At 41.9% G+C, this 72,089-nt stretch overlaps 2 protein-coding genes across 3 annotated transcripts; one reads left to right on the forward strand and one right to left on the reverse strand.

Moving 5' to 3' along the window:
* The first annotated feature begins 24,793 nt into the window (after window positions 1-24,793).
* Window positions 24,794-31,175, forward strand: LOC127321113 (acetyl-coenzyme A synthetase, chloroplastic/glyoxysomal). Of its 2 annotated transcripts, none has more exons than XM_051350147.2 (18): window positions 24,794-25,419; window positions 26,203-26,349; window positions 26,452-26,607; window positions 26,905-27,027; window positions 27,112-27,280; window positions 27,957-28,039; window positions 28,216-28,317; window positions 28,386-28,474; window positions 28,596-28,686; window positions 28,808-28,921; window positions 29,213-29,289; window positions 29,365-29,443; window positions 29,540-29,608; window positions 29,683-29,858; window positions 30,003-30,059; window positions 30,157-30,247; window positions 30,350-30,448; window positions 30,733-31,175. In XM_051350147.2, the coding sequence occupies exons 1-18, from the start codon at window positions 25,138-25,140 to the stop codon at window positions 30,916-30,918; spliced, it is 2,190 nt and encodes a 729-aa protein (XP_051206107.1). In that variant the 5' UTR covers window positions 24,794-25,137; the 3' UTR covers window positions 30,919-31,175. The 2 variants fall into 2 exon arrangements, with proteins under 2 accessions (XP_051206107.1, XP_071682531.1); XM_071826430.1 differs by lacking the exon at window positions 24,794-25,419 and adding an exon at window positions 25,690-26,011.
* A 429-nt stretch (window positions 31,176-31,604) lies between these two features.
* On the reverse strand, window positions 31,605-40,873 carry LOC127321114 (uncharacterized). The gene is made up of 13 exons (XM_051350148.2): window positions 40,719-40,873; window positions 40,388-40,602; window positions 33,806-33,943; window positions 33,615-33,696; window positions 33,442-33,518; window positions 33,250-33,356; window positions 33,038-33,149; window positions 32,812-32,928; window positions 32,635-32,726; window positions 32,464-32,530; window positions 32,301-32,379; window positions 31,992-32,227; window positions 31,605-31,897 (listed from the first exon to the last, which is right to left on the reverse strand). The coding sequence occupies exons 2-13, from the start codon at window positions 40,559-40,561 to the stop codon at window positions 31,871-31,873; spliced, it is 1,308 nt and encodes a 435-aa protein (XP_051206108.1). The 5' UTR covers window positions 40,562-40,602; window positions 40,719-40,873; the 3' UTR covers window positions 31,605-31,870.
* Window positions 40,874-72,089: the final 31,216 nt, after the last annotated feature.

The raw sequence follows: 72,089 nt of genomic DNA on the forward strand, positions 1-72,089 counted from the left end.
AGGTTATTTAAATATGAACATTGAATATTGTGGAGCTTGTTAACTCCGGCATTGAGGGTTCGTGTAATCCTACACAGTTAGTGGTGTTCATCATCCAACAAGAGGGTGTAGAGTAGTCCTATTATGTGATCATTGTTGAGAGTGTCCACTAGTGAAAGCAGGATCCCTGGGCCTTGCTTCCAAGCATCGAATCTCCGTTTGTTTACTGTTTTGTTGAATGTTTACTCGCTGCCATATTTTACTCGGATTGCTATTATCACTCATACTCATCCATATTATTTGTATCTCACTATCTCTTCGCCGAACTAGTGCACCTATTGTATTAGGTGTGTTGGGGACACAAGAGACTTCTTGCTTTGTGGCTGCAGGGTTGCTTGAGAGGGATATCTTTGACCTCTTCCTCCCTGAGATCGATAAACCTTGGGTGATCCACTTAAGGGAAACTTGCTGCTGTTCTACAAACCTCTGCTCTTGGAGGCCCAACACTGTCTACAAGAATAAAGGCTCCCGTAGACATCAATGACCATCTAGCTACTGCTATGGACCCATAGTCCAGGGGTGAACTACTCACTCATCACTCCGGAGGCGACCATGGCGGTGAAGAGTCCTCCGGGAGATGATTCCCCTCTCCGGCAGGGTGACGGAGGCGATCTCCTGAATCCCCCGAGATGGGATTGGCGGCGGCGGCGTCTCTGGAAGGTTTTCCGTATCGTGGCTCTCGGTACTGGAGTTATTATCGACGAAGGCTTCTTATAGTCGGAGAGGTAGGTTTAGGGGCGACGCGAGGGGCCCACACACTAGGCCGGCGCGGCCAGGGCCTGGGCCGCGCCGCCCTAGCGTCTGGCCACCTCGTCGCCCCACTTCGTATCTCCCCCGGTGTTCTGGAAGCTTCGTGGAAAAATAAGATCCTGGGCGTTGGTTTCGTCCAATTCCGAGAATATTTCCTTACTAGGATTTCTGAAACCAAAAACAGCAGAAAACAACAACTGGCTGTTCGGCATCTCGTTAATAGGTTAGTGCCGGAAAATGCATAAATATGACATAAAGTATGTATAAAACATGTAGGTATCATCAATAAAGTGGCATGGAACATAAGAAATTATCGATACGTTGGAGACGTATCATATATGCACAAGAGAAACTGATTCTTTTTCACATGCTATATCCACAAGAGAAACGGATTCTCTTTCACACCCTATATCCACAAGAGAAACTATTTCTCTTCTTCATGCTATTTCCACAAGATAAATTAGTTCTTCCCTCTTGTCATCTTAGATTAGCATTTGTTATCTTGCACTCTTGCAAAGTACCTTCTTGATGGTTTGCGAGAACAATTCCAATGTACTCACGGCTTTGTCCCTGGCTATTTACTTGGCCAGACTTGGAGGAACCCGACGGATGAAGGAGTTGGCGACGTCTATGTGAGCTAGGAACGCCTTCACAGTCAGTTGCCTGTAGGGTTAAAGCAGATGACTTGGGCTCTGCGCTGCTGAAGTGATTCTGCTACTCTGATGATTTGATTAGGCCCTTCGAGGCTATTATGTAAAGATTGGTCATGTGACCTCATTGTAATTTTCTTATTCCGTTTTGTAATGGATGGTGTAATTTGATATCAGTTCGGTTATGTGTTCACGGCGCACTGATCATGGGATCGTGAACTGTATACATAACAGGATATTTCGGACAGTTAGTCCGGGGTTCCCCACAGAGCTGGTATCAGAGCTATCCTGACTGTAGGAGACCTTAGTTAGCATGGACGTTAGTTAGGAAACAATTACTTGGGAAAAACTATTTATGAAACAAATTATTTATTTAGTCGGAAGTATAGCTTCTACTCCTCTTATTTATTCAAAGCTTCTAAATTCTTATCTCTCCGCTTTATAAAAAGGTTTGAAAATTCTTGCTCTATTGTCTCATCCACTTCAAATCTACATGTTGGACGATGTCCCCAACTCAGACCGGAGACTCGAAGTCGAAGATGGATCAACCTTTTATGAAGTCTGATACGTCTCCGACGTATCGATAATTTCTTATGTTCCATGCCACATTATTGATGATATCCACATGTTTTATGCATACTTTATGTCATATTTATGCATTTTCTGGAACTAACCTATTAACAAGATGCCGAAGAGCCGATTCTTTGTTTTCTGCTGTTTTTGGTTTCAGAAATCCTAGTAAGGAAATATTCTCGGAATTGGACGAAATCAACGCCCAGGGGCCTATTTTCACACGAAGCTTCCAGAAGACCGAAGAGTCAACGAAGTGGGGCCACGAGGTGGCCAGGAGGTAGGGCGGCGCGGCCCAGCCCTTGGCCGCGCCGGCCTGTCTCCTGGGCCCCTCGTGACGCCCCCTGACCTGCCCTTCCGCCTACAAATAGTCTTCGTCCCAAAACCCCCAGTACCGAGAGCCACGATACGGAAAACCTTCCAGAGACGCCGCCGCCACCAATCCCATCTCGGGGGATTCAGGAGATCGCCTCCGGCACCCTGCCGGAGAGGGGAATCATCTCCCGGAGGACTCTACGCCGCCATGGTCGCCTCCGGAGTGATGAGTGAGTAGTCTACCCCTGGACTATGGGTCCATAGCAGTAGCTAGATGGTTGTCTTCTCCTCATTATGCTTCATTGTCGGATCTTGTGAGCTGCCGAACATGATCAAGATCATCTATCTGTAATGCTATATGTTGTGTTTGTTGGGATCCGATGAATAGAGAATACTTTGTTATGTTGATTATCAATTTATATCTATGTGTTGTTTATGATCTTGCATGCTCTCCGTTATTAGTAGAGGCTCTGGCCAAGTTTTTGCTAGTAACTCCAAGAGGGGGTATTTATGCTCGATAGTGGGTTCATGTCTCCGTGAATCTGGGGGAGTGACAGAAACCTCTAAGGTTATGGATGTGCTGTTGCCACTAGGGATAAAACATTGATGTTATGTCCGAGGATGTAGTTATTGATTACATTACGCGCAATACTTAATGCAACTGTTTGTTGTTAGCAACTTAATACTGGAAGGGGTTCGGATGATAACCTGAAGGTGGACTTTTTAGGCATAGATGCATGCTGGATAGCGGTCTATGTACTTTGTCGTAATGCTCAATTAAATCTCACAATACTCATCATAATATGTATGTGCATGGTCATGCCCTCTTTATTTGTCAATTGCCCAACTGTAATTTGTTCACCCAACATGCTATTTATCTTATGGGAGAGACACCTTTAGTGAACTGTGGACCCCGGTCCAATTCTCTATACTGAAATACAATCTACTGCAATACTTGTTCTACTATTTTCTGCAAACAATCATCTTCCACACTATACATCTAATCCTTTGTTACAGCAAGCCGGTGAGATTGACAACCTCATTGTTTCGTTGGGGCAAAGTACTTGGTTTGTGTTGTGCAGGTTCCACGTTGGCGCCGGAATCCCTGGTGTTGCGCCGCACTACATCTCGCCGCCATCAACCTTCACGTGCTTCTTGACTCCTACTGGTTCGATAAACCTTGGTTTCTTACTGAGGGAAACTTGCCGCTGTACGCATCACACCTTCCTCTTGGGGTTCCCAACGGACGCGTGTCGAACGGAAAGACAATACGTCAACCACGCGCATCAAGAAAATTTCTGGCGCCGTTGCCGGGGAGATCAAGACACGCTGCAAGGGGAGTCTCCACATCGCAATCTCTTTACTTTGTTTTTGTCTTGCTTAGTTTTATTTACTAGTTTGTTTGCTGCACTAAAACAAAATACAAAAAAATTAGTTGCTAGTTTTACTTTATTTGCTATCTTGTTTGCTATATCAAAAACACAAAAAAATTAGTTACTTGCATTTACTTTATCTAGTCTATTTTATTTACTATTGCTAAAATGAGTAATCCTGAAGTTGAAGTTCGTTCGTTTAAGCAACAAGGGGGAGAATGTTTAAGAGATGCTTGGTATAGAATTAGTGATGTCCATAATAGGTGCATTAAGAAACACTCCACCACTATCTTACTCAGCAATTTTTATGTTGGTATCTCTAGCTGGAATAGGTATGTTCTTGATTGTCCCGCGGGAGGTAACTTCCTAAGTACTCCTGCTTTAGAAGCTAGTTGCATTATTGAGAATCTATTTGGAATACCACCTGTTAATGAAGTTAAAATTGAAACCTCTCTTGAAGATGTCATGAAAAAGTTGGAAACCATAGAGAAAAAATTTCCAAGTGTTGAAACTAAATTGGAAATGTTACTTGATAAAACTGATGAACTTGACAAATCCTTAGGAGGAATTGATGAAAGAATTAGTGTCCTAGGAACTTGTGTTGTCCATGATGATCAAATCAATAGGATTGGCGAACTTGAAAAAGCTATGGGAACCTTGGGTTCAACTTTTTCTTCTCTTAAACATAAGGAGAAAGCTTATGTGGGTAAGGAGCAAAAATTTATGTATGTCTCTAAAGTGCCTAAACCAAAAAAATATTATTATAGGCCTAAAATTGACAAAGCCCTTAGTAACACTACAGATGGGGGAGCTTATGGTATCGATGCTTCATCTTTCGATAATATTTGATACACACTTTCTGCGCCTAGCTGAAAGGCGTTAAAGAAAAGCGCTTATGGGAGACAACCCATGTTTTTTACTACAGTAACTTTGTTTTATTTTTGAGTCTTGGAAGTTGTTTACTACTGTAGCAACCTCTCCTTATCTTAGTGTTGTGCTTTTTTGTGCCAAGTAAAGTCGTTGATAGTAAGGTTCATACTAGATTTGGATTACTGCGCAGAAACAGATTTCTTTTCTGTCACGAATCTGGGCAAAATTCTCTGTAGGTAACTCAGAAAATTATGCCAATTTACGTGAGTGATCCTCAGATATGTACGCAACTTTCATTAAATTTGAGCATTTTCATTTGAGCAAGTCTGGTGCCTCAATAAAATTCGTCATTACAAACTGTTCTGTTTTGACAGATTCTGCCTTTTATTTCGCATTGCCTGTTTTGATATGCTCGATGGATTTTTCGATTCCATTGACTTTCAGTAGCTTTGTGCAATGTCCAGAAGTGTTAAGAATGATTATGTCACCTCTGAACATGTATATTTTGATTGTGCACTAACCCTCTAATGAGTTGTTTTGAGTTTGGTGTGGAGGAAGTTTTCAAGGATCAAGAGAGGGAGATGATACAACATGATCAAGGAGAGTGAAAGCTCTAAGCTTGGGGATGCCCCGGTGGTTCACCCCTGCATATATCAAGAAGACTCAAGCGTCTAAGCTTGGGGATGCCCAAGGCATCCCCTTCTTCATCGACAACATTATCAGGTTCCTCCCCTGAAACTATATTTTTATTCTGTCACATCTTATGTGCTTTGCTTGGAGCGTCGTTTTGTTTTTGTTTTGTTTGAATAAAATGGATCCTAGCATTCATTGTGTGGGAGAGATACACGCTCCGCTGTTGCATATGGACAAATATGTCCTTAGGCTTTACTCATAGTATTCATGGCGAAAGTTTCTTCTTCGTTAAATTGTTGTATTGTTGGAAACGGGAAATGTTGCATGTGGTAGTGTATAATAAAATACTTGTAGAACATTGAGCTTTGATAACTTGATTCTTTGCAAATGTTTTGAGGTATTTAGATGGTAAGGCTTGCTGGATAAATAAGTTAAAATCAGTAGTGGATTGTTGTCTTTAAGCTTGTGCCGTACTACAAACTCTATTTAAATAGTTGAAGGCGTAGTTGGACTTGATAGCTTTCCATGTCTGAGAGTTCATCGTAATAACTAAGTTGTGCTGAAGGTCGAGGGAGCTAGCGGGGTACTTGTGCCACCGTGAACGGCCCTCCTTGGAGTAAATTTTAATCATGCTCTTAATGATGAACCTGCTAGTTGTTTGCAATAAGCTTGTGAGTTCTTTTTGACTAATGTTAAGTTACGGTTTTTGGCACTTCCACCATCCAAATTTGCTAGCCTCTTCGGTACTGTGCATTGCCTTTTGCTCACATTGAGAATTGTGCATACTTCGCCGGTACATCCAAACCCGTGGGAGAACTTTCTCTTGTTCTCCTACACATAAGCCCATACATCTCCTCAAAACAGCCACCATACCTACCTACCACAGCATTTCCATAGCTGTTCCGAGATATATTGCCATGCAACATCCATTTTTACATTACATGCCATGTTGTCATTTATTATTTATATATTGCTTTGCATGATCATATACAGCTGATGTGTGGTTTACCCATGTTACGCTAGATCATTGCACATCCTGCTACACTTTGGCAGGCATACAGTTTCATACATCATGTTTCATTCATTATGAGTTATTTGTACCAAAAAGTGTGTTGTCATATTAGGATGTTGCCCCTAAAAATGAAAAGAGCCGTGGAGGCCATCAAAAAGAAAAGAAAAAAAAAGAAAGAAAAAAATGAAAAAAAAGAAAAAAGGAAAAGAAAAAAAAAGGAAAAAGAGAATAAAGAAAAAGGGGGCAGCATTACTATCTTTTATCCACACTTGTGCTCATGTTTTAGCACCCGCATTATTCATAGTCATCATTTGTGCTCATGTTTAGCACCTACATTCATATGAGAGAGTTTTCATGTTTTACTAATATAACTATGTGGGGAATTTACACTATAGAACTTGGGTTGTATATTCCAATGATGAGCCTCCTCAAAAGAGCTCTAGGTCTTCGTGAGCAACCAAGTTGGATGCACCCCCACTAGTTCCATTGGAGAGCTTTCATACACATATAGCTCTATGTGCATCCGTTGCATGGCAATCACTACTCCTTGCATAGCATCGATCATAAGGCTTCCTCTTGTCTAATGGTCATTTACAGCTTTGCAAGCCTTTCTTCCATTTGGCCTTCCAAACCCCCATTAACGTTCTTTATGCCATAACATCCTGGTGCTAATACCAAATGCTTGCGCTCACCGGTTGAGTAGACTTCGAAACAGTTGATTCATGACGTTCATGTTTATGTTTACTTGACTGAATCCTTCTTATGTTGTGAAAATTTACTTGATGCTTGGAATGAAGGATAGAACTTCTATGCTGAATACTTAATACATCTTTAATGAACTTTGTACGGTTGCATGTCTTTAAAGCAATAGTTCATGAAAACTTCTAGCTTGTCTAACTCTTGCATTATCATCTCTTATATCAATATAGATACTTGCTTTGAATGATTTGATCTCAGCTCATATGCTTTACAATAGTATGATCAAGGTTATGATGGCATGTCACTCCAGAAATTATCTTTGTTATCGTTTACCTGCTCGGGACGAGCAGAAACTAAGCTTGGGGATGCTGATACGTCTCCGACGTATCGATAATTTCTTATGTTCCATGCCACATTATTGATGATATCCACATGTTTTATGCATACTTTATGTCATATTTATGCTTTTTCTGGAACTAACCTATTAACAAGATGCCGAAGAGCCAGTTGTTGTTTTCTGCTGTTTTTGGTTTCAGAAATCCTAGTAAGGAAATATTCTCGGAATTGGACGAAATCAACGCCCAGGGGCCTATTTTCACACGAAGCTTCCAGAAGACCGAAGAGTCAACGAAGTGGGGCCACGAGGTGGCCAGGAGGTAGGGCGGCGCGGCCCAGCCCTTGGCCGCGCCGGCCTGTCTCCTGGGCCCCTCGTGACGCCCCCTGACCTGCCCTTACGCCTACAAATAGTCTTCGTCGCGAAACCCCCAGTACCGAGAGCCACGATACGGAAAACCTTCCAGAGACGCCGCCGCCGCCAATCCCATCTCGGGGGATTCTGGAGATCTCCTCCGGCACCCTGCCGGAGAGGGGAATCATCTCCCGGAGGACTCTACGCCGCCATGGTCGCCTCCGGAGTGATGAGTGAGTAGTCTACCCCTGGACTATGGGTCCATAGCAGTAGCTAGATGGTTGTCTTCTCCTCATTATGCTTCATTGTCGGATCTTGTGAGCTGCCGAACATGATCAAGATCATCTATCTGTAATGCTATATGTTGTGTTTGTTGGGATCCGATGAATAGAGAATACTATGTTATGTTGATTATCAATTTATATCTATGTGTTGTTTATGATCTTGCATGCTCTCCGTTATTAGTAGAGGCTCTGGCCAAGTTTTTGCTAGTAACTCCAAGAGGGGGTATTTATGCTCGATAGTGGGTTCATGTCTCCGTGAATAATGTGGAGTGACAGAAACCTCTAAGGTTATGGATGTGCTGTTGCCACTAGGGGTAAAACATTGATGCTATGTCCGAGGATGTAGTTATTGATTACATTACGCGCAATACTTAATGCAATTGTCTGTTGTTAGCAACTTAATACTGGAAGGGGTTCGGATGATAACCTGAAGGTGGACTTTTTAGGCATAGATGCATGCTGGATAGCGGTCTATGTACTTTGTCGTAATGCCCAATTAAATCTCACAATACTCATCATAATATGTATGTGCATGGTCATGCCCTCTTTATTTGTCAATTGCCCAACTGTAATTTGTTCACCCAACATGCTATTTATCTTATGGGAGAGACACCTCTAGTGAACTGTGGACCCCGGTCCAATTCTCTATACTGAAATACAATCTACTGCAATACTTGTTCTACTGTTTTCTGCAAACAATCATCTTCCACACTATACATCTAATCCTTTGTTACAGCAAGCCGGTGAGATTGACAACCTCGCTGTTTCGTTGGGGCAAAGTACTTGGTTTGTGTTGTGCAGGTTCCACGTTGGCGCCGGAATCCCTGGTGTTGCGCCGCACTACATCTCGCCGCCATCAACCTTCACGTGCTTCTTGACTCCTACTGGTTCGATAAACCTTGGTTTCTTACTGAGGGAAACTTGCCGATGTACGCATCACACCTTCCTCTTGGGGTTCCCAATGGACGCGTGTCGAACGGAAAGACAATACGTCAACCACGCGCATCAAAGTCTCACGTATCTCCAACGACAACTATTGAAGATCGGACGCCGACTTAGTCCTGCACATAAAGGGATAATAAGATCATGCCTTTGGTTGTCACCAAAGTCTGTCAAGGAGCTAACCTTCTTCCTCCATGGACTCGCACTTTTTGTAGTCGTCAGGGATCAAGTCCTCAGTTCTTGACTAGTAATTTTTAGGCCAGCTACAAGAAGTTGTCGACCTTGGGAGTTCCTCAATAGCTACCCCTCTGAAGACCTCACGTCCCCGGATGTTGAGAACAGAAAACTACGCAGTTTTAGCCTCCACCTCAACATCAACAACTCAACACCAGGCCTGCTTCACTACCAACTGCTTCAAAACTCCTTGTTGAAGTGAACTTCAGCCAGATGAAGACATCAGCATATGTGACCAGCCTAAACCTATAGGATGGATAGGACAAACTCAATCGCTTCGATTAAGCTACCCCCACGTATTAGGTATCCCGAGATACTTAGAGTGCCTTGTTTGGTGTGAAGATCGATTGCTTGTAGTTCCCTAGTGTGCTGATGTGAGTGCATTTTATCTGTTTGTTGTGTCTATGTTTTTCTAGTCTTTCGGCCTGAAAAATACTCTTAGCGTGATAACCCAGCATAGGAAGCCTCCCTAGGATGTTTTCACCCTCACCTACCTCACCGATGTATTGCTAACTACTAGTTAGTTTGATAGGTTAACGGAAGACTCTAACTCTAAACCCGTTAACACTTGATTTTCAACCGTCATGAAAACTAACCCAGACCCCTATCTATGCTAACATCCTTCAAGATCAGCTGGAGCATCTCCACTACGCCAAGAAAGAAGAAGCCCTGCCTTCAAGAGTGTCTGCACCTCAGCGAGAAGACCTACTAACTTGGTCTAACCTTGGAGTATATCGCACTGACCTCGAGGATATCTTCTTGAAAACCACCCTCTAACTTACCGTCTAACAAGATGAGAGAACAACAGCGTCAAAGCCAAGCTACATCACATGGTTCATCTCGCCCTCATCAAGTGAAGCTCCTGAAGATACCTCAAGACTCAAGATTAGGTGTAACTTACCCGCTCACTTCTTCACTGGTCAGCACCGACCCTCCAGCTGAAGCTTGTCTTCGACGACCTCTGTTGCTGCTTCATATGGATACCAACCAAGTGTTTCATCAACTTACTAACTCACCGCGCGTCCCATATGGTTTAGTTAACACCGTGAGTGTCTCTTGAAGCCGTGGTCTACACGTCTCCCCCGAAGATCCTTCAACTGAATACGGAAGATCGATGATTTCTTCAGAAGACCCAGATGGAACCACAAGGCAGAAGCTCTGAGTTTTTCAAAAAGCCGATGACAAATCTTAAGGGTGGAATACTTCGTCTTCCACTAAAAATTGGAGCTATCCCTAAAATTTTCAACATTTCTAAAAACACCGTTGAGAACTTGGGATGCATTTACTGCCCTTGAAGCTATGGACTACACATCAACCTCTGAAGATGTTCGCCTCAAGACGCAAGATTGATGACTTCTCCAAAAAGTGCCCGACAAGACCCGTGGCCTAAGCTTAGAGTTTTCAAACCCCCTCCCCGATGAACAATTTTAAGGGTGGAAGACTTCGTCTTCCACTAAATTTAAGCTAACTCTAAAAAGTTTTCAACCCTGCTCAAGCACCATTGGCTGCACTAACCCTCCCACAGTATTGAACCTCCGCTAGGATCGTGAAGAAGCTACAGATCCAACACCTGCATGGAGTAGTCAACCCTTCACGAAGCTTGCCCTCGGAAGAAATCTATCATGTCTCTCAGAAGCTGAAGTTGCAACTCTCTCAACAACGACACATCTACAGAAGAATGTAGTCTAACTTTCGTTAAACTTTACAACCCTCTAGCCCTACACTTAGTAATCTCGGGACGAGATTATTTTAAGGGTGGAAGATCTGTAACACCCCAACTTTTGCAACCTTGATTAATTGTCCTTATTGCAAAAATTAGGGGGAACAAAAAATTTTTCTAAAAGACTAATTAGATGAATTGCCTTGATCTGTTTGTTATGATGAATTGCTTTGATCTGTTGGTAGATGTATTGTTTTGATTTGCTTGTTGAGTTTTGTCTTGAGCCACCTCATAGAACAACACCCCTAGTGGTAAAACAAGCAACTCACCTAATAAAAAAATATGTGTGACTTAGGAAAAGTTGTTTTCCTTTTTACTACATGAAACCCTTCTCCTGATGGCAACATGAGTGTGCCATCTTAAAGTTCCTCTTGGTGTTCTAAATCTAGCTCAAATCATCCTTGAATCACAACTTGGGATCATCTGCTCCTTATCATATCTTTCCCTTGCCATCTAAGGCAATGCACTTGGTCCTAGATCTACCTTGTCATGAGCAATTATCAACCATGTCCTTACCTTGAACCAAATCCCTTTATACTCTTTTATCCTTGTCTGTTTTGAGACCAAGTCGACATTCTGTTTTTGGTAGGCTTAAGATATTCAAACTTTGGCAGTTAATCTCTAAGCAACCACAACTGTTATTGCTAACCTCAATGCATGGATCTCATCTGTGCAATACCCTCTTCAACCTCCACGTCTTGCATGTCTCAGACTATCCTTGCAGCACATATATCCAACTTGATCTTATACCCTATCCAATGATTCAACACTAGATCACCTCCTTCACTTTTACCTCTTGTTTTTATTCAAGTTTAATCTTCACAAAACCAAAAGTGGGAATGATGGGTACATTTTGTAGCCACCATCAACCCTTGAGAACACTCATCCTAAATTAGTTTTCTTTCTCAAACATCCTACTGTTTTTCGTTCTCTAGTTTTGATCACAAAACTACTTCTAGTTTTATTAAATCCTTTCAAGATATTTCTTCAAAGAAAACAAAGAAATGAAATGGGTTTTGTTTCTCATCCCATTTCTAGCAAGTACTGATTTCTAAAACATTACTTTCTATTTTGCTTTCTTTTTAACAAAAAGCTTGTTTACGGTACCTATACCATTTCTTGTTTTTCTTACTTATTATACATTTGAGAAAACTCTATCTTACTTGAAAAAGTAAGTAGAACATTTTGAACTCCTTTGTTCCAACTAGTTTTCTCTCAACATTTTCAAATTCCATTCCACTTGGGTTCATCCCCAATTGTCTCTAGACAATTGAGGTGTGTCCTATACCTCTCAATTGAACTCTATTTCTAATAACAACTCTTGCACATCTTATGCACATCCCTGATCTACCCCATTGTATCCTATCATCCTCCAATTCATGATCATGAAGATGGTCATTTGACATTTTTTCAGTGACTAGTGTCACATGTCCATCTCCTTTTTCTTTAAAGATTCTCACAAATCTTTCTCTAATTTAATCTTGTGACCTTGAGATGATTCCACTTTGTGATCCAACTTAGAAAATGGTATACACTTTCATCTCTCTCTCTTTTCATATTTACTTCACCAAAACAACACCACACCATACAACATTTGACCAACTCCCTTATAGTGGTCAAATCCCAATTCTTTCAACTTTGAATTCAAATGCAAACCTCTAATCATCAACTATACCTTTGGGTCTATTTTTTTCATCTTATGTTTGTCCCAACCAAAGTGGTAGCAATTATCCTTATATTGCATATCACCTCACACTTTTTTTTATCTCTATGTATCTACTCCTAATCATATCATCAAAATCCCTTATAGTTAGTCTCTTTTTGTTGTCAAAGCATGCTTATTCTTAAGCATGACGATCCTCTTGGTCATATCTATGCACCTCTTAAGTGAGTGATGGGAAATATCATGATCATGGCTATGCCATCCTACTTGGTTATCTTTACATGCTTACCTCAAGTATGTTACCCTACTTGCCGATTCACACATACACCCCTTTCTAGTGAATTGTTAGTATCATGATATTGGTGTACCCTCTAAGTGTGATGGGTATGCCCACCTATCTTGTGTGTGTCGACATCTTGACACCATTCTTGCACCCCTTAGAGGTATGATGGTTGACATCATTACCTCTTGTTGATGTTATGCATACTTACTCCCAAGTATGTTGAACCTCTTGTTGATGTTATGCATACTTATTCCCAAGTATGTTGAACCTCCTGCTGATGCTATACATACTTACTCTTGAGTATGTTGAACCCCTTGTTGATCTTATTGCATGCTTACCCTGAGGATGTATGCCCCCTTGACCCCCTATATTATCCCCTTCTTAGCGGTATGGTGATTAACATCATGACCCTTGTTGAACCATCTTACTCATGTTGTCCCTTTGCATACTTATTCTAAGTATGTACGATCCCCTTGACACTTCCATTACCCTCTTTTTACACCATCTATGGCGTGATGACTCTCATCTTGGCCGTAGTGCAATACTAGTTCAACTCATGAAACTTTAGGTTGGGAACCCCTCAAGGCTTACCTTGTTGTAAATGTTTATGAAAACCTTGGGTAAGTAAACTCTACCCCAGTGTATGTTTTGGAAAAGCAAATGTTTTGAACAAGATTTTCGGAGGAATATGGTTGGTTGTTGGCAAACAAAGGAAGTGTGTGGGTTATGTTTTCAAAGGAGCACTGCGTATAAGTGTTCGCCAGCCCAACTTTTATCGCGCAACCACGCTACCCCAACATGGGCACGGGGCTTAGCCCTAGTTTGTGGAAGCTGGCATGATACACCTTCACAACTCTCTAGGAGGGTCACGATGACCTCTGACGCCAGGTTGCGCTCTGGAGGAGGCAATACACTGTAGTTGTCTATAGCCGGGTGATTACTGAGGATCTTTTGTCGTGGCACTGGACATACGCTAAAAAAGGAGGTATGCTGCCGGGGTGCCGGGAAGGGTTAAGCCCACAGGGAAGGACTCATGGCAGTGGAGATAAGCGAAAGGTTATGTTCGGTATCCGTCGTGGCATATGTCGTTATGCAGGGATGATGCCCACACGATAGGTACCCGGATAGTTGTGGGGAAAGTGTGCAAACTCTGCAGAGTCAAATCTATTCGAATAGCCATGTCTACGGTCACGGACGGGTTGCAAAGGCCAACCTTAACCTGGGCTAGTTTTGTTTTAGAAAAGCTTTACAAAGAAAAGGAGAAAGTTGTTTTCGGAGTACCAGAAGGGTACGGGAAAGTGGTTGACCATGTGAAGATGGTCGGAAAGGAAATAAAAAGGGCTACTCCCATCCTAGTGTTTTATGTTGAAGAACTCTTATGAAGTATCTTCTTCAATAAAGATATAGAGATGTCATAGAAATGTCTTATCACCCTCTTAGTGTCCCCTTCAACTGCGATGTGGGATGCTATATCGACAAGAGAAACTGATTCTTTTTCACATGCTATATCCACAAGAGAAACTGATTCTTTTTCACATGCTATATCCACAAGAGAAACTGATTCTCTTTCACACCCTATATCCACAAGAGAAACTATTTCTCTTCTTCATGCTATTTCCACAAGAGAAATTAGTTCTTCCCTCTTGTCATCTTAGATTAGCATTTGTTATCTTGCACTCTTGCAAAGTACCTTCTTGATGGTTTGCGAGTACAATTCCAATGTACTCACGGCTTTGTCCCTGGCTATTTACTTGGCCAGACTTGGAGGAACCCGACGGATGAAGAAGGAGTTGGCGACGTTTATGCGAGCTAGGAACGTCTTCCCAGTCAGTTGCCTGTAGGGTTAAAGCAGATGACTTGGGCTCTGCGCTGCTGAAGTGATTCCGCTACTCTGATGATTTGATTAGGCCCTTCGAGGCTATTATGTAAAGATTGGTCATGTGACCTCATTGTAATTTTCTTATTCCGTTTTGTAATGGATGGTGTAATTTGATATCAGTTCGGTTATGTGTTCACGGCGCACTGATCATGGGATCGTGAACTGTATACATAACAGGGTATTTCGGACAGTTAGTCCGGGGTTCCCCACAGAGCTGGTATCAGAGCTATCCTGACTGTAGGAGACCTTACTTAGCATGGATGTTAGTTAGGAAACAATTACTTGGGAAAAACTATTTATGAAACAAATTATTTCTTTAGTCGGAAGTATAGCTAAAGATTGGTTGCTATCTCTGCCTAAGAATAGTATTGATTCATGGACTAAATGTAAGGATGCTTTCATTGGTAGATATTATCCTCCTGCTAAAATTATATCTTTGAGAAGTAGCATAATGAATTTTAAACAATCGGATAATGAGCATGTTGCCCAAGCATGGGAAAGAATGAAATCTTTGGTTAAAAATTGCCCAACCCATGGACTGATTACTTGGATGATCATCCAAACCTTTTATGCAGGACTGAATTTTTCTTCACGGAACCTATTGGATTCAGCTGCTGGAGGTACCTTTATGTCCATCACTCTAGGCGACGCAACAAAGCTTCTTGATAATATGATGATTAATTACTCTGAATGGCACACGGAAAGAGCTCCACAAGGTAAGAAGGTAAATTCTGTCGAAGAAACCTCCTCCTTGAGTGATAAGATTGATGCTATTATGTCTATGCTTGTGAATGGTAGGACTAATGTTGATCCTAATAATGTTCCGTTAGCTTCATTGGTTTCTCAAGAAGAACATGTTGATGTGAACTTCATTAAAAATAATAATTTCAACAACAATGCTTATCGGAACAATTCTAGTAACAACTATAGGCCATATCCTTATAATAATGGTAACGGTTATGGGAATTCTTACAACAATAATAGGAATACACCCCCTGGACTTGAAGCCATACTTAAAGAATTTATTAGTACACAAACTGCTTTTAACAAATCTGTTGAAGAAAAGCTTGGGAAAATTGATGTACTTGCTTCTAAAGTCGATAGTCTTGCTGCTGATGTTGATCTTTTGAAATCAAAAGTTATGCCTAATGTAGATAAAGATATTAAGTCATTTTCTACAGCAAACGCCATCCAAGTTAGAATTAATGAGAATATAAGATTGATGGCCGAATTGCGTGCTAGGTGGGAAAAAGAAGAAAATGCTAAAGAAGATAATATAGCTAAAGTTTGGACTATTACCACCACTAGTAATGCTAATGCTCCACATGTTGCTGCACCTCCTACTATCAATGGTAAAATAATTGGTGTTGGCAATGTTTCTACTTCTACTGCAAAGCCTGCAAAACTGCCGGAAACTGCTAAAACTGCTTGTGATAAAACTGCTGAATTTTTTTTCCAACATTGGGGATAATGATCCCATTGCTTTAGATTATAATGGTTTGGATTTTGATGATTGTCACATCTCTGAAGTTATAAAGTTCTTACAAAAACTTGCTAAGAGTCCTAACGCTAGTGCTATAAATTTGGCCTTTACAAAACATATTACAAATGCTCTCATAAAAGCTAAAGAAGAAAAATTAAATCATGAAGCTTCTATTCCTAGGAAGTTAGAGGATGGTTGGGAGTCCATCATTAATATGAAGGTCAATGACTTTGATTGTAATGCTTTATGTGATCTTGGTGCAAGTATTTCCGTTATGCCTAAGAAAATCTATAATATGCTTGACTTGCCACCATTGAAAAATTGTTATTTGGATGTTAAATCTTGCTGATAACTCTAGAAAGAAAACTTTGGGGAGAGTTGATAATGTTCGCATTACGGTTAACAATAACCTTGTCCCCGTTGATTTTGTTGTCTTGGATATTGAATGCAATGCCTCTTGTCCCATTATATTGGGAAGACCTTTTCTTCGAACTGTTGGTGCTGTTATTGATATGAAGGAAGGTAATATTAAATATCAATTTCCTCTCAAGAAAGGTATGGAACACTTCCCTAGAAAGATAATGAAGTTACCTTTTGATTCTATCATTAGAACAAATTATGATGTTGATGCTTCATCTCTTGATAATACTTGATACACACTTTCTGCGCCTAGCTGAAAGGCGTTAAAGAAAAGCGCTTATGGGAGACAACCCATGATTTTACTACAATACTTTTGTTTTATATTTGAGTCTTGGAAGTTGTTACTACTGTAGCAACCTCTTCTTATCTTAGTTTTGTTGCATTGTTGTGCCAAGTAAAGTCTTTGATAGTAAGGGTCATACTAGATTTGGATTACTGCGCAGAAACAGATTTCTTGCTGTCACGAATCTGGGTTGAATTCTCTGTAGGTAACTCAGACAATTCTGCAAATTTACGTGAGTGATCCTCAGATATGTACGCAACTTTCATTCAATTTGAGCATTTTCATTTGAGCAAGTCTGGTGCCTCTTATAAATTCGTCTTTACGGACTGTTCTGTTTTGACAGATTCTGCCTTTTATTTCGCATTGCCTGTTTTGCTATGCTTGATGGATTTTTCTATTCCATTAACTTTCAGTAGCTTTGTGCAATGTCCAGAAGTGTTAAGAATGATTATATCACCTCTGAACATGTGAATTTTGATTATGCACTAACCCTCTAATGAGTTGTTTTGAGTTTGGTGTGGAGGAAGTTTTCAAGGATCAAGAGAGGAGGATGATACAATATGATCAAGGAGAGTGAAAGCTCTAAGCTTGGGGATGCCCCGGTGGTTCACCCCTGCATATTTCAAGAAGACTCAAGCATCTAAGCTTGGGGATGCCCAAGGCATCCCCTTCTTCATCGACAACATTATCAGGTTCCTCTAGTGAAACTATATTTTTATTCCGTCACATCTTATGTGCTTTACTTGGAGCGTCTGTATGTTTTTATTTTTGTTTTGTTTGAATAAAGTTGGATCCTAGCATTCATTGTGTGGGAGAGAGACACGCTCCGTTGTTGCATATGGACAAATATGTCCTTAGGCTTTACTCATAATGTTCATGGCGAAGGTTGAAACTGCTTCGTTAAATTGTTATATGGTTGGAAACGGGAAATGCTACATGTGGTAATTGGTAGAATGTCTTGAATAATTTGATACTTGGCAATTGTGGTGCTCATGATTAAGCTCTTGCATCATATACTTTGCACCTATTAGTGAAGAAAGACTTAGAGCTTGTTAAAATTTGGTTTGCATGATTGGTCTCTCTAGAGTCTAGATATTTTCTAGTAAGGGTTTGAACAACAAGGAAGACGGTGTAGAGTCTTATAATGCTTACAATATGTCTTTTATGTGAGTTTTGCTGTACCGGTTCATACTTGTGTTTGCTTTAAATAACCTTGCTAGCCTAGACCTTGTATCGAGAGGGAATACTTCTCATGCATCCAAAATCCTTGAGCCAAATACTATGCCACATGCGTCCACCATACCTACCTACTACATGGTATTTCTCCGCCATTCCAAAGTAAATTGCTTGAGTGCTACCTTTAAAATTTCTATTCTTTATCTTTGCAATATATAGCTTATGGAACAAATAGCCTAAAAACTATTGTGGTATTGAATATGTACTTATGCATCTTATCTCTTATTAAGTTGCTTGTTGAGCGATAACCATGTTCCTGGGGACGCCATCAACTACACTTTGTTGAATATCATGTGAGTTGCTATGCATGTTCGTCTTGTCTGAAGTAAGGGCGATTTACCATGAGTTGAATGGTTTGAGTATGCATATTGTTAGAGAAGAACATTGGGCCGCTAACTAAAGCCATGATCCATGGTGGAAGTTTCAGTTTTGGACAACAATCCTCAACCTCATATGAGAATATTAATTGTTGCTAAATGCTTATGCATTAAAGAGGAGTCCATTATCTGTTGTCTATGTTGTCCCGGTATGGATGTCTAAGTTGAGAATAATCAAAAGCGAGAAATCCAATGCGAGCTTTCTCCTTAGACCTTTGTACAGTGACATAGAGGTACCCCTTTGTGACACTTGGTTAAAACATATGTATTGCGATGATAATCCAGGTAATCCGAGCTAATTAGGACAAGGTGCGGGCACTATTGGTATACTATGCATGAGGCTTGCAACTTGTAGGATATAATTTACATAACACATATGCTTTATTACTACCGTTGACAAAATTGTTTCTTGTTTTCAAAATAAAAGCTCTAGCACAAAAATAGCAATCAATGCTTCCCTCTGCGAAGGGCCTTTCTTTTACTTTTATGTTGAGTCAGTTCACCTATTTCTCTCCTATCTCAAGAAGAAACACTTGTATTAACTGTGCATTGATTCCTACATACTTGCATATTGCACTTGTTATACTACTTAATGCTGAAAATATCCATGAGATATACATGTTATAAGTTGAAAGCAACCGCTGAAACTTAATCTTCCTTTGTGTTGCTTCAATACCTCTACTATGAATTTATTGCTTTATGAGTTAACTCTTATGCAAGACTTATTGATGCTTGTCTTGAAAGTACTATTCATGAAAAGTCTTTGCTATATGATTCAATTGTTTACTCATTGCATTTACATTGCTTCGAATCGCTGCATTCATTACATGTGCTTACAATAGTATTGATCAAGATTATGATGGCATGTCACTTCAGAAATTATCTTTGTTATCGTTTACCTACTCGGGACGAGTAGGAACTAAGCTTGGGGATGCTGATACATCTCCAACGTATCGATAATTTCTTATGTTCCATGCTACTTTTATGATGATACTCACATGTTTTATACATACTTTATGTCATATTTATGCATTTTCCGGCACTAACCTATTAACGAGATGCCGAAGAGCCATTTGTTGTTTTCTGCTGTTTTTGGTTTCAGAAATCCTAGTAAGGAAATATTCTCGGAATTGGACGAAATCAACGCCCAGGATCTTATTTTTCCACGAAGCTTCCAGAACAGCAGGGGAGATACGAAGTGGGGCGACGAGGCGACGCCACACTAGGGCGGCGCGGCCCACCTCCTGGTCGCGCGGCCCTGGTGTGTGGGCCCCTCGTGGCGCCCCCTGACCTACCCTTACGCCTACTTAAGCCTTCGTCGATAATAACTCCAGTACCGAGAGCCACGATACGGAAAACCTTCCAGAGACGCCACCGCCGCCAATCCCATCTTGGGGGATTCAGGAGATCGCCTCCGGCACCCTGCCGGAGAGGGGAATCATCTCCCGGAGGACTCTTCACCGCCATGGTCGCCTCCGGAGTGATGTGTGAGTAGTTCACCCCTGGACTATGGGTCCATAGCAGTAGCTAGATGGTCGTCTTCTCCTAATTGTGCTATCATTGTTGGATCTTGTGAGCTGCCTAACATGATCAAGATCATCTATCTGTAATGCTACATGTTACGTTTTTTGGGATCCGATGAATAGTGAATGCTATGTTATCTTGATTATCAATCTATCATCTATGTGTTGTTTATGATCTTGCATGCTCTCCGTTGCTAGTAGAGGGTCTGACCAAGTTTTTGCTTGTAACTCCAAGAGGGAGTATTTATGCTCGATAGTGGGTTCATGCCTCCATTAAATCTGGGACAGTGACAGAAAGTTCTAAGGTTATGGATGTGATGTTGCCACTAGGGATAAAACATCAATGCTATGTCTAAGGATATATTTGTTGATTACATTACGCACCATACTTAATGCAATTGTCTGTTATTTGCAACTTAATACTGGAGGGGGTTCGGATGATAACCTGAAGGTGGACTTTTTAGGCACAGATGCATGCTGGATAGCGGTCTATGTACTTTGTCGTAATGCCCAATTAAGTCTCACACTACTCATCATAACATGTATGTGCATGGTCATGCCCTCTTTATTTGTCAATTGCCCAACTGTAATTTGTTCACCCAACATGCTTATTCTTATGGGAGAGACACCACTAGTGAACTGTGGATCCCGGTCCATTCTTTTACATCGAATACAATCTACTGCAATACTCGTTCTACTGTTCTCTGCAAACATCATCATCCACACTATACATCTAATCCTTTGTTACAACAAGCCGGTGAGATTGACAACCTCACTGTTACGTTGGGACAAAGTATCTTGGTTGTGTTGTGCAGGTTCCACGTTGGCGTCGGAATCCCTGGTGTTGCGCCGCACTACACTTCGCCGCCATCAACCTTCAACGTGCTTCTTGGCTCCTACTGGTTCAATAAAACTTGGTTTCTTACTGAGGGAAAACTTGCCGCTGTACGCATCATACCTTCCTCTTGGGGTTCCCAATGGGCACGTTAACTGCGCGCCAGCATCAGTAACTATGTATCGAAAGCTTATAGCAAATAACTTAATGACGTGATCTTATGCTACGCTTAATTGGGTATGTCCATTACATCATTCACATAATGATATAACCTTGTTATTAATAACATCCAATGTTCATGATCATGAAATTATGATCATCTATTAATCAACAAGCTAGTTATACAAGAGGCTTACTAGGGACTCCTTGTTGTTTACATAACACACATGTATCAATATTTCGGTTAATACAATTATAGCATGGTATATAAACATTCATTATAAACACAAAAGATATATAATAACCACTTTATTATTGCCTCTTGGGCATATCTCCAACAAAGAGAAACTGATTCTTTTTCACATGCTATATCCACAAGAGAAACTGATTCTTTTTCACATGCTATATCCACAAGAGAAACTGATTCTCTTTCACACCCTATATCCACAAGAGAAACTATTTCTCTTCTTCATGCTATTTCCACAAAAGAAATTAGCTCTTCCCTCTTGTCATCTTAGATTAGCATTTGTTATCTTGCATTCTTGTAAAGTACCTTCTTGATGGTTTGCGAGTACAATTCCAATGTACTCACGGTTTTGTCCCTGGCTATTTATTTGACCAGACTTGAAGGAACCCGACGGATGAAGAAGGAGTTGGCGACGTCTATGCGAGCTAGGAACGTCTTCCCAGTCAGTTGCCTGTAGGGTTAAAGCAGATGACTTGGGCTCTGCGCTGCTGAAGTGATCCCGCTACTCTGATGATTTGATTAGGCCCTTTGAGGCTATTATGTAAAGATTGGTCATGTAACCTCATTGTAATTTTCATATTCCGTTTTGTAATGGATGGTGTAATTTGATATCAGTTCGGTTATGTGTTCACGGTGCACTGATCATGGGATCGTGAACTGTATACATAATAGGGTATTTCGGACAGTTAGTCCGGGGTTCCCCACAACATTAGCATAGATTCACCCACACAACACTTACCAAAGTATTGAATATTATTCAGCTATGTGAAGCGAAAGCACTTGACGTAATCCCCGTGTGTCCTCAGGAACGTTTGTTCATCATAAGTAAAACAACCGACTTGTCCTTTGCTATAAAAAGGATTGGATCATTCGTTGCAATTATTATTACTGCATTTTATTTACTCGTACTTTATTTATCTGCAATATCAAATAGCTCTGCAAACTTGTTTGCTAGTGTTTACAGTGAATCCTCGATCAAAACTGCTCGTCAACACCTTCTGCTTCTCGTTGGGTTCGACACTCTTATTTTCAAAAGTACTATGATACACCTCCTATACTTGTGGGATATCATGTACGCGATGACCTCAATCACGCCCGCTTAAAAAAATTATGTCTATACATTTTGCATCTCCTAAAAAAATCGGGTTTTTCTCAGCGAACAATTTTCTCAAGTGTTCGGACTCCATCTTTATAAAGATTTTTTCCATCCTCTTGGAAGTTGAATATTTCGTATCTTGAAATTTCGACTTTTTGTGCACCATTACCCCTCCAATTTATAATAAGTGTTCTCTGACATTTATTATGGATTGGAGGGAGTAGCAAACCTACTATTAGGTCTTACACCAGCCATAGCATTTAAAATATCAAGATATGAGTGTATAGTGTTTAAATAAAAACTGGATCATCATGATAAAGTATAAATTACCAATTATACTTTTATTAGTTGAATTTTTTTGTGAGATATGGCTCATTCTAGAGTTTCGCACATTCCCCAATTTTACCGGCGCGGCCCTGCTAACACATGAAATAGATCCCCCTTTTTCATAACATCCACAAATAGTGAAAATTTATGTTGCATATAGACGGATCGATATAGGATACACCGATCACACATCCAAGAGAAAGAATTCAAAAGGACACCACTCATGATTGGATACACATTCTAGTTGTTGGCACCAGTATAAAAGATATGACAATGTACTGAATTATCGGAGCGCCAAGACACATAGACATAAAACAAAATTATACCTTCCCATGTAATATATGCAATGTATAGTTTTGAATCATGGAGCATATGCACCTATTAGTATTTTTAATGTTAAACAAGTATAGAAAAAACACACATATATATATGACAGTGCAATATGTTTATATTTTATAATATGTCATAAGTGTTAAGTTTTGTCGCATATGCAACAACAAAAAAACTTAAGAAATTACATTTTAGCATCACATTTTTGTTTCAGGAAAACACATATGTCGTTTCCCATGAAACTTTGTATTCACGTCAATGACGTGACTATGTCTATTGGCAAAAAGGTCTAGCATGTTGTAAGTTTTCTAAACACGTTTAACAACATTTTTTTCAAAAAAGGAAACATATTGATATCGAGAGATACTAATTGCATTCACCCTCTGCAACAACGCAAAATATCGTAAGCAGTACGGATTCACACAACCAAAAAAACTAAGAAAATAAAAAACCCACTGAGGTATTCCAGCCCTAGCAAAAATACATTCACCACCAAGATAACACTTGAAATCTATTCTCTCCAAAAGTGGGGCCTCCAAGAAGTGAACAGTGCATAAGTGTCGTCGTCATCCGATCAAAGATCTTACGTTTTCACCCTGAAGATAGTCTCCACTCTTAAAATAATGCATTCATCAAGGTCATTGCTAAACACAACCAATTAAGACTAGACCTTGAATTTTCATCTTGAAATGTAAGACTCTGAATTTCACCTATGCTGCAGCCCCCACTTGCATACTGGTGCGAAACCCTGAACACCAAGCAAGTCCATTAACAGCGTAGAGACTCGAACCTCCATTGCTAGTCCTCCAGTTCGGCCTTCATGATATTATCTGCTTCTGAGTTCATCATGGACCAAAATGTCACTTGATAGCGACAAACAACGGAGCTTCGCGTTGCTCCCCTCAGAACCAAACAGCCAGAATAAAAGCATGGGTGCGCACGACCGAATAACACCCGAAACTCACCACTCCGGCCAGATCAAGAAGGACTGACCTTAGGAAAGGTCTCCATCTTCGCACAAGGGGAACCCTAGGTTAGCCACCTTTATTAGGCAGATTGTTAGACCCCCATGCTGCCGCCCGTCGGTCGACCTCATCGGTGGAAGAGGTGGCCACCACCGACCACAGACCCGTCGACGAGTCGTCCGCTGCCTCCCCCAACAACGAAGTAGTCCACCACCGCGAGCCGTCGGGAGGGAGGGGCACAAATGTCCCACCGAGGGGCACAAATGACCCACCGGCCACCACCAAGCATGACCGCGCCGCCGTAGACGCCGGATCCGTAGCCGTTAGGGTCACCCCCGCCGCCAGCCGCATCGCTCAGCCAAGGCAGCCAGGCGCCACGCGTCGAAGAACCACCGCCTGAGCCCCCCATCACTCTCTGGATCCCACCAGGCCGACCTCGGACCAACCCCGATACCGGTTGATGGTCACCCTCGCTGATCTAGCGCCTCCTCAGCCCGCGTGACGTAAGAGGTTTATTGATTTGGAAATGTAATATTGCCTAATTGTGCACCGGGGACATGGATTGGATAGATGTACAGTTATCAGTATCAACTTGGGTGCCTATCTATTTATGAAATTGGCCAAACAATACAAATTTAAGGTTTTAGAAAAGGGTGTGGCTAGTTATCGGTGGACTGAAAACTAACTTCGTTCTCATTTATATGATATTATTAAATTTCAGTTGCAACTTATGTTGCAATTTATAATTAATCCGAATCACGATGCAAATCAAATAGTGTAAAAGCACGAAGCTAGTTAAAACCCTTTAGAAAAAATACACTGATTTTGCAATTCTTTGGTGTCGATACTACTAGCCATTCAGCCAACGCTGGCGAGCGGCGATACAAACCAGGCACAGCCGCCCTTGCGTCTGCTTTGATGGTGGACCCAGGTTGAAGAACCGACAATTCTCCCACACAAACCCGGATTCTCGTTCCCCACCCGCTTCTCCCCCCTCCGTTCCCGTCGCCGACGACGACGACGACGAGTCCAAGCCGGGAAACCCAGCTGTAGACTAGCTGCAGAAACACTCTACAACTCCGCGCCACCAGAAAAGGAAACACCGTACCAGAAGGGATTTGCATCCTCCACCAGACCGCGCCCGAAAGTCAGAAATTCTGTTGGCCCAGGGCCGAGCTCGCTCGCAAAAGGCGAGTTGTTGACGAGTTGAGGTGAGCCGTGGCCGTCAGGCCGCGCGCCAGGCCGGCCGTCGATGGCCCAGTATATATTCGCCACCACCACCAGCCGCTGCTCCTCCGCACGCGCACACCCCGCGATCCCGCTCCAAGCTCCCCTGCTCCCGTCTTCGTCTTCGTCTTCGTCTTCGTCTCGCTCGCCGCCCGTGCGGAGTTGGGCCATGGGCGCGAGCGATCGCCTGGCGGTGTGCGCGGCGACCGTGCTGGGCGACCCGCTGCCGGCGTCCGACGACCACGGCCTCCTCGTCCACCCCAGCGCCGACTTCTCCGCCCAGGCCCTCGTCTCCTCTCCGCAGCAGGTACACGGCGTCTCCTTATTCTTCTTCCGATTTCCATTTCGATTCTGTTGATTCTCTTCCGAACGGTCGCCGTACATTCCGTTTCGAGCTGCAGAGTAGTATGCGGCTAGCTGCGATCCATCGCTACGCTACCCGCGCGATCAGATAATGCAGATAGGGACTGACTGGACACAAAGTAGGCAAGTACAAAAGCAGTTAGGGTTGGCCAACTGAGAGCGTGGGTTATTTCCCATTTTCGTCGATGTGCATGATGGAAGTGATCGATGGCACAGGGCCCCCGATTTCCAGGGGGGCCCAAATTCATGCAGCCTACTACTTAGTTTCCTTTGGAATTTCCTAAAAGAAGCTCGCGCCGATCAGTTCCCCATCCATGTCTCTGATCGCTTCCCGTAACGCACATCTTGGTTTGCGTCGCGCACTCGCACTCGCGCCGGCGTGTCCGATCCTTGCCGGCGCTGCTGCTCCTTGCCGGCGTGTCCCTCCTCCCCTTCGCCATTCGACCCTGTCTGTCGTTGATCCCATCAAGTTCATCAGACACCCGGTCCTCACTCCCCTCAGGTTCACGCATGGTCTCACATCTCAAGGAAACAAGGTAACATTGCTCATCGCTGCAAGCCTGCTGCCTGTAAATCGCGGACCCACCTAGTGAAGTAGTCATGTTAAATTATTTTGTTAATTTATTAATTTGTAAAACATTCGGTGATCTGTCAATTCGGTTTTTGGTAATAGATGTGATGACTGATCACTCATCTTGGAGTTATTTTCTGAATGGCTGGCAAGCAGTACCAGGAGATGTATGAGCGGTCGATCCATGATCCCGCCGGGTTCTGGTCAGAGATCGCCGAGACGTTCTACTGGAAGAAGAAGTGGAACCCTGACGAAGTCTGTACTGAGAACCTTGATGTGACAAAAGGACCGATCAAGATCGAAGTAAGCTCATGCCTCAGTGATGCCTGATCGATTAGTATAGGAGTACTTGTTTGTGATGAGAGTACAGAGTCTTATTGGTCCTTGTTGCTGTCTGTCTGACAGTGGTTTAAAGGGGGCAAAACCAACGTGTGCTACAATGCCGTGGACCGCAATGTTGAAGCCGGTGATGGTGACAAGATTGCAATGTATTGGGAGGGGAACGAGCCTGATCAGGATGGAAAGCTCACCTACTCTGAGCTCTTGGATAAAGTTTGCCAGGTAAACACGCAGCAATATAATACCATGTAGCATGTCCCTGGCCGTTGGGTTAACAAATGTTAACCCATGTATAGTTTTCTTCTTCTTTTCTTCTTTTTGTCCTTGTTTTTTAGATCTTTTGTTTTGTTTCTCTGTCTTTCTCTTGTAGCGCTGCTACAGTTTGTACAGTTTTTCCGCCTCTTTGCGGCTCCTTCTAATATACAAAGACACTCGCTTAGGCGTGTGTTAGAGAAAAAATGTAGCATGTCCCTGATGTATGCAGACATGGTCTAATTGTTCTGGTGTGCTTTGTGGCAGCTGGCCAATTATTTGAAAAGTGTCGGAGTTAGAAAAGGTGATGCTGTCGTGATCTACTTGCCGATGCTGATGGAGCTGCCTATTGCAATGCTTGCATGTGCTCGCATCGGTGCTGTTCACTCTGTAAGCTTTTACCCAGTTTGTACTGCCAATTGTTCAGATTTATCATATATGTGTTACCGTGTTAAGATGCTGAATTATGATCAGGTTGTCTTTGCTGGCTTCTCTGCCGATGCGATAGCACAAAGGATCATTGACTGCAAGCCCAACGTCGTGATTACTTGCAATGCGGTGAAAAGGGGGCTCAAACTCATCCCTCTCAAAGACATAGTAGATGCATCTTTGGTTGAAAGTGCTAAAAACGGTGTCACTGTAGGTATGTGCTTTAATACGACTTCCATGACCATTGGCTATTTTAAGCTTTAGTCCATTGGTATCGAAACTAACTAATTCTTACTGGTACATGTTAATCGCCATTGTTTTAGCCTCTCTGGGAAGCATAATGATAATTTATCAAATCTCCACGCTGTACATGCATATTTTATCTTGCTACCACATTTGTATCCAAAAATACAATGATGCACATGGGTGAAACTTGCACCCATGTCCAAGTTTGAAAATTCCCAAAAGAACTCGGAAGTGTGGAATGTTAAATATACTGTGTATTTGCAAATTTCGGTACAAAAATATGTCCATTTCTCTACTACAGCAAAAAAGACACCAATTGTGTGTGTTTATAGTTACTTTTCTAGACTCTAAATACTCTTTGTGTGTGTGTGTGTGCGGCACACAAATATTCATATACTTTTCCCAACATTATACATTTGCAAAAATAGGATTTTGTTTTTAACATCATGAATTCTTGGATATCTAGTCTTGCAATGAGTTCTTGATACTCTTGATCATGGACAGTTGGTATGTTCATGTATGTTCTTGATTATTTCTTCTTATGAGAAAATAATTTATTCAGTGAACATACACGAAATTGGTATAAAGAAATCTAATGTGAAGTAAGAAGTTTGCTTATGTTCATTGTTTCTTGTGCTGAGCAGGTATTTGTTTGACATACGAAAATCAGTTGGCCATGAAGAAAGAGGACACACAATGGACAACAGGAAGAGATGTTTGGTGGCAGGTATATCCAAATCAAACAAGTTCAACTATATCAAATGTATATACATATAATTTGTTAAGCACAGTACCTTTTGTAAACTTCTGTATCAATCAAGAGATCTCCTTTGAGCCCCTTCTGTTTTGTGTTGCCTTACAAGTATGTGAGTTATTTCTCAATACATGATGATGTGCCCCCAGGATGTTGTGCCTGATTTCCATACTAGATGTGATGTGGAATGGGTTGATGCAGAGGATCCATTGTTTCTTCTCTACACGAGTGGCAGCACAGGAAAACCAAAGGTACCCTAAACCCCACTGGTTATCATTTATTCCTTTGATTAAAAATTAAGATTTTGTGAAGTGTGCAGGGTGTATTGCATACAACTGGGGGCTATATGGTGTACAGCGCAACAACATTTAAACATGCATTTGATTACAAGCCAACGGACGTATACTGGTAAGGTGTAAGTTGTTTCAGGGCGCGCAGGGAGGGGGCATAAACTTTTTCCTAATGTTATGAGCTACCTATCTAGAATCTGTGTTTTCTTACTGTAGTTTCCTTTTCTCGCTTACATCAGGTGCACTGCAGACTGTGGCTGGATTACTGGACATAGTTATGTGACTTATGGTCCTCTCCTGAATGGAGCCACAGTCCTTGTTTACGAAGGGGTAACTTCAGAAAAGAAAACTCGTACCGTTACAGAATCATGACATAAGGCCTAAGGGTGACCCTTTGCTTTTGAGGCGTGTTTGTATTGGACTATGTTTGTAAAGTATTTGCAACTTGTAGGCTCCAAACTACCCTGATCCTGGTCGGTGTTGGGACATCGTTGACAAATATGGAGTGACTATATTTTATACTGCACCAACACTTGTCCGTTCACTCATGCGTGATGGTTCAGAGGTAATTATTTTATTATTATTTTGTGTCTTGAACATTTAGGTTCGTCACTCAAGTAAATGGTACAGCGATGCATGTATCACGTTTACCATAAGTTTCTCTACCACATAAATATGATTTTATGCTGTAAAAATAATATGGCCCAAAAATTTAGTCCACAGTGAATTCTATAATTAATGTCTATCCTATTTAGCTAATATGTTCCTGAGAATTTTAAATTTAATTAGTTAATATTGTCCCGCATGTACACCTCTTGTATATAACCATTTTGTTTTTGCTAAATATATTTTGCAGTATGTTAGCCGGTACTCTCGTAAGTCTCTCCGAGTTTTAGGAAGTGTGGGTGAACCAATCAATCCCACTGCATGGAGGTTTGTGGTTATCTCCTTAGTCTTAAAACTTTAATGTGTTAAAGAAATCTTTACACACACTATTGTTCATTTCAGGTGGTTCTATAATGTTGTTGGTGACTCAAGATGCCCCATATCAGATACTTGGTGGCAGACTGAAACTGGTGGTTTTATGGTAATTATGTCTTACATTCTGCACGGGAAATTTCGGAGCTCTCGGAGCGAGTTTCATATTACTTGTTAAATTGAACTTCAATGCTGGTTTTGTTAGATTACTCCTTTACCTGGTGCTTGGCCTCAGAAACCAGGATCTGCGACGTTTCCTTTCTTTGGTGTTAAGGTATACATGGCTTCAATAAAATGAAAGTTGCATAACATTTCTTACTTCATAATAACCGTACACATGATTCACAGCCTGTCATTGTTGATGAGAAAGGCCGGGAATTGGATGGAGAATGCAATGGGTATCTTTGCATAAAGAAATCATGGCCTGGGGCTTTCCGGACTCTGTATGGGGATAAGGACAGATATGAGACGACATACTTCAAACCATTTTCTGGCTATTATTTCTCCGGTGATGGTTGTAGGAGGTAACTCATCTAACAGTTCTCCGATATTCGGCCAAAAACTCTTCAGGGAGTGAAAAGGATAGCTGGTAGCCTGGTATATACTTTTTTTTTCGTGACATCCAGAATTACATGTCCATACATCAACAAATTAAATTTGAGTTTCAGGGACAAAGATGGTTACCACTGGCTGACGGGCAGAGTTGATGATGTTATCAATGTCAGGTAATTTAGCTACTTAATTTATACTCTGCGCTTCTCCTTGAGTTGGAGAATGCATGGCTTTCAAAAGATTTGGATCTGTAAATATTTAAAACTGCAGTGGGCACCGGATTGGTACAGCAGAGGTTGAATCTGCACTTGTTTCACATCCAAAATGTGCTGAGGCCGCTGTTGTTGGAATTGACCATGAGGTCTGGTTAAGTACTCGTGTTTCCTCTGTTTCTTACACCATGTCACGACCCCCACCATAGCTGCATGAAACTCAGGTCTTAAACCAGTACTACTTGTTGCAGGTTAAAGGTCAGGGAATCTATGCATTTGTGACATTGGTGGATGGTGTTCCTTATAGTGATGATCTACGAAAAAGCCTCATTATGACGGTCCGCAGTCAGGTATGTTCTTCTGATAGTTTGTTATAGAGATCGTTACTAGTACCAAAGATCCATGTGTGATGGAAAGATCCTCTTGTGTTTTAGAAGTTGGAACCTGAGTTTTCTCTCCCTATTGATCGCCAATAGAAAGCCTTGTGCTTTCTCGACGGGACCTATAACTGCAGTATGCTTTACTAGTTCTGGAATAGGATGGAAGATTTTCTCATGGAGAGTTTTCTTGTCAACATGATGCAATTTATTTTTATAAACGCTCCTCAACACAATATGTGGTTCATTTTGTGCAGATTGGCGCGTTTGCAGCACCTGACAAGATCCACTGGGCACCGGGCCTCCCAAAGACACGGAGTGGCAAAATTATGCGAAGAATACTGCGGAAAATTGCCTCCAGGCAGCTAGATGAGCTTGGAGACACGAGCACTCTTGCTGATCCTGGTGTTGTCGACCAGCTGATATCACTTAGCGATAGCTAGCCTGTGCGAGATGGCACATTATCAGCTGCACTTTTAGTAATTAGTAGGTGTCAGTTTTTCTTGCCTAGTATGAAAAAATACACAAGAATGGTTTATGTGCCTGGCTCCTTTTTCCCTTACCTCAGCCGATCACTGGGGGAGTTGTAGCTTGCAAATCGAGTGAGATGTAAAATCAGTGTTCTAGTGAGGCTCCTATGTAAATTGTTGGATCATAGCACAGATGAAGAGTATATAAATATATGTATGTATTGGTTGTATACATGTAAACCAACCATGTGAATGCGTGTAAAATGGGTGCTGAGTAGATTTTACTCCTTAAGTTGTCGACACTGTTCCAGCTTTGGTAATACCTTTTTCGCTTAGTACCCTCAGCCTTGCTTAATACTCCTCCTAAACAATGTGGAGTGATGTTTCTCAGTAGACGGGGCAATTTATGTAGGTAGAATTTGTGTGGTGTGGGTGATAGATGGTATGTGTTATTTATTATCTCGTTGTTTCATGTTTTGGAAGTAGTCATCATGTGTCATGTCATGTATCAATTGGTTTCTTATGAAATAAGGAGCTCCAGTGGGTCGATAGAAAGAAGGGACAATCTCTTATCTGAACTTCCGCCAGCAGCTTTGATTCGTCTGTTTAAACCCCTTGAATACTAAATCATTCCTCACTGTCGTAATACCCCAGGCCTCTATGTAGTATATCTTTGAATTGTATATGTATTGTTATTATATACAGAAAGCTTCTTTACCATATACAAAGAGCTCTCGGAGAAAACAACATGTGCAATTGCAACTGTTCCTGAGCCGTGTCGAACAGGCAGCTGCACATGATGATGAAGCTCTGGCCGTATTGCAAAACTAGGCCTGCACTCATCTCTTGCAATCTCTGTGCAAATAGTGTCCTAAGTATAATCTCTCTATATGTGTCTTCTAGCTCGATCCACCATATATATACCTCACGCCTTAATCCCGATGAACTTCAACTGCAGCAACAGAGCCAACCATGTTAGATGTCAATTTAAGTTTTGTTTAACTAAAATCTGACTGAAAAGCCGTGCGTCATCTCCTAAAGCTTACAAGGTTGTTGCTGGGATCGCGCCAGTAGAAGCCATGGATGAACATGGGCAGGATGTTGCACGCGATCAGGACAAATATCATCAGTGCGTGCATTCCCATCCACTCCATGGCGATGGTCGGGCGTCGGTACCCATAGAGGTCGACCAGCGCGTAGATCCCCGCGAAGAGAAGCCCCGCCATGCCAGCGGTGGCGAGAGTGTAACTTACAGTGTACAGTGACTTATTCATTCGCATTCCTGGAGAGATCATCGATGTCAATGCCATTGCCCAGGATAATTAGGACTCGAATTGTTTTAGTGAGATCCTTACCGAAGAAGTCCAGCGCGAAGGCCAGGACTAGCATGCTGAAGGAAGGGATAAGCCAGTGCATGATTCTTTCCCTGTGTTCCTGAAATTCGGTTCAGGAGAGAGAAAAATAATTCAGAAATGTTGCATTTATCCACAAGGCTGACATTGCAAGCAGGCATTTTACCTGGAAATGTACAATGATGTGCCCAAATTGGAGACCAATGAGGCAGGTAACGATGGCCATCACAGAGCTGGTGAGTGGGGAAAGAAACAACTGTCAGAAATCACCGTTGCCGCAGAACTCGTATTGCAGCTCAACGTGATAGATATTGCGATCATGAAGAGTTTTCCTGACCTGAGAAGCCCTTCGGGATCAAAAGGGGCCTGACACCATGAGGGAGCATCTGGAGGGAGTGGCCCGTTTTGGGGTGAATTTATGCTACATTGCTGTAACAGGAGAGAAAAGTTATTCCACTGAATAAACATGACAGGTAAACATCATGCAAGCTTTCACACTTCATTAGAATAGAACCTGTGATCGCGCGTAAACCGGTCGACCATATAGATGCTGGATGCCTAAGATTTTACGGTCAATCATGCCAACCGCGTTACAACCTGGCCCGGAGTCACCTCGCACACCGCATGTGACCTGATATAAGTTACAATTATTTGAGCTCATCAGCTCCCCTGTCATCGTCTGTACTACCACGAGGTGTCGTCTTAAGCATGAAGAAAGAAAAACTGAAAGCTGAACTTACAGAGAACGTTTTCTCCATGGAACCAGGACCTGATATTCGATACTCCCAGTCAGGAACGTAGGTACCATACAAGAGTGCCGTGTAGGTTATTGTGATGAGCAAGCCGACGAGTCTAGCAGAACAAATACTTTCAGAAATAGCACATGCTAGTGTAACTCCTAAGTCATGTGGATAAATAGAAAAAATGTGAATTCTTAATTGGATAAACTCACAGTTGATATCTGTATCTCTTGATCAAATCAAGTCCAGATTCTACATCATCATCTCCCTTGAGCCAAATCTGACATAGAGCTGTGACAAGATAAGCTATCGCGATTCTCTGCAATCAAGGAGATATATTTCAGTAATCCTACATTTTAGCTGTACTGATGATGCTGAATTGTTATTTATTGTATATCTCTTACCTGCAGTATACCCATCAAACGTATTTCAGTAACATCAACCCCAAAGGTCAGGCTACGAACACCATGAAAAAATCCACCTGTGTATCACAGCAGCAAGATAAATTATCAACATCTTGTCGCATCAGCTGTAACGTCGTTCAGTTCAAGAACAATCGGTAGCCATCCCCTGATACCTTGCAGAACTAGACCAACAAAGAGTAGCTTCAGTGCACGAAGCGTTGCCTTTCCAGTTGCCTCCCACTTGTCCGGCACTCTCTGCATCACAAGATGACAGCAGTTGGTGTAAGAAAGTCTTAATGTCACACCTGTGCTAGCTTCAGAAATCGAAGGTACATGTCACGGCATTGTTGTTATCAGCGTGTACCTTGTACGCCAAAGCTAGAGCGACCCCAACGATGAAAAGGAAAAATGGCATGACGAAATCGGCTGTCGTCACACCATCCCAGGGGGAGTGGTTCATTGCCGGAAGAAATGATCCAGCGTCGTCCACTATGATCATAAGCTGCACCAAGGAAAACAACACTTAATTAACCTGAATGTTATTCTACAAAATTATATATTTTTCATACATTTTACATAAGAGGAAGAGTCCGTGCAATACTCTTTTTATATTCAGTACATAGAGTTGTTTCCGTTTTGTCTTTTTACTAAAGATTTAAGTGAAAATGACTCGGGGACCAGTAAAATGTTGACAAACTGACGAGCACTTAGACAAGTAGGTGGTACTTTCCACTGGCTAATATAAACATCTCTGGGACTAGGGGAGACCAATGAGCAAACACCTACTTCCTATAAACAAAATCTGATCATGCTACAGAGCAAACCAATGTGAGATAGGCTCCACATTTCCTATGTTATCGTTTAGTTCATGGTTGTTACATCAAAGCACAGCTATAAATATTCGAGGAAAGTTTTGAGGAAACAAAAAAGAACACGATGCTGATCAGTGGTAATTACAACTGCACATTTTATATGGTTGTCTGGCTCCAGCATCGGATTCGAGCTTGAGATGCATTTCAACTCGAAAGCCAAAGGTTCTTTTTTTATCTGTATCAACGGAGAAAGCTCTACCGTTAATAATAAATAAAAGGCACCAGAAAATGGGACAGGCTTAACTTTGAAGAAGAAGCATGTGCACACGTTAGGCATTGCCGATCAGCAACATCAACCAGGCACCAAACACGAGTGCCCGACACAGCTTGAATTTCTCACCGTTTGTTATTGCTGTTCTTTCCTTTTCCCCTTGAGAACACGCAAGCGTGCGTCATTTCATTATCATTACGAAGATGGAAAATGCGGCCAACACAGGACAACGCCGAGATCGATCGTATGGTGGAAAGTAAGTTGAAGGTTCCGTGCGGCGCGCACTCACAGGTCACAGCTAGCTAAGCTAACGCGTGCCCCGCTCTTCCAAGATGGAGTACGAAATTAGGTTTGCTCTTATCAAGATTACAGAGCCTTTGAGCCGAGCCCATGATTCCAACCTGCAAATATACTACTCGTGCATGGTAGTAGTTCTCCGATCGATCACTTCATCGATCTGAGACACCTACATGGCTACAAACTCAGACTAGGACGTAAACTTGAAGGCTAGGACGCAACTAAATTACCAGATCTGCGTCTGGGTAGTAATTAAAATCAACCAGTAGGTGGAGGCAGAGATGAATCATCAAAGCCGGTCTACAGTGACGGGAACCTAACCTTGTCAACTTGGCAGCTAATTAAACTGCTAGCTAGTGCATCTACCGTGGCACTGGCTTAGCTTTCACTTTAGTGGTAGACGTATGTAGCGGTGAATTGGATTGCACGAAACGGAGTGGGGCGGCAACCCAAAAACATGGCGTAGCAATGTCTCATTGGCCACGCGCCTTGGCGCTCCACCAATCCATGATAAACTTTGCCTATCTGGTGGTATTGCAGAAAGTGAAACGCATCAATCCATCATCCATGGATGGGTTGCTTGATGATTTGGAGACAAGGCATGGCCTGTTGCAGCAAGCTAAGGGTACTAGGCTAGCTAGAGAGCTAGCCAACCACTTGGAAATGTGAAGGCCGGGTACTTGGTGTTGTAGGTACGCGCGCGTATATACGTGTGGAACTCGATCTCCACAGGGAGCTGTCAGTTTCGACCGATTGGACAGCCTTGTTTAATTTCCCAGGAAAGATTTGGTTGGGTGGGGTGTTACCATCTGCCACGTTTGGACCGGCTACACAAGACGTGACATTGAGATCTCCTCTCCTCTAAATAAGATGTGCTACCGCACACTATTATCGTGCCAGCCATGCCTCTTGCCTTTCCTATGTAGCTACTCTTTCATTTCTATCTAGTACCTTTGTTTATCAAATCATTTCTATCTAGCTACTCATTCACATCAGGAGCATGCATGAGCTCCAAGGGAAAGGTCTCACCTAATTAGGTTACTGTCATAACTTTGTAAGGCTTGGCTTAAACAGGGCCATGAATCGACAACACGGCATCAAAAAGGTGTCTAGCTTGCCTCTTTTAATCGCTTGGGTTCAAACCTAGTGGACCTTGGCAGCATATCTTGCGCGCCGCGCGCGCGCATGCCCGTGTGTGACGGTGGCCGATCGCCGTTAGTCGCACCCACCGTCACCGCACCCACGGTTGCGCCAGGTGACGCCGACATTTGGTCTTGTTTACTAGTAGAGGTGGTTCACTCCTAGTTCTCCCTGATGCCATCAAAAGGGTTAAACTGCTAGCCTCTCCGAGTCTACTGTTCTAGAGGTGTTGGAGACCATTTTGATTAGAAGCTATGTAATCTTGCCCGTGCGGTGACGGTCCCTTTCAACTGGTTTCACACACCGTCACGGCGCACACGGTTGGGCCGCGTCACCTAATTAGGTTAGTGTTATAACTTTTCAGGGCTTGGATTGAACAGGGCTATGAATCGAAACCACGCGACATCAAAAGTTTGCTTGCCTTTTTATCACTTGGGTTCGAAGATCAAACCTAGTGGACCTTGGATAGCCTATCTTTCTGTGTAGTCGAACCCACCGTCACCACGCACACGGCTCCGCTGTGGCCTTGTGTTAACGTGACGCCGACATTTGCTCTTGTTTACAAGTAGAGGTGGTCCTCTCGTAGTTCTCGCCGATGTCAGTATAAGTTAAAATTGCTAGCCTCTTTAAAGATTACTTGATGAAGTAATAATTATTGATTTCCGTGGTAAGTCAGGATTTAAAATTATATAGTATCTTCCCCTGTGGTGAACGCTGTCGGTCCCTTGAGTTGGTCGCATGCACCGTCACCGTGCACACGGTTGCGCCGTGTTAATGTGACAAGGACGATTGCTTTGCTCTTGTTTACTCCTCCATACGTACATGCTTCTCCCTGGTACAACCTTCCCCCTGACGGTAGGCACTAGTAAACAGGAACGCATGACATCAAAAGGTTGCTTGCCCTTTTGATCACTGTTGGGTTCAACCCTGGTGGCCCTTGACAGCATATCTTGCTACATGCCTGTGTGGTGGTGGCCACTTCAATTAGTCGCACCTAGCGTTAAGAATCTTTGATAAAGCCTTTAGCTGAATAGTGTAGCTCGGCAATTGATTCAAAGTGGTGTGACCGATTCCGGGGCTCTTTTGCATAGTGGCGCAAACCACAATTTGGTCAACCTCTTTTTTCTAACCTATCGACCGTACGTCCAAAATCCATTTTTGTTTCAAATAGATGAATTTGCAAATCTTTCGAACCATTCGGTTCATGTTGGGGAAGCCCCAAAGCTTCCAAATTAACCAAGTAAAATGTTTCACCTAATTAGGTTAGTCATAACTTTTCAAGGCTTGGCTTAAACAGGGCCATGAATCGACAACACGACGTCAAAAAGGTTGCTAGCTTGCCCCTTTTTATCACTTGGGTTCAAAGATGAAACCTAGTGGACCTTGACAGCATATCTTGCTGCATGCCCGGCCGTGTGTGTGTGGTGGTGGCCGATCGCTTCCATTAGTCGCACCCACCGTCACCGCGCACACGGTTGCGCCGTGTGACGCCGACATTTGGTCTAGTTTAATTTACAAGTAGAGGTGGTTCACTCGTACTTCTCCCTGATGCCATCAAAAAGGTTAGTTCCTAACCTCTTCAAGCTTACGGGATGTTAAAGTAAGTGTAGTGTTCTCGAGGTGCTGGAGATGATTAGAAACTATATTATCTTGCCCGTGTGGTGAACGGTGACGGTCCCTTCAGTTGGTTTCATGCACCGTCACCGCGTCACCAGGCACACGGTTGCGCCGTGTTAGTGTGACAAAGACTCTTGTTCTTGTTTACTCCTCCGTACATGCTTGATGCTTCCCCTGGTACCACCCTCCCCTGACGGTAGGCAGTAGTAAACTGAAGACGTGGCCACCCAGGGCAACCACCGTGGCTGATGAAAACTATGTGTGACGCCAACCTCGAAAAGGAGGGAAATCTACCCGGTGCAGGGTAGGACAACCATGTCAGTCCACACCACACGCCATGAACACACAGCCCAGCAGGCCGGTCCAAGCGCCTCCACACCACACACACACACACCTAGCTAGCCAGCTCGATGTTTGCTCATTCGTACTAGTACATGCGTACCAACGACAAATAAAACAGCATTATACTAAGATTCTCTCGCTCTCTGGCCTCGACTTCGTCTGGCAAATCAGGACCCTGGCTTTACGCCGGCAGAGCGGCGCGTGTCGGCCTGCACGTCGATGCGCCCTCCACACGGTGGCTGATCGGCGTCGCGACCAAGTCAAGCAAGAGAACAAAACAAAGGGATGAAGAAATGCATGTGGCAAGTAGCTGATCGATGTGTGTAGAGCTAGCCGCTATCGCCGGCGGAGCGACGGGTGGACTCCGTCCTCCGGTTACAACTTACAAGATCACGCCGGCCGTTGGTTTACGCGGCTAGCTGGTTGGGGCCGAGTCTCCGTGTTTTATGTGGCGACCGGCGAGGACCTAGTCAGTGGTCACCCACCAGACCAGCAGCGCAACTGGGCAAGGCAACAACGTTCCACCCACTGCGAACTACGAGTGCGAGCTAGGCGATGGATAAGTTAGCTGCCCTACTTGCCCAGCTTCGGCTCCTGCCAGTTGGCGACTTGGCGCGGCCGGTCGGCACGCCGGGAGAGGTATTGATACCCGCCGGAAACCACTACGCGCGCCAACGGGCGTTGTGAGAAAGGCAGGATGATCCGTCGATCGACAGATCCCTTGCGGGCTAGGGAGCGTCTCACCGGCGATAGAAAGCGCGCCACATGCGAAAAAGGCGCCGCTCGTCTCTCTCCCTCATATGCTCATATGGCCATTGCTTGTCTCGACGTGGAGGTGCCAACCGCCGGCCGCATGCGTATTCCTCTCCTCCCAGTCCCAGGACCGACAGCGAATATTGGCCACATCGGGTCGATCGATCGATGCCCAACGCAATCCTCACACCCGCGCTACACATGCTACCTTCGATCCCTCCCGTTAGCTAGCTGCTGCTGCAAATGGGAAGCTACCTAACATTCCCCGCCCTTTTCCGCCAACAGGCCGATTCCGATCAAACGCCCAACCACAAATTCTGTAATCTATACCACAAGTGGGATCACCGTCTGAATCTTTGCATGATGGTTTGGGTGTGTACCGTAGTTGCTAAAGCTAGCTGTAGTGCTCCGTCTGAATCTTACGTGATATATATATTTAGTATTGATCTCTCTACCCATCATTTTCTATCAGTATATACTGCAACTTCCCGCATCATGTCACTATGTCAGCCGCGTCTGAACACACACGATATTATACCTTTTATAAACGCCAATTATGAGAGGGCACAATACATACATGCGCGCATCAACTTATCTCTAGTAGCTAACGTGGACAGGCGCGTTAGAGTTGACATCCCGTTCGATCTCTTCTTTTTCTATAGCGCATCCAACAAATTCAGGTACGGAAGCAAATACTAACAACGTCAGACTAGTCTGAAAACGCATGAACTATGCCGCGCAGGACTATTTCCGGTCCACCAGCTGGTGAAATTCCGTACGCTGCTAGCAAGTAGGCCATTTTTCTTACTATTATAATACTGTTAGCAACTGTGTGGGCCATAAGCAGCTAGCACCGACGGGTCCTTCGAATCCTGTTTGGCGGGTGATGGGGTTAACTCTTGACAGCCAGATAAGCCGGGGCGGTGATTGTTAATGGCGTGAGATCTAAATAACCATATCTCGTCATCTCAAGATGAGTTCTGGAAGTTTAACTGTCGTCGTTTAATGATGTATAATGTGGACCTCTCCGTATCTACAGAGCAGAGAGAGACTATGAAAGAAACAGAGGCGCTAGCTCCTGCTGGAATATACGAAGGCTGGACAATCATTCAGGTCCGTGGCCGCAATGACTAGATCAACCTATCAATATCATGGCAGTCCGTACACAGGCCTCGCTGGAAAGTAGCTAGTGTAGCAATGTTCCCTGAAACTTGCTATGCTAATGATGGCCAGTAGCAATGTTCCCTGAAGCTTGCTAAAAGCTTGTACTAATGATGGCCATTTGCAATGTTTCATGAAGCTTGCTACCAAAAGGTTGCGGTCATGATGGGCGCGCAGGGTTTGGTTTAAGCTATGAGAGTACTCTGGTTTCTTTTGGTTACTCTAGTTTAAGTGCGGACAAAAAGGGAAAAAAATTATAAAGGGGTGAGAAGAAGCCAAGGGCTCATAATACTCCACACCATGTGCATCATGATGATTGATGAAGCATGTCTTGGGTTGGCCCCGAGAGAGAGAGAGAGAGGGACGAATCCCGTGAACCGGAATCGTTCTCGTTCGCGGCGGAGAGGAGGCGGAGGCCCACCCCGCAGGGAGAAGCGATTCGATTTGGCATCAGATGTCACGAATATCGCGCGGTAGCAACGGCGAGAAAGATGTGATACTAGGAGGAATCGGAATAACAAAAAGTATGCGGAGATTAGGTCGCGGCACGTACCAGCACGGTGATCCCCCGGAACACGTCGAGCGAGACGAGCCGCTGCCGCTGCGATGATGCTGGGGACGCCGCCGCCGCCGGCGTGGAGAGGCGGCCGGAGCCGCACCGGCCGGCCTCCAGATCCGCCGCGGGGCCCGCGGCGTCCTCGCTCCGGACGAGCTCGTAGACGCCCATCCCCTCTTGCGAATCCCTCCGCTGCCGTCCGTCCGCCGCGCCTGCATTGGCCACGAAGCCCATCGATCGGTTTCCCCACGGCAACAAGAAGAAGAAGAGGAAGAAGCGAGCAGCAAGAAGCGTGTGACGAGATGCGGCACGGATGGCGCCCGCTCACCTGACAGCGCAACCACTTGCCTTGCTGCTCCTCCGTGTGCGCTGTTGCGCCGCTCCCGCTTGCCGCTGGGGAGGAACTGCTACTGCTACGACGAGTCCGCCCGATCGTTTTTCTTGTTGCTTCGGCGCGAGTTGGATGGGGGCCCTCTGCGCCGCGGCCTCGCGGTACATATATACGCCGCACCGGCTCGCCTTAAAAAAAAACCCGGTCTAGCTCGTCTCTGTTTGGTTCTCAATCCTTTTTTAGAGGTCTCCGTCCGTCCGTCGCCACTCGGCGTTCGTGTCGTGGCTGCTGTGGCTCTACAGCTCCGCCCCGTTTCGGCCCATCGATCTCGCGGCCGGCCGTCGGATGGATTTCGTAGTGTGTAAAAGAAATTCTCTTTTTTTGAGGGGGCTGACAGCTCATACGGCTTTTGGATTCCGGTGGAACTGTTTTGGGATTAAAGGAAGGAAGCAAGGACTCCCTCTCAAATTAAAGCAGGGGTCCGGGCCGGATAAGAGATGCTTTCCTATCCAAATATCGCGCTGCCACCACGGTTACGGCTATTTGTGGCTGCCACAGCTTGCTTTTTTTGAGATGGAGAGAAAACCAGGCTCTGTTTTCTGCTGTAAAAATGTGGAGTTCGTTACGCTTACGCTGATGATGCCGCGCTCGTGGTGGCAATGCACGTCTCACGTCGGGAAAAGCCGTGGGTGGACGGGCATGCGCACCAGATCCTTTTTCCAGATCAATTCACAGCCGCGAAATTCGGAACGGAATGCATGCTGCCAAGATCCAACGCTTTCGGCCTCTGCCCGTACTGGCCGTGCTTGTTTTAGTTTACAGGCCGGGGAAAGGCTAACGGGAGATCAACTGAGAGTGGCCACCTGTTTGTTACCTATCTGTCGCCCTTTGCGGCAAACAATGCTCTTCTCAACTGAAGCGACTATGTGTGGGTATCATTTGGGGCGGCCCATTGACAGGCGCTATTTTTTTTATTTCTTTTCTGAATCTTGAAATTTTATTTACAATCTTCCAATTTATAATTTAAATAATGAACATTATAAAGGTGGGTTGCGAAATAGGAGACGTTCATGTAGATCACACAAATGTCACGTATTGGTAAACGTATGTTCATATATTTCTAAAATTATGTTTCAATATGTCAAAAATATGTTCATGGGACGAAAAGAAAAAAAAAACATTAATCAAATTAAAAAAATGAATGTCTACATGTTTACTAGTGGAGATGATGCATTTAGCATTTACCAAAAATAAAAAAGGGCAAGATAAATATATAATAATAATTATTAAGTAAACAAACGAAATGGCAATAAATGTTCATGTGTCACAATTCATATTTTCTGTATGCCGAGATATATGTTCATAAATATTTAAAAAGTTATGCATTTCAAATAATGCGATTTTTTGAAAATACAAAGAAAAAAAGGAAATTAAAAGTAAATTATTCTTGTAGATACTTGCACAAATTAATATAAACAACCTTTATTAACAGATAACCATTGTTTAGATATGTTCTAACACTTATTTACTTACACTGTGTTTGGATGCAGTGAATTAGGCACATAATTTGGGAATTGGAATTTAGGCCTCCAATTTAGCCGTTTGGGTGTACACGGAATTATAGTCTAGAATCTTTGGGCAATTCCAGGGCATGCCCGCTGGAGGCGTTTTCTACAGTCCACGATTCGGAGGGTGAGAGCTCCTTATTCGCGTGGAATTTGCCCCGCGATCAAACCTGAAGCGGTACGTCCGACCTTTCTTCTCTCAAGAACGCGAGGACCACGGCTCCTGTCACAGGCGATCGAAACGAGGACCTCGCGAGTAAGTCGACAGCGGCGCCCCTTGTCTCCCTGCCCTCCGCCTTTCTCCCTCCTTTCCCTACTCCGGCATCCCACCATACGCTGGCCTTCTTTCTACATGCAGCGACGCCGTCATACCCGCCGTTACCCTGCCCTAACCCTAGGTTGAGCTGGGGATTGGAAATAGGCGCGGGATACGATGGTGGTGGCCCTTGCCCCGCCGGCCTCTCCCGTCGTACTCAGTCGGCCAGCCTACGCCCGGCGCTTAGTTGTACAACACATGATGATTGGTGAGGAACTCGTCATCCTGGGTCAGTGTGGCACTCCGTTGAGGACTTGAGGTAGCCATCCTCGATGTATCCGCCGGACGCGGCAACCCATTCAGAATCCCCGCCGGCGTTGGCCTGTGAACTAGATAGTCCCTTCTATTACGCTTCCGCTATGTATTGTGTTCGTTGATCATTAGATCAACTATTTGTGTAATATTGGATCATGTGATCTGAATTTGTAAGACAAGTATGGTTTGTAATGAATGATGACTTATGATATCGACTGTTATGTCTCGCAACAACAATCGTCATGGGATTGCGATGTATGACATAATAGGCATCTCGACTTAAAAATCCGGGTGTTGACAATTGTAAGGGTATTTTACCCTTATCCATTATTTTGGTAACGATGACACCGTGCTAAAGTATTTGGCCTAATATGTTTATAAGTATAATCTCAGGTATTAGGCAATGAGGCGTAAATGGTGTATCAAAGGAACAAGAAGGCTAAAGGAGACCCCCCACTTCGACAACAATCAAAAAGGGTCTACAGGAGAAATCCGGTCTGCAGCCCGGTCCAACCGGGCCAGCAACCGGCCAGTCCGGCGTGCTGGCCGGTCAACCGGGCGCCAACCGGGCTTCAAACGAAGAGCCAGCAGATCCGGTTGCCGCCCGATCAACCGGGCTACTGACCGGCGGGTCCGGCGCTCCGTCCGGTCGACCGGGCGCCAACCGGGCGCCAACCGGACACCAACCGAAGGAGCGCCAGGACGACGCAAAGGGGATCCGATCGCTGATCCGGTCTGACCGGCCTCACGACCGGGCTGTCCGGTCTGTGGTCCGGTCAACCGGGTTTGTCGAGGAAAATGCTGAGGTGGCAAGTTGCAACGGCCAGATTTTGAAGAACACTTTAAATACCCCTTCTCCTACCTTGGAAGAGTTAGGCAACATACTACAAGCTGTTCTTGAGCTCTCTCTCTCTCTTACTCCATTATTAGAAACACCAAAAGCCTCCGATCTCCCTCCTCCTCCACCCAAACCCAAATCCCTCCGGGGAATCACTAGAGGAGGACCCGATCTACTGTTCTACCAAGCCAAATCTCATTCCCCCTTGTATTCATCGAGAAGCTTGCTTCCTAGGGTTCCTTGGAAACCCTAGGTGGGCAAGAGGAGTCCGGAAGCATCCGGGCTGTGGATTTGCTCCGGGCAAGATTGTGAAGGTTTGGAGGCTACCTCAAAGTCTACCACAAGTGAGTGAGCTATTCCTTCGTGGGATAGGCTCCGGAGAATAGGGTGAGCCTTCGTGGCGTGGGGAATCCTTCGTGGGACCTCCACCCCTCCAAACGTGACGTACCTTGTTGCAAAGCAAGGAAACACGGGAATACATCCTCGTCTCCGCGTGCTATCGGTTATCTCTAACCGAACTCCTTACTTGTGATTTAAACTGTCTGAGAGAGCCTTCGTGCTCGAGATAGTTGTATCTTCATATAGGTTGCTTCACCTAGTTTGCATTTTGCTCACCTTTATATTCCGCAAAGCCTAATATTGCAAAGAAAGGATTAAAATCTGTAGAAACCTATTCACCCCCCCCTCTAGGTTTACCATCTCTATACTTTCAATTGGTATCAGAGCCTGGACTCTTATTAAGGGCTTCACCGCCTTAAGAGTGAGATGGAAAAACTATTTGAGGGTCTAGATGAAAACTCTAACCTTTCGGTTAAAGAGATGAAATCTAGATTCTTGGCATATGATGCCGAGAAGAAGAAAAAGGAGGATGAGCTACAAAGCCAAATGGCAGAGATGTCTACCATGCTTAAGAACTTGACTAGTGGGCCTTCTAGTACGGCTTCGGCCTCACTAGGGAGCTATCGCGAAGTCAACCATGACTATCCCAAAAACACTTCACCCATGCCTCATATAAACCATAGTGGGAATGTTCCCCATTTTGATGGAACTCACTTTCCTTTTTGGAAATCTTCTATGGAATCTCATATTCACAGCTGCAGCGTGGAGTTGTGGGAGATCATTGTTCACGGATACCGGGAGCCACAAGATCCCATTCGGTTGACCTCCACCGAATTCTACAACCGTCAACTCAACGCCTCCGCACGTGACAAGATTAGGAGTGGCATCAACCGCAAGCTCCTTGATCAAGTCAATGATATAGAGTCCGCTAAAGAGTTGTGGGATCGAATCGTAGTACTCCAAGAGGGAACCGATTTGATCCAATCCGCTCTTTACGAGACCGCAAAGCAAGAGGCTCATCAATTCATGATTCGAGAAGGAGAGTACGTGGCCGATGCTTATGCAAGACTCGGTGCTCTTAGAGTAAGGGTCAAGGGACTCGGTGTTGAGAAGTACAGTGATAGCTTCGAGATGAATGAAGCATTCATAAAGTCCAAGGTCATTGCTATGATTGCCGTCAAACAAGAAGACACCAACCTTGCACTCAACTTGCAAATCATGACCAAGAGTGCCGACCTCAACTCCGATGATCTAGTCTCCTATGTGGCCGCCAATGAAAACATGGCCAAAGCGGGAAAGAGGCTCATGGCAATGAACCGTGTTGATGAAGCCTCACACAACCATGAAGCGCCACGCAATCTTGCTCTCAAGGCTAGGGCCGATCATGGAGGAGAAGAAGAATATGAATTTGAAGAAGAGGAAGAGATGACCTCAACTAGTGACATTGGTACCGACTTTGCCTTCTTTGCCAAGAAGTACAAGGGAAAGCTTCCAATGCTCTTCAACGACAAGAAGAAGAAGAGAACTTGCTACAACTGTGATGAAGATAGCCACTTTGCAAATGAGTGCCCTTATGAGAAAAGGGTAGACAAGCCAAAGTTCATCAAAGGGGTCAAGCCAAGGTTGAAGCCAAACCCAATCAATGATCGATACAAGAAGAACAAGGGAAGGGCCTTTGTTGGGGCCGAGTACTTGTCCGATGATGAAGAGGAAGATGAGGAGAAGGAGGCCGGGGTGGCCGGTTTGGCTTTCTCTAAGCCCGGGTCACTCTTCACATATGACTACTCCAAGGACTACTCCATGGAGAATGATGTTGGATCCTCTTTCATGGCAAGGATAACTCAAGATGATGACTCCGATGACTCTACCTCATCTACAATCATTGGCTCTTGTCTTATGGCAAGGGAAACCAAGGTAATGGAACCTCCACCTTCCCTATCTAGTGTTCTAGATGATAGGAACTCTATGATGTTAGATGCACCCTTCGTGGTGAAGCTCTTGTCAAGTTTGATTTCTTGATGGACTCACTCAAAGAAAAGGATGAGTCCATTGAGGAATTAGAATATAAATTGAATGAGAAGGAACATAGATTCAATCTCCTAAGACAAGAGCTAAAACCGAAAGGTGCATATCTCAAGGCCTTAAGCAACAAATTGAAACTTATGAACTTGATAAAGTTAAGGACCTAGAAACTATTGATAGGGCTCAATTATTGACCCAAGAGCTCAATGCCTCAAAGGAGGAGCTTGAAGTTGCTCATGCTTCTCTCACTAGGGATCTTGACCACCTTGAAAGAGCTAACAAGCTTGTCAAGGATGAGCTCAAGAAACTTGGAGAGAACCATGATCTACTTCAAGAATCCTACAAAAAGGCTCTTGGATCAATGAAGGATCCCATTGATGTTGAAAAGCTTGCTTGTTCCTCCACTTCCTTTACTAGTGAGCATGCTAAACTTGTTGAGGAACATGTTCGTTTACAAGAGGAACTTTCTTTGCATGTTGAGACCAATGCATATCTTGAGTCCTTGGTGACCAAATATGGTCTTGACTATCACCCTAATGAATCTTCTTGTGAGCAAGCATCTATTCTTGAGGAAAATGTTAGGTTAACAAAGGAACTTGCAAAGTTCACCACCGCCAAGAACAAGATGGGATTGGATGACCTCTTGAGTAAGCAAAGGTCAAACAATCAAAAGTATGGACTTGGATATGCTCCCAAGTCCCACAAGAAGAACAACTACAAGAAGGAGAAACCCGCTCAAGATAAGAACAAGAAGGTCACTAACAATGGCAAAGCCTCAAAGGGCAAAGCCACTAGTGGTGACCGCACGGGGCCAAACGATCACTATGCATTATTTGTTGATTATTATGGTGATGTCTATGCTAACTATGTTGGCCCTCCTAATGGCTATGCTTATAGAGAGTACTCAATTTGGGTACCAAAAGATATTGTTGCCATTGTAAAGGAACCCATTAATCGATGGGTTCCTAAATCCTCTACTTGATTTTGTAGGGGTATTCCTCCGGTGGTCCAAAATGGGCATTTGATAGTGGATGCACCAATCATATGACCGGAGGAAAAGGTGTGCTTGATCAATTCATTGAAGATATCAACAAGAAGTCAAGCATCACCTTTGGTGACAACTCAAAGGGAAAGGTACTTGGATATGGCAAGGTAGCAATCTCTAAGGACTTGTGTCTTGAGACGGTTATGCTTGTTGAACACCTTGGCTATAACTTACTTTCTATATATCATCTTGCTGGTGCCGGTTACAATTCATATTTCACTAAATATTATGTGCAAGTCTTTAGGAGTGATAATCTCAAATTGGTCCTTGTTGGATATGTGGAGAACAACCTTTACGTGGTTGACCTCTCGAAAGAGAGCCCCTCCTTCTCCACATGTCTAATGGCGGACAAGCATGACGAAGGTTGGTTGTGGCATCGCCGCCTTGGTCATGTTAACATGAGGAATCTTAAACAACTCCTAAAGGGTGAGCATATTGTGGGACTAACCGGCATTTCTTTTGAGAAAGATCGTGTTTGTAGTGCATGTGTAGCCGGAAAGCAACTCAAGAAGAAGCATCCCATCAAGAGTATTGTTACCACATCTACACTACAAGAAAAGTTCTGATAGACAACGTCTCAAAATCGTCCGCTAAGGGGTATTTTTCGTCGCCTATGGGCCTAACCCGACGATATGGGTTCTGTTGTGGAAACTGCGTCAGGCAAAGTCCTACGACGATTTTTTCGGTCCGTCGCGCTTGGGCGCCCTTCCGCCACGGAAAATCGGACCGTTGCCCAAGTGTTTCCGGGAGCCCGTTGACTGCTGACGTCATGCTAACTGACACGTGGCAGACGCCGTTAAGCGCGATTAACGGCGTTAACAGCTGAAACCCCGTGGTAGATGGTAGGCCCACACGAGGCCTGCCACGTCTTAAGCGGGCCGGCCCATTAAGTTTGCGGGCCGGGCCAGCTGACTTAGTTTGACCGGTCAACTATATAGTTGGGCTGGTCCATTAGTTACGTGGGCCGGGCCTAACCTCTAAGGTTGACTGGTCAAAACTTTAATGGGCCGGCCGACTAAGTATGTGGGCCGGGCCGAATGCACTCGTTTGATCGGTCAATAGGCAAAAGGGCCAGCCCAAGACATGTGGGACCCACTTTCCTGGTATCGGGCCGGCCCATTTACAAAGTGGGGTCCACATTAAAGCAACTGGGCCGGCCCAAGAAGTTATTGGGCCGGCCCAATTAGCATGTGGGTCCCACTTTCCTGCTATCGGTAGGCCCATTTAGTACGTGGGGTCCACATTTGATCAAATGGGTGGCCCAACAAGCCGATGGGCGGGCCAAAAGCACCGGTGGGTCCCACTTTCTGTTAAAGGGCCAGCCCATTTAGTATGTGGGGTCCACCATATAGCAAGTGGGCGGCCCAACAAGATAGTGGGCGGGCCAAAAACACAGTGGGTCCCACTTTCCGGTTAAAGGGGTGGCCCATTTAGTATGTGGGGTCCACCATATAGCAAGTGGCCGTCCCAACAAGATAGTGGGCGGGCCAAAACATCAGTGGGTCCCACTTTCTGTTAAAGGCCGGCCCATTTAGTATGTGGGGTCCACCATATAGCAAGTGGGCCGGCCCAACACGCTAGTGGGCCGGGCCAAAACACAGTGGGTCCCACTTTCCTCTTAAAGGGCTTCGGCCCGTTTAGTATGTGGGGTCCACCATATAGCAAGTGGGCGGCCCACCAAGATAGTGGGCGGGCCAAAAACCTGGTGGGTCCCACTTTCGTCTTAAAGGGCCGGTCCATTTAGTATGCGGGGTCCACCGCAAAGCAATTGGGCTGGCCCAACTGGTTAGTGGGCCGGCCCGGTAGTGGGTGGGGTCCACCTTAAAGCAAGTGGGCCGGCCCAATTAGAGTGTGGGGTCCACGATAAATCAAGTGGGCGGCCCAATAAGTAAGTGGGCCAGCCCGTTTAGTTCTTGTTTATATGCCGGCGTAAAAGGCGCTTTAGGATTTTGCGGGCGACACGTATGTGATTTCGCTTAATTGGGCCGTTTAAGGGATAGGAATTCGTGATTTAGATATCGAGAATATTTACGCGGCATTGATTTAAATGGGATAGCCTCACTTACCACAAGCACCAAAGAAAAAATGAGCGAAAGAACTATAAAAACTAACTAAATATTACATCAATTGCAAGGCTTTGAAAAATATTACGAACCCGAGAGAAATTGAATGGTAATTAAACCTAGCAATACAATGAAGCGATCCGGCAATCTTTTAAGTTGTTCATGCGGCACCTATATCTGAAACAAAGACATTACAAGTTAAGACAAAGCAACAATGGAAACGCAAAGACACCGCAATATTGTTTGCCAAAGAATTTGGAACTCATCATTTCGTCGTTATAACAAGATCATTGTAATGCGCACAATAAGCAAACAAAGAGTGCATGCCGCATACCAACAGCTAATATAACAGAGCATGTTAGAATGAAGCAATGAGACTTACTACTTGTCGAGTCCCATGCAAACCAACAAGTTCGGGAGTACAAAATTGGCATGAACAACATAGTAGCGAGGCTATAAATTTTGTAACAACGACCGAGCAAGATGAAGTTATGATGGCTACATCTACGAGAGCGGGGAATGTAAACCAAAAATAGAAGTTACGATGGCAAAAGCTAAAGAGGAGGGAATGTGAACCAACATGTGCCAAGTGCAATTACTTCATTTTGGCCGTGAACTAAATAATACTCCTGAACTTATAGTGAAGGGGATGCAAATCAAGATGTTTCGGGATATAAACTTGTAATGAGCAACACATAGAGGATAGTTAATCTTTGGAGCTTAGGATGGACCAGATACGAATATAGTGGGATCACCTGTGAACTTGTATAAGAGGGAATGCAAACCAATATGTTCAGCTTTCCATATGTGAGCGTCATGCCAAGTCAGAGAAACAAGTCAATAATGCAGCTTTTGAAGAACAAGATGGCACGCAAAATTATTATCTAGTAGTATGACAAGTTTATTTGTACTACGGGCTAGATAGCGAGTGATAGCATGCCAAACTAAGTCCTTACTTTGTTAGCTTACAATGAACTAGATACAAAACAATGGCATCACCTGTAGTACAGGGAATGCAAGCCAACATGTTCATGGAGTAAAAAATTGGCACAAACAACATAGTAGCAGGCCATAATTTTTGTAACAACGATCGAGCAAGATAAAGTTATGATGGCTAGATCTACAGAGCAGGAATGTAAACCAAATATAGAAGTTACGATGCCAAAAGCTATAGAGCAGGAATGCGAACCAACATGTGCAATTACTTAAAATTGGCCATGAACTAAATAATAGCAGGATGTTACTATAATACCTATAATTTTTGTAACAACGATCGAGCAAGATAGAAGTTATGATGGCTACATCTACGAGCGAGGGAATGCAAACCAAAATGTTCAATCGCTTAAAGTTAGCAATGAAGTAGAAAATAGCAACGTGTTACGGTCATAGCTAGGAATGAACTAAAAGAGCTTCAGACAAATAAGCATCTGAACCGAGAACATGGCGCTAAAACAAGGGACTTACATTAGGAGAAGCACTACGTGGGAGTCACGACGAGATCTTCCTGGGGTTGATAGATCCGGTGATGAAGTACGCTACATGTGCTACTTGGGGTTGGAGAGACGGCCATTACACTTCATGATTACTCATCTCATCTGCAAAAACGTAACGAGCGCGTCGTTAGCACAAACAGGTTCCCCAAGATTAAACAAGAACTTGCAAGCAATAGAAAAGCGACGAGTAGAAGAGTTTAGATCATGCAAGGCGCCGGTGAAGCATCCGGTTCATGCACAAGCGGTGTCGGTGAGCAAGATCCGATGCGGTGGACGACGGATCCGGCGAAGCGGCTCCGGCGGGTGGACGATACCGCAGCTGAAGCGACTGCGGTAGACTGCTGGATGAGCATATGGTTTCGAGGTACGGCGGGGATGATCCGGTCCGGTTGATGACGGCGTCGATGAAGCGGCTCCGGCAGGCAGCCGGATGACGAGGATCGCGAGGGCTCGGGTAGGCCAGGGAAGTCCGGCGGGGATGTTCCGGTGCGGTGGTCGTGGAGGTGGGAGAGAGGGACTTGGGAAGTTCCGGTGGGTGGTCTGAAGGAAATGTATTTTTTTTGGGAGGGTTTCGGGCTAGGGAGGTGGTGATCCAAAAATGACGGGCAGACCCCACCAACCGACTTTGTTGCCATCTCCACCGGGGTCGAATGGGAATTTGGAAGCGTGTGAAATTTTTGTATTTTGTGGGCGGGAAGTTTTGCCGCTATGAGATTTTGAATTTGGCCACCGTCCAAGTATAATGATAAAAAATTGTGAGACCGTACTAGTACCTCTGTTCAAGGCCGAGTGCAAAATCAAATCATCATCACGTTGAAAATTTGTTACCAACTTACCATGATCATGATCTACCTCGAAAATGGGCGCATCCACTAAAACTTGCAAAGTATAATGATACAAATTTGTGAGACCGTACTAGTACTTATGTTCAAGGTCGAGTGCAACATCAAGTCATCATTACATTGAAAATTGTGTTACCATGATCATGATATTTCTCTGAATTTGGCGCATCCGCTAAATCTCGCAAAGGATAATGATAAAAAAAATGTGAGATTGTACTAGTTCTTATGTTCAAGGCCGAGTACAAGATCAAATCATCATCACGTTGAAATTTGTTACAATGATCATGACATATCTCTAAAATTGGTGCATCCGCTAAATCTTGCACGTGGCGCATCTCGGTGCGGAGCAACAGGTCGGTGCTATCAAGGTTGAGGCGTCGGTAGCGTCATCGGGCTCTCCTCTCTTGATAGATCTTCTACATGGCGCGGCGCACCACCCGCCGATAAGCGAGTCACATGTGAGACCGAGGTGGAGACGTCCCCGGCATCCTCGAGGCGCGGCCGCCCTTCTACGAGCCAGCGTCGACTCAAGGTATGAATCCATGTGGTGCCTTAGATTTATTGTTCTTCTCTTATGATTATTTTGAGCCGAACATGTGTGCTCTTTCTCTGAATATATTGCTTGAAAAGCTTACCAAGTTACTTAAATTCACTTCGTTCTTAATCTTGCGAGCTAATATTGTTATTTTAATGAACGGTGGTGCGCGCAAGCAGAATTATTTGTGGGTGTGTTGAGCTGTTAGGCATAAGTCGAAATCCTCATCTAAACGAGGCCTCAGCTTAACACATAAAAAAGGTGTTCAATCTCGCCCACAATACCCTCTTCTTTCCTCTCCCTTTATTGGAACTTGTTTTGCGAGACAAGGAAAGTGGCACGTGTAATGTGAGTAAAACCCTCTTAGCCAAAATCATCTACGAGCAAGATTTTCTATATTGTAGATGCCCCAATTGACTCTCATCCCCAAAGTAGTTTTTTTATGTCGGTATAGACTTCTTTCTTGGATGTATACTATCGTACATGGCATGCATTTGCCTAATGAGCAACATTGTATTGCTATTCTAGCCAACCTGATCGATATGTCAAGCTTCATGCACGAGATGCCATGTTTAATTTACTCCCTCGCTCTGATCCATATTTCTTGATGTGAAATGAATGTGAATCGGAGGGAGTAATTTTCTTAGATAGTACTATATCATTTCAAAAAAAAGTACTACTACATCACAAATGCATCAAAAGAGTACTACATCACAAGACCACCACGGTTGTACTAGTAGAGTTTAATGCTGAACTTCCAAAGGGATTAAGATTACACATATGAACTTTAAACATGACCAGGAGCATGAGGGCCAGCGGCGGGGGCGTTGACGTGGAGCAAGCTAGGCAAGACGTAATTCGGAGGAAGAGGCCATATGATGCGTGCTTGGCCTTGGTTGCGGGCGGTGTTTCCCCCTATGTACTTAGGCCTACACCCATCGCATGTTGGATCGGTTTGTGGATGTCCTTCTAGAGAAATTTGCCACATAATGGGCAAAATAGCTCCCGCGCATGCGAAAGCAATTTCACCACCCTTCAAATTTGCTTGAGAACATAGCGGCTTTTCCGGTCCCTGCGCACCTTGTTGTTGTCCATGTCATCAGAATACTCCTATGAATTATTAAGTACTACATAATCAGGTTTTTTATGACAGATCGAATAAATACTCCACTAACATAATCAAACCTTAGAAACCCTAAAATTAAATGTGTAGAACAAGTAAATGGCAGAAGAAATCGTAATAAATCATGAGAAACCCTATGAACAACCATGAACATAAGCCACAACAATTGCAAGTCCACTAAGTATGAACACATAAATTGATTATATGACTACATGGCAGATTAGTCGAAATTAAACTAGAATCTGATCTTACGAATCGTAGAATCAATTATATCTACAAGAACAAGGTAGGATATCAAATCAATCAAGAACCAGGCTCGTGCAAACCATGTGAACAACAATATGACACAAAGAGGGTTGGGACAGTTTCGGTAAAAGAGAAGTACCCCCTCGTCATCACCCTCAACATCCTCCTGGAACTGAACATTTGGGCCGAAATCGTCGAAGGGGTCGAGGTTCGCGTCCAGCATCGGGCCTAGGAAGACCTCGCCGTGGTGGCCTGCAACGCCGTGCACATCTTCGGCGGGATAAACAACATTGGTATCCACCTTCTGCTCGACGGCCAGGACGCCCGTTTCGACCGAGGTCGAAGAACCAGACAAGCAGAGGAGACGAGCGGCATGGGTGCCCGGTGAAGCCTCACCCGTCGTGACGGCCAGGACGCCCATTTCGACCGAGGTCGAAGAATACGACAAGCAGAGGAGACGAGCGGCCTGGGTGCCCGGTGAAGCCTCACCCACCGCGACGGCCACTACCGTAGAGGCATCCTCTGCGTGGGCGGTCGCCTATTGCTCCGCCTCGTATGCAATACCTATCTTCATGCTGCTGCGGTTGGAAACAGGAAAGTCGATGCCACAGCAATGGTTCGCTGAACCCACTCTGTAAAAATTTGTGCCCAACGATTCATCATAGGCAAAGAAACAGATTCCAGATCTGATTTTGAACAGATTCCAGAATATTTGCAAAATTAAACGGTTGATATCTTTTGATTCGTGCATAAAATAACTGACTGAGATCCCATAAATTAACTGATTGAGATCCCATTATTACTTGCATAAATTAACCGAACGGCCGAACTCCAAATCTTAAACAAAATCAAGAAGGGATCAAAGCAAAATGGAATAAAATCGGCGCAAATATTAACCCAATACTCAACCATCTACAGATCGGCACTAATAGTTACTAGGGAACCAGCAAAGATAGGGTTCAAAAAGGAATGGGGAACAAAAAAGGGAGCAAACCATAGTTACCTCGTTCCATGGGTCGTCCATGCAGGTGTCGTAGGGGTTCGGAGGCGAGATGTACGGCACCGGCTCATAGGGGTCCCATCCCGGCGGGATACGACCGCCACCGGCGGCGGCGACGGCCTTTGAGGGGATGACGTCGAAGAGGGAGGCGTCGCGCTTGGAGCCGACGGCGTCATGGACGATGGGATTCGCATTCTCCATGTCCATCTCGCCTGCAGAGAGGGAGAGGGTTTTTTGCTTTGGAGAAGATGATGGGACGTGAGAGGCGGCGTTGCATGAGCGAGTGAGAGTGACAGAGATAGTGCGAGGAGGCGTCTATAAAGGCGAGGGGTGGTTAATGCGACCCGCGTCCTACGCGTCCACCATTTAACGTCTGCACGTCTTGGGCTTCTGCAACGCGACACGCGTCCACGATTGCACGTCTTCGACTTCTGCACCGCGACTCGCGTCAGTACCCGTCAACAATTGCACGTCTTCCACTTCTGCACCGCTACACGCGTACTCGAGTCTAACCCTGGAAATTTAGATATACTCTCGAGTCTTATCTTTGTAGCATTTTTTGTGTGCTCGCTTTTCCCCTTGAGTACTAATACCGGCTAGTGCAATATACTCAGTTTTACCTCAAGTGCCTGGTCAACAGAGAGTCAACAAATGGGATTAACTAGTTAAATGAGTCAACAAATGGGATTATCGATTCGTTTTCACGTGTTAAACTTGTCTAAATATTGGTCAAACCTAGGATTTGACCAAGATTCAAATGGGCAGAAAATTAAAAAAAAACAGAAAAATGAAAAACCAAAGCACATAGTCTTCTTATGTCATATAGTAAGCATTAAAGGTGATAAACAAGGTCTAGACATATTCAAACCATACAAATCATGTATCTACCCCCTAACCCCTAAACTCTGTCTTATGAAGTCAAGCATGAAGAGAAGTGGTTTTGGGTTTCAAACATGGAAATTTCAAAAACCTCCCAAAAACTTCATTTTAGAGTGACTAAGAAGGATACATGCTTCCCTTTTCATTTTCATGTTTTAAACTTGTTTAAATCTTGGTCAAACCTAGGATTTGACCAAGATTCAAATGGGCATTAAAATTTAAAAATCAGAAAAATGAAAAACCAAAGCACATAGTGTGCTTATGTCATATAGTAAGCATTAAAGTTGATAAACAAGGTCTAGACATATTCAAACCATACAAATCATGTATCTACCCCCTAACCCCTAAACTCTGTCTTATGAAGTCAAGCATGAAGAGAACTGGTTTTGGGTTTCAAACATGGAAATTTCAAAAACCTCCCAAAAACTTCATTTTAGAGTGACTAAGAAGGATACATGCTTCCCTTTTCATTTTCATGTTTTAAACTTGTTTAAATCTTGGTCAAACCTAGGATTTGACCAAGATTCAAATGGGCATCAAAATTTAAAAAAACCAGAAAAATGAAAAACCAAAGCACATAGTTTTCTTATGCCATATAGTAAGCATTCAAGTTGATAAACAAGGTCTATACATATTTAAACCAGACAAATCATGTATCTATACCCCTAAACCTTAAACTCTGTCTTATGAAGTCTAGCATGAAGAGAAGTCGTTTTGGGTTTCAAACATGGAAATTTCAAGAACATCCCAAAAGCTTCATTTTAGTGTGACTAAGAAGGATCAAGGCTTACCTTTTCATTTTCATGTTTTAAACTTGTTTAAATCCTGGTCAAATATAGGTTTGACCAAGATTCAAATGGGCATAAAATAAAAATATAGACAAATGAAAAACCAAAGCACATAGTCTTCTTATGTCATATAGTAATCATTAAAGTTGATAAACAAGGTCTAGTCTTATTCAAACTAGACAAATCATGTATCTACCCGCTAACCCCTAAACTCTGTCTTATGAAGTCTAGCATGAAGAGAAGTCGTTTTGGGTTCAAACATGGAAATTTCAAGAACATTCCAAAAGCTTCATTTTAGTGTGACTAAGAAGGATCAAGGCTTACCTTTTCATTTTCATGTTTTAAACTTGTTTAAATCCTGGTTAAATCTAGGATTTGACCAAGATTCAAATGGGCATAAAATAAAAAAATAGAAAAATGAAAAACCAAAGCACATAGTCTTCTTATGTCATATAGTAAGCATTAAAGTTGATAAACAAGGTCTAGACTTATTCAAACTAGACAAATCATGTATCTATCCGCAAACCCCTAAACTCTATCTTATGAAGTCAAGCATGAAGAGAAGTGCATGGTTTTGGGTTTCAAACATGGAAATTTCAAAAAACTCCCAAAAATTTCATTTTAGAGTGACTAAGAAGGATACATGCTTCCCTTTTCATTTTCATGTTATATACTTGTTTAAATCTTGGTCAAACCTAGGATTTTACCAAGATTCAAATGTGCATCAAAATTCCAAAAAAATCAGAAAAATGAAAAAACAAAGCACATAGTTTTCTTATGTCATATAGTAAGCATTAAAGTTGATAAACAAGGTCTAGACATATTCAAACAAGAAAAATCATGTGTCTACCCCTAACCCTAAACTCTGTCTTATGTAGTCAAGCATGAAGAGAAGTGCTTTTGGGTTTCAAACATGGAAATTTCAAAAACCACCCAAAAGCTTTATTTTAGAGTGACTAAGAAGGATCCATTCTTATCTTTTCATTTTCATATTTTAAACTTGTTTAAATCATTGTCAAACCTAGGATTTGACCAAGATTCAAATGGGCATAAAATTAAAAAAATCAGAAAAATGAAAAACTAAAGCACATAGTCTTCTTATGTCATATATATAGTAAGCATTTAAAAGATGATAAATAAGGTCTAGACAATTCAAATAATACAAATCATGTATCTACCCCTAACCCTAAACTCTATCTTATGAAGTCAAGCATGAAGAGAAGTGGTTTTTGGTTTCAAACACGAAAATTTCAAAAACCTCCCAAAAGCTTCATTTTAATTAGACTAACTTATTAATTATGAAGGATCCATGATTGATTACCTTTTCATTGTCATGTTTTAAACTTGTTTAAATCTTGGTCAAACCTGGGATTTGACCAAGATTCGAATGGGCATAAAAATTAAGAAAAAAATCGTAAGAATGAAAAACCAAAGCACATAGCCTTCTTATGTCATATAGTAAGCATTCAAATTGATAAACAAGGTCTAGACATGTTCAAACCAGAAAAATCATGTATCTACCCCTAACCCTAAACTATGTCTTATGAAGTCAAGCATGCATGAAGAGAAGTGGTTTTGGGTTTCAAACATGAAAATTTCAAAAACCTCCCAAAAGCTTCATTTTAGAGCGACTAATAAGGATCGATGCTTACCTTTTCATTTTCATGTTTTTACTTATTTGAATCTTGGTCAAATCCTAGGTTTGACCAAGATTTAAGCAAGTTTAAAACATGAAAATGAAATGGGAAGTGTGTATCCGTCTTAGTCGATCTAAAATGAAGCTTTTGGGATTTTCTTGAAATTTCAATGTTTGAAACCCAAAACCACTTAAGACAGAAGTTTTTGGTTAGGTGTAGATACATGATTTTTCTTGTTTGAATATGTCTAGACCTTGTTTATCAACTTGAATGCTTATGACATAAGAAGGCTATATATGTGCTTTGGTTTTCCATTTTTTTTCATTTTTATGCCCATTTAAATATTGGTCAAATCCTAGGTTTGACCAAGGTTTAATCAAGTTTAAAACATGACAATGAAAAGGTAAGCATGAATCCTTTCTTAGTCACTCTAAAATGAAGGTACTTGAAATTTTTATGTTTGAAACACAAAACCCCAGTTCTCTTCATATGTTTGACTTCATAAGACAGAGTTTAGGGTTAGGGGTAGATATGATACATGATATTTCTGGTTTGAATATGTCTAGACCTTGTTTATCAACTTGAATGCTTACTATATGACATAAGAAGACTATATATGTGCTTTGGTTTTTCATTTTTTTTTTTGAATTTTTACGCCCGTTTGAATCTTGGTCAAATCCTAGGTTTGACCAAGGTTAAAACAAGTTTAAAACATGGCAATGAAAAGGTAAGCATTGATCCTTCTTAGTCACTCTAAAATGAAGCTTTTGGGAGGTTTGTGAAATTTCCATGTTTGAAACCCAAAATCACTTCTCCTCATACTTAACTTCATAAGACAGAGTTTAGGGTTAGGGGGTAGATACATGTTTTGTGTGGTTTGAATATGTCTAGACCTTGTTTATCAACTTGAATGCTTACTATATGACATAAGAATACTATGTGCTTTGGTTTTTCATTTTTCTGATTTTTTTAATTGTTAAACCCATTTGAATCTTGGTCAAATCCTAGGTTTGAGCAAGATTTAAACAAGTTTAAAACATGAAAATGGAAAGCTAAGCATGAATCATTCTTAGTCACTCTAAAAATCTTTCGGTGTGCAGAAGAGTCGAATCTGCAATCAGTAGTTACAAAAGCGACCCACCTTAGGGATGGATAATAAGACTTGGGCAATATAAACGTTGATACTTACTTTGTGATACTAAAATATATGTATCTAGACATATTTCAGTTGTAGATACATCCATTTTAACATCAAGTAATATGGATCGGAGGACTAGCTAAAGAACAATGAGAGGCAGTGTTTCTCTCCCCCAGCCTACTTGGCGGAGTGGCCCTCCATCAGGACAGGTGGTGATTCCGCTTCTCTCGTTGGAATTCCTTATCCCCCAGCCTAGTCGGCGACGTGCGCTCCTCAGTGACCTGCGCGAGGGCGCCTCGGCGACCTACGCAAAGGTGGCTGGACTAGGAGCGCATCGACTTCCTTCTGCGGTGCCTGGATTGGATCGACCATCCCGCGCGTGTCCTCCACCATATTGTTTTTCTTCAAGATGCTGTCATCCATCATCTTCTTCACCGCATCATGTTGGGTGTTGAGGCTCCCGTTGAGAGCTTGAACGCACCCGTTTGATAGCTCGACGTTTTCTTCGCGAAGAAAGCCGCACTCAATCTTAAGCATCAAATTCTCGCCCTTGAGCTTCTTGATGATAGAGTTCGTTTCCTCACTTGATGGAACGCTCACATCATGCAGCTTTCCCCGGCCGGTGACCTCGTCCTTCAAAGTATCGACATCATCGCGAAAGTTGGAGGCGAGTTCCACGAGAGTTTTAAGCTCATCTCTGAAACACGCCGATGCTTCCTGCATGGCAATATCATCAGTACCGAAACAAAGTGACGAGAGGAAGACGAAAATGTCCAATCAGTGGTAACCTCTAAGCGCAGGAGACAGGGGTTGAAGTCGTCATGAGAAGATGTCAGGGTGCGTCGTGGGGCACTGAGATATGTATAAAAAGGATTAATACGGAATAAAGAGTTGGGACCTCCGGGCCAGGAAGAATCAAGAAACATGGCGATGGAAACCAACCAGGAATCTTCGACCGCACGACTGACGCCGTTCCGAGACGAGCGCGAAGTAGGGCCTTCGTTTTTTGGCGGGCCCTTTCTCGCGGCCAGCATCTGGATAGACCGCCGGCGGGAACTCTCCGCGTCCTTGGTCAACACTAGATGGTGCTTCTTCAAGCGAGATGGTGGCCTTGACTTCGGAGGCATCGCTGGAAGTGGAAGGAGACTGGAAGTGAAGCAAGAAGGGGATGGAAGAAGTACTCCCCCCTATTAAAACCAGACAACCGTCTCCTGCCCTCGCTTCGAGCAACCTGGTCCGCCCATCCTAAATCAACGGCCGGCTCCCTTGCGAACTGAGATCCAGTGACTTTACCCAACAGAAGTTACCATGAACTTTACCTATACGAGCCATCAGGTTAAGATCCAACGAACATGGTCGATCTAAAATTTGAAATTAAAATTTATGTAGCTCAGAAAAAAACAGAAAAACTTTACATTAAGACGTATTCTCGGAAAGTTCCAGTCCATTTAAAATATTAGTTTAGTTTAAGTTCGAAATTTGGATCAACCGCGAGCGTTGGATCTTGATCGAATGGCTCACGTGTGTAAAGTCGCATGGTGACTTCTCTTAGTGAAGTCACTGGATCTCAGTCCGCGAAGGGTCAGGACGCGGGAGCAGAAGCAAATGAATCGAGAGTGGTCCGGAGTATCCTGTCCGTCCACCGTAAATCAACGGGACAGAGCGGCTACCTTCTCTTCGAAGGCTCTGGCGCGCAACCTGAGGAATGGACATCTGTCGGCTAGTATAGAATTTTATAGCACGCCATTAATCGAGCTAGCGATCTTGTACTGGAGTACAACTCTGATGGACGTCCAAAGCTCTGAATAGTCAGGGGAAACAATGAATGCGAGCCAGGGTAGTACAGTACTACTGTAGTAGTGAAGCAATGGGGATTATCTGGAGCAAGTACGGAGTACCGAGTACAGTACTACAAAAGTGATGTTCGTTGTTTTCGCAGTTCATTTTAGCGTAACGTCCAGGTTGTTGTCGAACCAGCTGTTAGATTTTGGGTAATTATTGTTAAGTTGCTGCTTCTTAATTAAAATTTATCAAAGTCATGTAGACTAGATCGATTTGTGAGAACATCCCAAAAGCTTCATTCATTTTAGAATGACTAAGAAGGATCCATTCTTACCTTTTCTTTTCATGTTTTAAACTTGTTTAAACCTTGGTCAAACCTAGGATTTGACCAAGATTTAAATGGGCATAAAAATTCAGAAAAAATCAAAAAATGAAAAACCAAAGCACATATATAGCCTTCTTATGTCATATAGTAAGCACTGGAGTTGATAAAAACTCTGTCTTATGAAGTCAAACATATGAAGAGAACTGGTTTTGGGTTTCAAACATGGAAATTTCACAAACCTCCCAAAAGCTTCATTCTACAGTGACTAAGAAGGATCCAGGCTTACCTTTTTCATTTTCAATTTCTTAACTTGTTTAAATCTTGGTCAAACCTAGGATTTGACCAAGATTCAAATGGGTATAACAATTCAAAAAAAAACGGAAAAAAACCAAAGAACATAGTCTTCTGATGTCATATAGTAAGCATTCAAGTTGATAAACAAGGTCTAGACATATTCAAACCAAACAAATCATGTATCTACCCCCTAACCCTAAACTCTGCCTTATGAAGTCAAGCATGAAGAGAAGTGATTTTGGGTTTCAAACATGGAAATTTCAAAAACCTCCCAAAAGCTTCATTTTAGAGTGACTAAGAAGGATCCATGCTTACCTTTTCATTGCCATGTTTTAAACTTGTTTTAACCTTGGTCAAACCTAGGATTTGACCAAGATTCAAATGGGAGTAAAAATTCAGAAAAATTCAAAAAAAATGAAAAACCAAACCACATATATAGCCTTCTTATGTCATATAGTAAGCATTCAAGTTTATAAACAAGTTCTAGACATATTCAAAGCAGAAATATCATGTATCATATCTACCCCTAACCCTAAACTCTGTCTTATGAAGTCAAACATATGAAGAGAACTGGGGTTTTGGGTTTCAAACATAAAATTTTCAAGTACCTTCATTTTAGAGTGAGTAAGGAAGGATTCATGCTTACCGTTTCATTTTCATGTTTTAAACTTGTTTAAACCTAGGATTTGACCAAGATTTAAATAGGCATAAAAAATTCGAAAGAAATCAAAAAATGAAAAACCAAAGCACATATATAGCCTTCTTATATCATATAGTAAACAATTCAAGTTGATAAACAAGGTCTAGACATATTCAAACAAGAAAAATCATGTATCTACACCTAACCATAAACTCTGTCTTAAGTGGTTTTGGGTTTCAAACATGGAAATTTCACAAACCTCCCAAAAGCTTCATTTTACAGTGACTAAGGAGGATCCATGCTTACCTTTTGGCTTAAACGTTTGAAACCAAAAACCACTTCTCTTCATGCATGCTTGACTTCATAAGACAGAGTTTAGCTAGGGTTAGGGGGTAGATACATGATTTTCCTGGTTTGAATATGTCTAGACCTTGTTTATCAACTTAATTGATTGCTTACTATATGACATAAGAAGACTACGTGCCTTGGTTTTCATTTTTTTGTTTTTTTTTTGAATTTTATGCTCATATATTTGAATCTTGGTCAAATCTTAGGTTTGACCAAGATTTAAACAAGTTTAAAACATGAAAATGAAAAGGGAAGCATGTATCCTTCTTAGTCACTCTAAAATGAAGCTTTTGGGATGTTCTTGAAATTTCCATGTTTGAAACCCAAAACGACTTCTCTTCATGCTAGACTTCATAAGATCAACAGGGGGTAGATACATGATTTGTCTGGTTTGGATATACCTAGACCTCGTGTAACTTGAATGCATACGATATGACATAAGAAGACTACGTGCTTTTGTTTTTCATTATTCTGATTTTTTTGAATTTTGTGCCCACCCATTTGTATCTTGGTCAAATCCTAGGCTTGATAATGATTTAAACAAGATTAAAATATGAAAATGCAAAGGTAAGCATGGATCCTTCTTAGTCACTCTAAAATGAAGCTTTTGGGAGCAAAACCACTTCTCTTCATATGCTTGACTTCATAAGACGGAGTTTAGGGGTTAGGGGTATAGATACATGATTTGTCTAGTTTGAATATGTCTAGACCTTGTTTATCAACTTAATTGGCTTACTATATGACATAAGAAAACTGTTTGCTTTGGTTTTTCTTTTTCCTGATTTTTTCAATTTTGATGCCCATTTGAATCTTGTCAAATCCTAGGTTTGACCGAGATAATTTAAACAAGCTTAAAACATGAATATGAAAAGGGAAGCATGTATCCTTCTTTGTCACTCTAAAATGAAGTTTTTGGGAGGTTTTTCAAATTTCCATGTTTGAAACCCAAAACCACTTCTCTTCATATGCTTGACTTCATAAGACAGAGTTCAGGGGTTAGTGGGTATAGATACATGATTTGTCTAGTTTGAATATGTCTAGACCTTGTTTATCAACTTTAATGCTTACTATATGACATAAGAAAACTATTTGCTTTGGTTTTCTTTTTTCTGACTTTTTTTTCAATTTTGATGCCCATTTGAATCTTGTCAAATCCTAGGTTTGACCAAGATAATTTAAACAAGCTTAAAACATGAATATGAAAAGGGGAGCATGTATCCATCTTAGTCACTCTAAAATGTAGTTTTAGGAGGTTTTTGAAATTTCCATGTTTGAAACCCAAAACCACTTCTCTTCACATGCTTGACTTCATAAGACAGAGTTTAGGGGTTAGGGGTATAGATACATGATTTGTCTGGTTTAATATGTCTAGACCTTGTTTATCAACTTTAATGCTTACTATATGACATAAGAAGACTATGTGATTTGGTTTTTCATTTTTCTGTTTTTTATTTTTCTCTATTTGAATCTTGGTCAAATCCTAGGTTTGACCAAGATTTAGACAAGTTTAACACGTAAATGAGTTAACTTGGATTTCCTACCCTTGAATCCATAGGAAACTTTGTTCTAATGCACTATTATAATCAACCGAGTTTTTACACCAACAGGTCTGTCACTTACGTGTGGTGCCCACGCTTGAGGTCCCACACTTCAGTGAGCACAAGTCACGTGCAATAGGTACGCAAACTCCCAGCCATCTTCTTTGTCAAGAGAAGACGCATCAGGATGCATATTGGAAGTCTGTGGGTCCTTCTGGATCCTTCCGTTGTCCCTCTCACAAAAAACAAATCTCTCTCATTCTCGGCCTCGCTCGACTCGCTCGCTCGCTCGCTCGCACCTCCTGCTCACTGACAAACCCTGCACAAAAGTCAACATCATGACCCGAAAAAGGGGAGACACCATAATGCTCTCCCTTCTTCTCTCCTTCCGAGTGATCCCTCTTCCTCCGAGTTTCACTCGACGGGCAAACACCCATGTGCTGCATAGTAATAATAAAAAGGTAGTACTCGTAGAAAAATCGATATACGAATCTGTAATTAAATAGGTTAAACTAGGGTTTTGCCCAGTTCTACAGATCAAGGGTTCAAAAAAATCCAACTACGGGGTTCGAACAACACGATTCTAATCCAAGAATTTTTTCGACCTAGGTCACCCAAATGGCCTCAAACTATAGGGTTAGCATCTAGTGCAGTATGTGTGAAAATGTATGCACTATGTGTGCTATAACTTGTATGTCTTTCATATTTGAACCAAATTTGAATAAGTTTGAAATATTTGAAAAGGGGCTTTTGGCTTAAACGTTTGAAACCAAAAACCACTTCTCTTCATGCATGCTTGACTTCATAAGACAGAGTTTAGCTAGGGTTAGGGGGTAGATGCATGATTTTCCTGGTTTGAATATGTCTAGACCTTGTTTATCAACTTAATTGAATGCTTACTATATGACATAAGAATACTATGTGACTTGTTTTTTATTTTTTGATTTTTTTAAAATTTTATGCCCATTTGAATCTTGGTCAAATCCTAGGTTTGAACATGGTTTAAACAAGTTTAAATCATGAATATGAAAAATTAAACATCTATATATCCTTCTTACTCACTCCAAAATGTAGCTCTTGGGAGGGTTTTTCGAAATTTCCATGTTTGAAACCAAAACCACTTCTCTTCATGCATGCTTGACTTCATAAGACAGAGTTTAGGGTTAGGGGTAGATATATACATGATTTTCTGGTTTGAATATGTCTAGGCCTTGTTTATCAACTTGAATGCTTACTATATATATATGACATAAGAATGTTATGTATTTTGTTTTTTCATTCTTTTGATTTTTTATGAATTTCCATGCCCATTTGAATCTTTTGGTCAAATCCTAGAGGTTTGACCAAGATTGAAACAAGTTTAAAACATGAAAATGAAAAGGGAAGCTTGTATATCCTTCTTAGTCACTCTAAAATGAAGTTTTTGGGAGGTTTTTGAAATTTCCATGTTTGAAACCCAAAACCACTTCTCTTCATGCTAGACTTCATAAGACAATTTAATTAGGGGTTAGGGGGTAGATACATGATTTGTCTGGTTTAATATGTCCAAACCTTGCTTGTTTATCAACTTGAATGCTTACTATATGACATAAGAATGCTTACCATATGTTTGAATTTTAAAAGCATATAGTCTTCTTATGTCATATAGTAAGCATTCAAAAGTTTTTCTTTGAGAGAGTAGCATGCATTCAAAAGTTGATAAATAAGATTTGTACATATTCAAACCAGACAAATCATGTATCTACACCCCCTAACCCTAAACTCTGTCTTATGAAGTCAAGCATGAAGAGAAGTGCTTTTGGGTTTCAAACATGGAAATTTCACAAACCTCCCAAAAGATTCATTTTACAGTGACTAATTAAGAAGGATCCAGGCTTACCTTTTCATTTTCATTTTTTAAACTGCTTGTTTAAATCTTGATCAAACCTAGGATTTGACCAAGATTCAAATGGGCATAAAAAATCAGGAAAAAATGAAAAAATGAAAATTAAAAAAAAGCACATATATAGCCTTCTTATGTCATATATATAGTAAGCATTCAATTAAGTTGATAATTTTAAACAAGGTCTATACATATTCAAACCAGAAAAAAGCATGTATCTACCCATGCATATATATATAACCCTATACTTTTGTCTTATGAAGACGTCAAGGATGAAGAGAAGTGGATTTGGGTTTCAAGCATGGAAATTTCAAAAACCTCCCAAAACATGTATATATCTACCCCTAAACCCTAATCTTTGTCTTATGAAGCCAAGCATATGAAGAGAAGTGATTTTGGGTTTCAAACATGGAAACTTCAAAAACCTCCCAAAAGCTTCATTTTAGAGAGACTAAGAATGATCCATGCTTACCTTTTCATTGCCATGTTTTAAACTTGTTTTAACCTTGGTCAAACCTAGGATTTGACCAAGATTCAAATGGGAGTAAAAATTCAGAAAAATTCAAAAAAAAATGAAAAACCAAAGCACATATATAGCCTTCTTATGTCATATAGTAAGCATTCAAGTTGATAAACAAGGTCTAGACATATTCAAAGCAGAAATATCATGTATCATATCTACCCCTAACCCTAAACTCTGTCTTATGAAGTCAAACATATGAAGAGAACTGGGGTTTTGGGTTTCAAACATAAAATTTTCAAGTACCTTCATTTTAGAGTGAGTAAGGAAGGATTCATGCTTACCGTTTCATTTTCATGTTTTAAACTTGTTTAAACCTAGGATTTGACCAAGATTTAAATAGGCATAAAAAAATCGAAAGAAATCAAAAAATGAAAAACCAAAGCACATATATATAGCCTTCTTATATCATATAGTAAAAAATTCAAGTTGATAAACAAGGTCTAGACATATTCAAACAAGAAAAATCATGTATCTACACCTAACCATAAACTCGTCTTAAGTGGTTTTGGGTTTCAAACATGGAAATTTCACAAACCTCCCAAAAGCTTCATTTTACAGTGACTAAGGAGGATCCATGCTTACCTTTTTGATTAAACGTTTGAAACCAAAAACCACTTCTCTTCATGCATGCTTGACTTCATAAGACAGAGTTTAGCTAGGGTTAGGGGGTAGATACATGATTTCCTGGTTTGAATATGTCTAGACCTTGTTTATCAACTTAATTGATTGCTTACTATATGACATAAGAAGACTACGTGCCTTGGTTTTCATTTTTTTGTTTTTTTTTGAATTTTATGCTCATATATTTGAATATTGGTCAAATCTTAGGTTTGACCAAGATTTAAACAAGTTTAAAACATGAAAATGAAAAGGGAAGCATGTATCCTTCTTAGTCACTCTAAAATGAAGCTTTTGGGATGTTCTTGAAATTTCCATGTTTGAAACCCAAAACGACTTCTCTTCATGCTAGACTTCATAAGATCAACAGGGGGTAGATACATGATTTGTCTGGTTTGGATATACCTAGACCTCGTTTAACTTGAATGCATACGATATGACATAAGAAGACTACGTGCTTTTGTTTTTCATTATTCTGATTTTTTTGAATTTTGTGCCCACCCATTTGTATCTTGGTCAAATCCTAGGCTTGATAATGATTTAAACAAGATTAAAATATGAAAATGCAAAGGTAAGCATGGATCCTTCTTAGTCACTCTAAAATGAAGCTTTTGGGAGCAAAACCACTTCTCTTCATATGCTTGACTTCATAAGACGGAGTTTAGGGGTTAGGGGGTATAGATACATGATTTGTCTAGTTTGAATATGTCTAGACCTTGTTTATCAACTTAATTGGCTTACTATATGACATAATAAAACTATTTGCTTTGGTTTTTCTTTTTCCTGATTTTTTTCAATTTTGATGCCCATTTGAATCTTGTCAAATCCTAGGTTTGACCGAGATAATTTAAACAAGCTTAAAACATGAATATGAAAAGGGAAGCATGTATCCTTCTTTGTCACTCTAAAATGAAGTTTTTGGGAGGTTTTTCAAATTTCCATGTTTGAAACCCAAAACCACTTCTCTTCATATGCTTGACTTCATAAGACAGAGTTCAGGGTTAGGGGTATAGATACATGATTTGTCTAGTTTGAATATGTCTAGACCTTGTTTATCAACTTTAATGCTTACTATATGACATAAGAAAACTATTTGCTTTGGTTTTCTTTTTTCTGACTTTTTTTCAATTTTGATGCCCATTTGAATCTTGTCAAATCCTAGGTTTGACCAAGATAATTTAAACAAGCTTAAAACATGAATATGAAAAGGGGAGCATGTATCCTTCTTAGTCACTCTAAAATGTAGTTTTTGGGAGGTTTTTGAAATTTCCATGTTTGAAACCCAAAACCACTTCTCTTCACATGCTTGACTTCATAAGACAGAGTTTAGGGGTTAGGGGTATAGATACATGATTTGTCTGGTTTAATATGTCTAGACCTTGTTTATCAACTTTAATGCTTACTATATGACATAAGAAGACTATGTGATTTGGTTTTTCATTTTTCTGTTTTTTATTTTTCTGCCCATTTGAATCTTGGTCAAATCCAAGGTTTGACCAAGATTTAGACAAGTTTAACACGTAAATGAGTTAACTTGGATTTCCTACCCTTGAATCCATAGGAAACTTTGTTCTAATGCACTATTATAATCAACCGAGTTTTTACACCAACAGTCTGTCACTTACGTGTGGTGCCCACGCTTGAGGTCCCACACTTGATGAGCACAAGTCACGTGCAATAGGTACGCAAACTCCCAGCCATCTTCTTTGTCAAGACAAGACGCATCAGATGCGTATTGAAGTCTGTGGGTCCTTCTGGATCCTTCCGTTGTCCCTCTCACAAAAAAACAAATCTCTCTCATTCTCGGCCTCGCTCGACTCGCTCGCTCGCTCGCTCGCACCTCCTGCTCACTGACAAACCCTGCACAAAAGTCAACATCATCACCCGAAAAAGGGGAGACACCATAATGCTCTCCCTTCTTCTCTCCTGCCGAGTGATCCCTCTTCCTCCGAGTTTCACCTCGACGGGCAAACACCCATGTGCCGCATAGTAATAATAAAAAGGTAGTACTCGTAGAAAAATCGATATACGAATCTGTAATTAAATAGGTTAAACTAGGGTTTTGCCCAGTTCTACAGATCAAGGGTTCAAAAAAATCCAACTACGGGGTTCGAACAACACGATTCTAATCCAAGAATTTTTTCGACCTAGGTCACCCAAATGGCCTCAAACTATAGGGTTAGCATCTAGTGCAGTATGTGTGAAAATGTATGCACTATGTGTGCTATAACTTGTATGTCTTTCATATTTGAACCAAATTTGAATAAGTTTGAAATATTTGAAAAGGGCCTTTTGGCTTAAACGTTTGAAACCAAAAACCACTTCTCTTCATGCATGCTTGGCTTCATAAGACAGAGTTTAGCTAGGGTTAGGGGGTAGATGCATGATTTTCCTGGTTTGAATATGTCTAGACCTTGTTTATCAACTTAATTGAATGCTTACTATATGACATAAGAATACTATGTGCCTTGTTTTTAATTTTTTATTTTTTTAAAATTTTATGCCCATTTGAATCTTGGTCAAATCCTAGGTTTGAACATGGTTTAAACAAGTTTAAATCATGAATATGAAAAATTAAGCATCTATATATCCTTCTTAGTCACTCCAAAATGTAGCTCTTGGGAGGTTTTTTCAAAATTTCCATGTTTGAAACCAAAACCACTTCTCTTCATGCATGCTTGACTTCATAAGACAGAGTTTAGGGTTAGGGGTAGATATATACATGATTTTCTGGTTTGAATATGTCTAGGCCTTGTTTATCAACTTGAATGCTTACTATATATATATGACATAAGAATGTTATGTCCTTTGTTTTTTCATTCTTTTGATTTTTTATGAATTTCCATGCCCATTTGAATCTTTTGGTCAAATCCTAGAGGTTTGACCAAGATTTAAACAAGTTTAAAACATGAAAATGAAAAGGGAAGCTTGTATATCCTTCTTAGTCACTCTAAAATGAAGTTTTTGGGAGGTTTTTGAAATTTCCATGTTTGAAACCCAAAACCACTTCTCTTCATGCTAGACTTCATAAGACAATTTAATTAGGGGTTAGGGGGTAGATACATGATTTGTCTGGTTTGAATATGTCCAAACCTTGCTTGTTTATCAACTTGAATGCTTACTATATGACATAAGAATGCTTACCATATGTTTGAATTTTAAAAGCATATAGTCTTCTTATGTCATATAGTAAGCATTCAAAAGTTTTTCTTTGAGAGAGTAGCATGCATGCATTCAAAAGTTGATAAATAAGATTTGTACATATTCAAACCAGACAAATCATGTATCTACACCCCCTAACCCTAAACTCTGTCTTATGAAGTCAAGCATGAAGAGAAGTGCTTTTGGGTTTCAAACAGGGAAATTTCACATATCTCCCAAAAGCTTCATTTTACAGTGACTAAGAAGGATCTAGGCTTACCTTTTCATTTTCATTTTTTAAACTGCTTGTTTAAATCTTGATCAAACCTAGGATTTGACCAAGATTCAAATGGGCATAAAAAATCAGGAAAAAATGAAAAAATGAAAATTAAAACAAAGCACATATATAGCCTTCTTATGTCATATATATAGTAAGCATTCAATTAAGTTGATAATTTTAAACAAGGTCTATACATATTCAAACCAGAAAAAAGCATGTATCTACCCATGCATATATATATAACCCTATACTTTTGTCTTATGAAGACGTCAAGGATGAAGAGAAGTGGATTTGGGTTTCAAACATGGAAATTTCAAAAACCTCCCAAAACATGTATATATCTACCCCTAAACCCTAATCTTTGTCTTATGAAGCCAAGCATATGAAGAGAAGTGATTTTGGGTTTCAAACATGGAAACTTCAAAAACCTCCCAAAAGCTTCATTTTAGAGAGACTAAGAATGATCCATGCTTACCTTTTCATTGCCATGTTTTAAACTTGTTTTAACCTTGGTCAAACCTAGGATTTGACCAAGATTCAAATGGGAGTAAAAATTCAGAAAAATTCAAAAAAAAATGAAAAACCAAAGCACATATATAGCCTTCTTATGTCATATAGTAAGCATTCAAGTTGATAAACAAGGTCTAGACATATTCAAAGCAGAAATATCATGTATCATATCTACCCCTAACCCTAAACTCTGTCTTATGAAGTCAAACATATGAAGAGAACTGGGGTTTTGGGTTTCAAACATAAAATTTTCAAGTACCTTCATTTTAGAGTGAGTAAGGAAGGATTCATGCTTACCGTTTCATTTTCATGTTTTAAACTTGTTTAAACCTAGGATTTGACCAAGATTTAAATAGGCATAAAAATTCGAAAGAAATCAAAAAATGAAAAACCAAAGCACATATATATAGCCTTCTTATATCATATAGTAAAAATTCAAGTTGATAAACAAGGTCTAGACATATTCAAACAAGAAAAATCATGTATCTACACCTAACCATAAACTCTGTCTTAAGTGGTTTTGGGTTTCAACCATGGAAATTTCACAAACCTCCCAAAAGCTTCATTTTACAGTGACTAAGGAGGATCCATGCTTACCTTTTGGCTTAAACGTTTGAAACCAAAAACCACTTCTCTTCATGCATGCTTGACTTCATAAGACAGAGTTTAGCTAGGGTACGTTAGGGGGTGTAGATACATGATTTTCCTGGTTTGAATATGTCTAGACCTTGTTTATCAACTTAATTGATTGCTTACTATATGACATAAGAAGACTACGTGCCTTGGTTTTCATTTTTTTTTTGAATTTTATGCTCATATATTTGAATCTTGGTCAAATCCTAGGGTTGACCAAGTTTTAAACAAGTTTAAAACATGAAAATGAAAAGGGAAGCATGTATCCTTCTTAGTCACTCTAAAATGAAGCTTTTGGGATGTTCTTGAAATTTCCATGTTTGAAACCCAAAACGACTTCTCCTTCATGCTAGACTTCATAAGATCAACAGGGGGTAGATACATGATTTGTCTGGTTTGGATATACCTAGACCTCGTTTAACTTGAATGCATACGATATGACATAAGAAGACGTACTATACGTGCTTTTGTTTTTCATTATTCTGATTTTTTTGAATTTTGTGCCCACCCATTTGTATCTTGGTCAAATCCTAGGCTTGATAATGATTTAAACAAGATTAAAATATGAAAATGCAAAGGTAAGCATGGATCCTTCTTAATTAGTCACTCTAAAATGAAGCTTTTGGGAGCAAAACCACTTCTCTTCATATGCTTGACTTCATAAGACGGAGTTTAGGGGTTAGGGGGTATAGATACATGATTTGTCTAGTTTGAATATGTCTAGACCTTG

Source organism: Lolium perenne, chromosome 2 (genome assembly GCF_019359855.2).
Source record: "Lolium perenne isolate Kyuss_39 chromosome 2, Kyuss_2.0, whole genome shotgun sequence".
Classification (NCBI taxonomy): Eukaryota; Viridiplantae; Streptophyta; class Magnoliopsida; order Poales; family Poaceae; genus Lolium; species Lolium perenne.

Coding starts and splice junctions, on each gene's coding strand:
- LOC127321113 (XM_051350147.2), top strand. CDS start 25,138: ATGGCCCAGTATATATTCGCCACCACCACCAGCCGCTGCTCCTCCGCA. Junction 28,040..28,215: donor GAAGAGATGTTTGGTGGCAG/GTATATCCAAAT, acceptor ATGTGCCCCCAG/GATGTTGTGCCTGATTTCCA. Junction 28,318..28,385: donor GCAGCACAGGAAAACCAAAG/GTACCCTAAACC, acceptor TGAAGTGTGCAG/GGTGTATTGCATACAACTGG.
- LOC127321114 (XM_051350148.2), bottom strand. CDS start 40,561: ATGGGCGTCTACGAGCTCGTCCGGAGCGAGGACGCCGCGGGCCCCGCG. Junction 33,944..40,387: donor TCCGGGGGATCACCGTGCTG/GTACGTGCCGCG, acceptor TCCTTGGTGCAG/CTTATGATCATAGTGGACGA. Junction 33,519..33,614: donor TGTTGGTCTAGTTCTGCAAG/GTATCAGGGGAT, acceptor TGTGATACACAG/GTGGATTTTTTCATGGTGTT.